This window comes from Fistularia commersonii, chromosome 13 (assembly GCF_037954325.1).
Source record: "Fistularia commersonii isolate RoL2024-O1a breed Wild chromosome 13, RoL_Fcom_v1.0, whole genome shotgun sequence".
In the NCBI taxonomy this organism is placed as follows: Eukaryota; Metazoa; Chordata; class Actinopteri; order Syngnathiformes; family Fistulariidae; genus Fistularia; species Fistularia commersonii.
In genome coordinates this window covers 11,235,353-11,307,441 of record NC_141296.1, presented here as the reverse complement: position 1 = coordinate 11,307,441, position 72,089 = coordinate 11,235,353, and the positions used below count along the sequence as shown (strand labels likewise).

The following is a 72,089-nucleotide window of genomic DNA, read 5'->3' as shown; positions in this document are numbered from 1 at the left end:
GGACCATCCCTAATATACTTAGCAAGTTCCACCCCTTTGATAAATGTTTATCCATAGTCCAAGATGCAACTCATTTTTTGCAGATATTTGCACATGTTACTCTTTTGTTTTACTGAAGTGGGAAAGTAAACTGAGTGTCTTGTGTTTAAAGTGATTTATTGCACAAAAGATATTGGCAGGTATTTTTACAGACCAAATACCTTCATACTTCAGAGGGACTGAACCCTGAACTAATGGTTTTCCAAAGAGCTTATATTCCTTAGAACTTCTGAAAGAGCATTAATGAAAGTGTCATGATGTGCAATGATGACAGACATAAATTCCCATCCTAAACGTCCATCATCTAGACAAAATCTGGCCTGTAATTCCAGCATGTGTTGGCATGGTTTGGGCCTTTGTGTCCAAATGTGCCAGAATTCTGAGCGATGAGCTGTAGGAGCAGTGAGCCTCGACTCCACTGAGGTAAGCAGGGCCTCATCTGTGACTGAGTGGGTGCTAGAATGCCAAGCAGAGAAGTGCTGGGTCACAGTAAAGGTTAACAAAATCAAGGCAGGGAATTTACGAGCGTTCATGCCTCACAAGCAATATCACTGTAGTGGTGGGGGTGGGAGAGAAGATTATTTCATGTGCATGAGTGGGTGTGAGTATGTATGAGTGTTTGTGTGCATTTGGTAGTGGGAACATTGCCTACTTTATTAGCAAGGTATTGTGACAGAATGATGACGGTCCTGTGTATGTGCAGGGTTTATTTCACATTGTTGGGCCGGATAGGGCCTGGAAACTGTAAATATGGCTTGATAGGAGACAAGGGAAAAGTTATTTTGATAATTTTGTGATCTACTATAAATGTGTGCACAGATGCTGTTTTTCTGAGAATTGTTAAAATGGAATTATTGCAACTACGTTACATTACATTCCAGTCATTTGACAGACGCTTTTATCCAAAGTGACTTACAAAAAGTGCAATTCAGTCACTGAAGATCCAAAGTACCAGAAGTCGGAAGTCAGAAGCGACCACTCTACCAAAAGCCATCTCAAAACCGTATACACACATACATTCATACCTTCTTTCTTTTCTTTTTTTTTTTTTTTTTAGGGGGGGGCTAAGTGTGATTGGTGGGGTAGTGCTTGTTGAAGAGGTATATGATCAAAACTTATGTGATCAAAAAGGCAGTGTATGAAGGTGCTCTTTTAACAGCGATAATCATATGCAAGCTATTCATGATGTCTTGGGAATTGCATTAGTCGTCAGATAAATTATCTGAAACATCTGCAATATTTGCATCCTTCATACCCCTTTGAAAAAATTTTCTCTAATGTTGTGCTTGAGAAATCCATCACAACAGAAACTAAACTGAGGGTGGGACAGGGTTCTTTGTTGTCATATCAACTGTGATTGATTGTTATACAATGAATTGGTTATACAATGGTTATACAAGTAGTGATGGCTACCTTGAATGATGGCAAATACTGTGATTGGCACAAATACCGTATACTTGCTTGCCGGTACATTCAATTAAAAATTACGGTATGTTTTCAGTTTTTGCTGGGTTTTACATAAGACTCAAACTGGATTCGAAATGCATCTCAGACTGTAGAGTTATACAAGAGAACACATAAAGAGCAAGGATTGGGAAAAAAATAAAATGTTTACCAAAACATGAACTGAATCCAAACACTCTCATTATGTAAATACTAACATTTGTTGTTATCAAACACCATTCTTAGCCTTTTTCCTGGTGCAAAGTCTCCTGACTTTTGACTACAGTGAATTGATAAATACAATGAACTTATTGGAAATAAGTAGTGGACGCTAGACTGATGGTAGAATTGAGTGTTTGTGAGCAGCAGTATGAGTTCATGCTAAGAAAGAGTACCACAGATGTGGTATTTGCTTTGAGAATTTGGATCGGGAAGTACAGTGAAGCTCAGATGGAGTTCAATTGTGCGTTTGTAGAGCTAGAAAAAGCATGGGAAAGCGTCCCAAGAGTGGAACTGTGGCACCAAATGAGGAAGTCTGGAGTGGCAGAGATCTATGTTAGAGTGATGCAGGACAAGTATGAGAGCCGCAGGACAGTGGTGGGGTGTGTAGTAGCTGTGAAGGCAGAGGTAGGACTGTAGGGATCATCTCTGAACCCCTTCTTGTTTGCTATGGTGATGGACAGGCTGACGGATAAGAAGTTATTATGGACCACGATGTTTGCAGATGACATTGTGATCTGGAGTGAGAGCAGGGAGCCGGTGGAGGGAAGTCTACAGAGGCGGAGGTACGGTATGTCCTAGAAAGGAGAGGAATGAAGGCTGGGCGTAGCAAGATAGAACATAGGTGTGTAAAAAAAGATGGTACCAAGTAGAATACTGAGGCTGGAAAGTGTAGAGATAAAGAAAGTGGAAGATTTTAAGCTCATAGGGTCAACAGTCCAGAGCAACGGATATGTGGAAAGTGAAATGAAGAAACGTGCAAGCAGGTTTAAACGCGTCATAAAGGAGTATCAGCCAGAATGTAAGGAAAGGTGTACAAAAGGGCGGCGAGACCAGCGATACTGTGTGTTCAGTGGCTCTGAGGAAGAGACAGGATGGAGTGATGGAGGAGCAGATTCAAAAATGTTGAGATTCTCTTTGGGAGTGATGATGATGGAAAAGATCAGGAATGAGTCCGTCAGAGCAAAAGCATGTTTGAAACTTGGGATATAAAGACAGAGAGGCTTTGGGAAATGAGAGCTTCCTTTTCAACCATCTCAACTTTCTTTATAAATCACATATGTATTTACATATGAAAACAATATAGATAAGTTGCCACTGCAGTAACCCTTCCTTCAAGACACCAGGGACAGGGGTGTGTCTCTCTGAGGAAGCCCATATTTCTTGGGCTGCGCATTACTTGTGAAACTTCCTTTTGTCCTTTTTGCTTCCAGTGTTTGTGCTCAATATACAGTGTCATTTTTCAAAGGTTAGATACTCCATTGTATTTTCTTAATTCTGGAAATACCAAATAATTTTTCAGTAAAGAGACTTTATTGGAGCTGAAATGATCAGCAACAATAGTCTATTCTGGATTACCTTGTATAATTTTTTTCCAGTGTTATTTTCATATCCACTGCGACCAATTTTTTGGTCAGAAAGCAGCCCATGTTTAAACCTTTAGTTACTTCTTGTTTTATTTAAGTACATTACATGTGACCCTTGTTCTACACCGAACCACAATTTGGCCGTTATCTTTTTTGATTAGGATTTAGAGGAGTGCACCTCACATTTGCAGTTACACTTTATTGATCTTTCTTTTTTTTTTAAAGAGTATTTTCTTCAAAAGACTGAGTCAGGTTATAACACTCAAGTCACTTGTCATGGTTTTCCCTTTTTTTCCTCATGTTTCCTCAGTTTATATGAATCATTTAGTCTTTTTTAAAAAACAACATATTTTTTTTAAACATAAAGGCATTCAATAATGTGCAAACCACATCTACCAATACACACTCGTTCAGCATACGCACTCTCACAGTCTCACCATTAAAATAAAATGCCTTGTTTTGTTGCTGTATACAAGTGGAGCGTGGGGGCCCTTGATTTTAGAAGACAACTTACCGATAGGACACTTCATCACAGCGCTTTCTGGAAGGTTCTCAGTGTTCTCCCCCACTGATAGCTCCAGTTTGTCTGGAAAAGGTTATGCTTTGCGATAGTCTGGCAGAATCATGGATCTGTCTCTTCAGACTAGCTGAAACCTGTAAGTGTATCAAGTTCTAGCAGCATGTGGTTTTAATTTGATGCCTCTCAAAACTGTTTTCCTTCCTCTTGATCACTGTCAAACTCAGCTAATGCTATGATTCTATGCATTATCAGAGTAACAACAAATGATTTAAGCGGTTGGTTTTCCAGTGCACAGCTGTAGGGTCAATGGTCCACATTCTGGCTCCCTAACTGATTCCTTGCAGTTATCTTTTTGTCCTTATTTACATGTGAAGACAATCGCCATTCTCACATATAACACACTGCATTCAGTTTCCCTTTTTTATTTTCGCAAGGCTACCACTGAGCTCAGCGCACAGTGGGCATCAGTCTGCCTGTCCATCTCACCCACCGGGGTGCAGACGGCAGTTAAATCCAAGCAATATTTTGCGTTTCCCAATAGCCTCGCTGAGCATCATCCATCTCCCCCCTTTCGTCCGTGCCCCTCTGCCTTGTGCTGCACCACTTGAGATCCATTCAGAGAGCATATTTGCCAGATGACAGCACAGTCTGTGTACCATCCATTATGGCCGGGAGAGATACATTGTCATCAGGAGCCTGTCATGCTGGCATAAATCCATGGTCAACAGTAAGTCTAGGTCAAGTGATTTATGTACGGGGGCATGTATGGACAGACACTTCCCCCTCCCCCGTTAAAGACATACAACTGCCCGCGACAGACTATCGAAACCTGTTACTGTACTAACAAGAGATGTAATGGGAGTCTTGTTTAAAGTACGCAGGAATCTGGTCAAAGTCTGGCAGGGGTCATGGAGGCACAGAGCCCGAAGTGTTAGGAGTTCCCTGCCTCCTAACTCCTTTTTCACAGAGGAGAAGGGGGTGGGGGAGGAGGTGATGTTGTGTAAACCAGACCGTCACACTTCTACTCACGCATGTAGCAAATAAATACATGCAGCAGAAGCACAGGGCTGTGCGTGGACAAAGGAGGATGAAGCGCACGGCAGGTTGACTATACTTGACCGGACGAGAATCGAGACCGTAGAGCTCCTGGTAATACCTGGGCTTTATAACACATAATAATCAATTGCTTTGTTCTTCAAGTGATGTTAAATGAGCAGAGAAAAAATTCTGCCCCTTCCCTGAGGAAAACATACAACACTGTCATATTAGGTTGCCTCATATTTCCCCTTTGCATCACAGCATCTAAAATAGCAGCGTGCAGTCTAAGAGCCAATGTGTGAATGAAGATTTATGGGGTTTCTGAAATAGCTAAACAGCATAATTTGCATCACAGAGAAGAGACAAGTGGTATTACAGGACTATCTGTGCTTTGTCAGCCACATTACGGCAGGGCGATTGAAAGATCCTTGTGATATTGTGTACTGTCTGGTCTTTGAAGAAATACAACTGACAGTTGCTTGTCTTAGCCATAGTCCTCTCAGCCCTCCTGTTGTACATCATCATACTTCAAAAATATTGACTTCTGTTGAAGAGATTAGTTGTCAAGCTTTTATTTTGTTAAGGGATCAAGATCCTTCATGTTCTTACCTAAATATAACTTTACTCTGCTGGAGCTTTGAAATTGCTGGTGCAGGTGGTATTGCATTTATGTGAGCGCTTCAGACCCACAATGTCTCCGCTTGACCATTGAGGCTTTGGTGGGATTATCTGATGAATTTGGGTTTTACAGCAGCTGTTAGTGAGTAGTCACCAGGGGTCTAAAAGTGGATGTGAAAGCCCTCCACCAATTGTGTTATACAGTCACTTTCATTTTTCATTTGTCTGAAAACTTGTCATTGTCTGATTTATTTTTCTTTGCTGTGGATTCCCAACTGTAGATCCTATCTGAAATGCAGAAGAGAACAAAAAAGCCACAAGCCCAGTACTGTCCATAGGGTAATATCAAACTTCACCCAAAATTAAACGTCCTTAACCCTGTCTCTGAGAGCATGAAGCTAATCCTATTCACGTCTTGGATGATAAAGATCTTTTGCAAGACAAGTATGCAGCACTTCTTTGGTCACCAGAGTTTATGATTTATGAGGCACACAGGGCCGGGACTTGCGTAAGCCCGACGACATGTTTCATGCCCACTTAGATATTTGGATTAGCAGTCCCATTCACAAGAGGTCAGCAGATTAGAACTAAATGAGACTGGGTTAGAAATGTCATATATGTGCACAACCTTGTATGCCCCACAATTCTTCTCAGAACTGTAAACTGTGTAGGCCCTCTGACCACCACCATAAATTGGTTGCATCAGAATCCCACCAGCAACATCCACCACCACCACCTTCCACACCTCTTTGACCCCTTCACTGAAAAATAATGCTGCTGTCCAAAGCAGCCAGGCGAAGCCATGTGAAGCTGGAAAGAAATCCCAAGCATTGCAAATTCACACTTGAGGCCTAAAATCACCATAAGGCTGCATTTGGGAAACTGGATTAGGATTATTGTTTCATTCTGCATGCTGAGGGGCCAATGTAGGAGGCCTTCTTGTATATTGCAAGCCTTATTGTCACGCTTCACTTAAAGGCCAATCCACGATGGAAAATTAAAATTGGGTATAGGAGAACAATCCATGAATATTCAAAATGAAGCTCTGAAAATGGCTCTGATATTACCAGCTACTGAAGGAAGTGAGTTTAGAGCCCTTGATCCTATGTGGAATTAATCCAGAAGTCATTCCTATTATTGAAGCATTATTTGTTTATCATTATTTGTAATATTTTACCTTAAAAACAAATACATTTCAAAGTATTGAGATTTTTTGTTTTCTTTTGCTGTTATGATGGGAACATTTTTTTGCATAGACTTAATGTGAAATGTATGCTGATAAATGCCTCAGTTACTAACGGATCCCTCACTACTAAATGACAAATCATAGATAATTTGTTGTTGTTTTTCTTACTTAATCTCCAGACTCAGTGGCAAGTGTGCACGGATTTTATAAATGGTAATATCAGTTTAATTTAATCTTATACAAATCAGCCATGGCTATGGCTGTGTAGTACATTCAAGGAATTCATGTTTGAGACACTGGAGCTAAAAAGGGCTCAATAGAGAGAAAAATAAAAAAGATGTAACTGTGGAAGGGTACACTAACATGCCAGACAGCAATTTTTTTTTTTTTTTTTTACATTTTTTTAAACCTATTTTGACATCAGTCAAAGGTCTTGCATTTTATAATTCAGACAGCAGATTAAAGAAACATATAATGGATAAAGAGTTAAAACTATAAAATTGGGAAAGTTAGAAATTTGGAAAAAAAAAAATCTCAATATTATTTACATTACTAATCACAGTTTTAAATGAAATCCAGTAATTATCCACTAATGAGGAGTTGAATGAGCTGTTCAGTTACCTATGTTACTGAATCTTGGTTCCCCAACAAAATTAGTAACTTGGATTTTTTTTGGTTTGTTTCTAACCTTTGTTTTGTAAGGCAATATAAAATAAATTAGAATAAACAAAATAAAAACAAAATAAATCAAAATCAAGGAAATAATTGTTCTAGCCATTCTCACATTTCTAATTTCAATTGATTATCTCTTAAAAAAACATAATGATATGTAAACAATATGTAATAATGTAATAATGAATAAATGTATTTGTTTCTCTGCTGCTGATATATTAAATATAGTTTTTATCTATAATTAGCTTACTGATTTTAATAACAGCAGACTATTTTACATTAAGAGAAAAAAAAAAAAAACTCATCAGAAAATCTGCTATCATGTTTCTCACACTCCAGATGTTGATCTCACCCTGCAGCTCATCACCGCACTCTGCCTACGTAACCGCACACGAACAACTATCACTCCAACCTTCTTCACGCATACACATTTTCCCCAGGGAAGCATCCTCTGAGTAATGATACACAGCCAGGTCTATTTTCAATGTCCTGTCACTTAATGTGACATGAATCTCCTTTGCTATGTGTGATCGATCTATTTATTACCCCTTTATGTAAAGCCAAGAACAGTCTCCTGACAAGGGATTTCTTCAGCCTGAATTATCAATGGCAATCACTCACTTTTTATTGCTTTATTCTTGTCCTATCTGGCCTCATGGCATTTGTTTTGTGGTGTACTTTGGGCAGGATATAAGACATAGAACATCACAACAGCAAATGTACAGGTATATTTGTTTATAAGCCTTTTGAATTTATTGTTTGTTAGTACTTCAGGATATATATATATATATATATATGGTACCTTGAAATTCTCCACTTCAGGACTTCATCTGAAAGTAAAGCATGAGACCATTAGTTTGATAATTATTCTTTGGAAAATGTATTTTGAATCATCCATATCATTCCCGTATCATATAGACACAGTTCCAGATGAGGATGAACAACATGTGCACTATTGCTGAATTTAGGTTTCTTATCAATGTCTCTATGCTGTCAAAGTGATGCCTTTCCCCTATAATCTCACTTAATTTCACCGGAAAACATGTTAGTATCACATTATCAAAACAAGCTGCAGTGTGACTGAAGATAAGTTTGTTGTGCCAAACATGACATGGTGTGAAGTCCTGAACGGACTAAAAGAAAGTGATAGGCTCTAAGGGAATTATGTTTTTACACCACCCTGCTTACAATATGTGCTTTGGGGCAGCTGTGGCCTAAACTTTACCCTAAACCAAGAGGGGGGGAGTCAACTAATCTCCTGCTTCAGATGACAAGTTGTAGGCAGAGTGAGCAATATCATAGCCGTTGAGTCCTTGAGAGAAAGACACCAAACCCAATACTCTGTGAACAGCATACAATATCCCAGTGTTCATGTGTTCGTGTGTGTGTGTGTCAGAGTGTGTGTGTGTGTGTGTGTGTGTGTGTGTGTGTGTGTGTGTGTCTGTGTGTGTGTGTGTGTGTGTGTGTGTGTGTGTGTGTGTGTGATAAAAGAAGTTGAAATAGTTTAGAAGTGAAAGTTTAAAACTCACCTCACTATGAAGTAGATTTTACTTTACCACAAAAGTTTGTGTTTTTTATAATTTTCATTATAAAGACCTTATTTGAAATTAGCTTATCTCGGTTGTTAGGGCTGTGTGAAAGTGATCTAATTCTATTTAAAGCACCATGGTGTTATTATCAAACAACTCTAGAATTTTAAACCATGTTCCAAATCTAAAGTGTTAAAATCTGATTGGTAACCTACAAGCAACACCGCGATTGTCGAATGAATCGTCCAATTTGTACAAGACCGACATACCAAAAAGACCCAGTCTTAAATATCTGAAGCAAAATAACCAAAAAATGTTTTCCTAAAAGGCTTGCATGGCTTTAAGTTTTCAGACCTGATTATAGTCGGTTAAAAAAAATTAAAAAAAAAAAAAAAAGATGAAAAATGTCCCAAAACAGCATAAAAAAAGAATAATTTCCGTGAGTTGTATTTTGCGTCCCAAACTGAGCTGTCACTAATGCACAAGGACTTCTGCTGTCAATGCAGATGCCTGGTTTTGCTAAGAGGCCTTCTCAGGGCAATCCCAGTTACAAGCTGTGGTGTTAACCTACTGGAGGGCTTTTATCACCTACATGTCATGTTTGCATTCTCTCCGCTGTTCCTCCCGCTTCCTCGTGGTCACCTTAGTGCTCTCTTAAGCTCCGCCTAAAAGAACTCATATCTGAAGTACAGTGGTGATAAACGTATTTGTCGGAGTTTTCCCACAGCCTCAGGTGTAGAGACACCCTATATCTGATCTAAGCCAATGTGTCCACAGCTTTATACAGAGGTGCTAAATCACCTGGCTTCATCACATACACAATAATGATTACCAGTTAGTTGACAAGAGAGATGCTGACCATCTGAGCTAACATTTTTTTGAGCCTGTATTTAGGAAAATAGAAAATATCATACCACCAACCTGCTACCTTATGCACAATTAGTGCTTAAATATCGGTGTTTCACCAGTATAGCAACTGCATGTTTTGCTGACAACCACACCCGATGTACTATATAAGAAATATTTTGAAGACCTAACTGCCTTTCCATGTGACTTTATCTGAACTGTTTATTGTCTATAGTGACGACTCCCATCAAGTGATAAGCGATTTTTCTCTCAGCTCACCATGAGGCTGGGCCTTGACAAGTGTTTTAGCAGCTAGAAGTAAGCTATTCTATCAAAAGCTGCACATGGTTTCTTGGCAACACAGACAGCTGCATCAACAGCTGCAATGAACACCAGCCGAATGTATTTGCTGAGATCCTTCAAACTTTTTATATGGTCAAATATTGTTCAATATTGTGAATTCTTATCTTCAATTTCGCTGGTAATCAAGTTAAGCTGCACAGGAGGAATATGATCTTTCTTTCCTCATTTCGTCTTTTCTTTCATTGTGTGTCTTTTTTTTACTTTTTGTTTGTATGTGTTTACTTTCCTTTGACAATTTCAGGTCTTTAATTTCTGCATCCCGTAATTTCAGTATCAATGTCAGTGTAATAAAGCATTATGTTGTGGGGATATTTAGATGTACTAATCCAAATCATGGATGAAAATTTAAAATGTTTGTTTGGTAAAAACACATTTCTTAAAAATGACATTCACAGTGGATGCGGGGTATGTGTTTGTATTTTGCTTTGCTTTTTTTTTTCTCTGCTAAATACAACTGTATCATTTTTATCATGATGTCCAAAATGTTTCTATGATCTGATGAGAACAAGAAAGTTTGCAAGTCAGCCATTTCTCGACTAATATCATTGACCACTGCTATTTATTTGGTCTAAGGCGAAAGGAGATGTTATAACTGATCTAGGTATGCTGTAGGAAAGTAAGTTATACTCATGCTGGCACCTTTGTCCCCCTTTGAGATTATGAACTATCAATGCACCCCTCTGCTCCCCGTGCACACTCATATCCTGCAAGCACACTGCAGTAGCAACTCAGATTTCTAGTTCTTAGGGCACTGTGTATGATAGTGACTAGACAAGCTTGGGGCTTGATTAGTGCAGTTAGCCCTTCTAAGGCTCTGGCTGTTTACAGTGGATTACAGGGAGGGAGGCAGGGGTTAAATCTACCCAGGCATCATGCCTCACCCTCCTCCTTTTCTCTCTCACCCCCACGGGAGCCACTACAGCAGGGCTGGCAGCCCGTCTGGGCTCCCCATCACAAGGCCAGGCTGACAGGTAGCAGGATTTGGCAGAGCACTTTGCATGAGAGCCAACAAGAAAAACTGAACGTGGCGGATTAGCTCGGGATTATGTTGTCAGAGTTAGCCTTGACGGACAAACTGCAGAGGAATAAATTGCAATCTGTTTGAAGAGAACGCTGCCACGCAAACAGGGGAGGCATCCGCCTATTTCGCTGCCCGTCCAAAATGACAGGGTGGGGAGAAAATCATTAATAATTTATAAACAAAGTCCAGTGCCATTATTGGATTCTGCCTACTCGAGCTGGATGAGATATCTGGTTATCTAAACCCTAAGATCAGGGGCTGGTTCATGTTAAATCTTAAACCAAAGGTAACACGGCATGTGTCAAGATAAGAGATGATTATACTGGGTGGGGTTTGCAAAACATGCCGGCGACTCCCCCGGTTTAGTCCATCCTATGTCTGACAAGGTTGTGAGTGAGGAACACAAAAGGCTAGATATAAATGCTGTACTTTTTGGCAGGCAAATTGATCTATATTAGTTTACAGGTGTGGTTAATTTTGGCACCCAGTATCTTAAAATGAGCTTTCAGTTAAGCCCTGGAAATTGCTTAAGTAGGGTACCTTTGATGAAGCCAGAAACACCAGTAAACAAAGCAATGGTCCAGTAGATGGAATGAGCTTTAACTAGAGCTTTCCTTTGACAAATGTTAATCCCAGTCTCTCTGGGCTGTTCGGCGCTTCTGTGCAGGGCTATTTTTTCTTCGTCTCATACAGTTTTACAACTTGCAGGTGAGCGCATTTGCTGTATACTCAGCCAAGGTCAAAGATCGACTGTCAGAGTTACATAAAATTACATTTTACAAGCAGCGAGCCCTATGGAGATGCTGCTTTTGTTTTGTTTTTTCATTTGCTACAGACACTCTAACTGGCTGATAGCTTCTGTAAATAGTTTTCAACCAGGGTCTAAGACTGTGCAAAAATGATCCATATACAGTTGAATTAGTTTGACCATTAGATCTCCATTTATTAAAACAATATAAAGATAAATTGAATTTTGGCTAAATAAACTTTTTAGTGATTTATGCTTAGAAACGTTAAATGAAAATATAGTTGTACCCCATCTTTATTCAGAAAGTATGAATCGGGAATGAAAGTGTCACATTCCTGTAAACAGTGCAAACACACTCATGAACTGCATTTAATCTCCATTCGTTTTCAACTCACATCTAAGTCATTCTTCGCTGGAGAATTGAATTAGCTTGATTGCACACCATGCAGCGCTGTCTTCCTGGGGGCTGACTGGCATGGTAAAATGTATTAATGAGCTTTATTGCATTCTATCCTTTCCTACATCATTATGAATGCATGCCTGTATGTTAAACATATGAATATGCATCACCATAGAGCATTTGCTCTCAGAGTTAGCAGTTAGCCAGAGGTGTGCCTTGAATAAGAATCCAGCAGAGAAATCATTTGAATTTCTGTCACTTTTTTTTCTTGTAATTGAAAGAAAAGATAACAACAGTCCTGTTTATATCAATACGAAAGTTGGATCTGAGGGAATTCATAATTTCTTTGAGGATAATTGTTTCCGATAGTTTCAAATTGTTCAGTGCTGCTCGATTGTATTAATCATTTAAGTAGCCAATGTATCATGTAGGTGTGTTTGCAATCTCATTATAGATCTTCAATACTAAAAATGTTAAACATGAGACATTAAAAAATGTATAAAACTGAAATATGCATCCATTCTGTCACTCTGGATGAATCTAGTCTAGTGTTTCAAACAGAACTGAGGGTGATCCTGGGTTCAGCAGAGGTCACTGGATAAAGGTTGACAAATTACCGCAGTGCCTCTTACACACCTGATTGATGTTGAATGGGGGAAGGGAATGTTTACCAAGGTTAGGTCAAGATAAAGTAAGCTTGGCAATAAAACTTCTTTTTCTTTCTTATCTTCCCTTTTTTAAGCTTAGGCAACAGAACAAAATACAGACACAAAAACAATTATCAAAAATAAGGAGTCAGGCTTTGTTTTGGTTTCTTTTTCTTCAAGTTTGTGATTATTTGTCTTTGGAAAATGGACAGTTTGTATGTTAAGTGTGATAGAGAATATTTTTCATACTTGCATATATTTTGCAATAGAGACTTATTTCATTTTGCCCTATCTAGTACTTTTTTATGGAAGCACATAATGATCATAATTCTAATTATATTGCATTAGCAGAATGCTTTTTCATTTTCAGAGTGTGGCTGCATATTTTTTTTTTAACTCTTAAACAAAATGAGAAATAAGTAATCCAAAAAGTATTTTCATTTTCTCCTTCCAGAAGTTTTAATGGTAAAGCTAATTTTCGAGGTATTGATTGTTGAAGTGAAAATGTATAGTAATATTTTTGTCAGGCTCAAATAATGTATTAAGAGATTTAAAGAATTAATTTGTTTGTGATAGATTGTTTGCCATCTTTTAAGACCCATAATGAATCATTTTCGGTCATGTTTTAATGAACAAAATAAAGATTTGTGATAAAACTTAATGAAACAAATTGTTTCTATACCTTCCTATCACATTGGGTTAACTTTGATTCGTGTTCATTTGCAGATTTAGCAATTGCTTTAGTTAACATTACTCACCATTGTGTGGCGTATTATAGAGAAATCGACGTATCAATTTGCAGAAGAGACCAATTGATTTAATGACGGCAGTCTTTAAATTTAATTCAAGCTCAAGACAGCAATGCTTGGTGCTGAATGATCACTAATTTGAATGAAGAGTCATGCATCATATCCCGCAAGAGGATATTAGAGCCAAGGCTAACTCAATGAATTTATTTGAGCCTCTCACAATGCTGTTATTTTTTGTTTGTTTTTTTTTTCCCTCTTCAGTGTTCCAGTCATCTCACCACCTGTGCTCTCAGTATACATTCTGGGCGGGCGCGCAAAAGATGTGCCCAAACACATGTTGGCAACGGCAACCCTCAAGAACAAAAACACTGTTTGCACACATCAGGCAGCGTGTTATAAGAATAGTGACACAGAGCGGCGAGGGAGGGAAAAGCTGAGGCTACTGATTTACTGACAGGACAATTAGAGGGAGCAAATGTGATATCTGAGCTAAATATTCCAGATAGAATAAGCATGTGGCAGGGTGATGGACCTCCAGCTTCTGAAAGCCTGAACAGAACAGCGGGGAACATTCGCGCACCGGGGCGCCATGCAGATGTTGATTGATTTATCTGCCTGGACATGAGACAAACAGATTAATCCTGCATGTTATTCTCTGTCTATATGGACCTTTTGCAGCAAACAAGATCCAAGAGGCAATGACAAATGAAGTGGCAGTTATCAAATGACTATTTAGTACTGTTAAAGGAAGACTATTTTGACAGACAGAATATATAATGGCTGAATATATTTTAGTTTCCTTGCTCCAAAAATAGAGGAATTTCTGAGGATAAGACAAACTGTTTTTGAAATCTTGAAACATAAACATTGGGAATTATTATAGTTTCCAGAATAAGCATTAAAACATTTTTTTTGAAGTACATGAAAACTCTGAGGGCAGGTTAAACATATTCCCACTCATCCCCTCATGGTCCCCATCACAAATAAATAAATCACCCCGGTACATGGATCTTCTGACCTGCGATGACTTCACTCACTGGAAATTATAGTTTCCAATTTCTCTTTAATTCCAAACTGTCTTTTCTTTGCTCTCTAGTTGACGGAGGGTAAATAGTAGCAGCGGAGAGTCATATGTCTCTTTAAATAAACTGCATTGTCTGATGATGTTTTAATGGGCAGACCCTAGATCCCCTAGGCAGTGACCCTTATAAGTGTGTTAAGGTTATGTCTGCACAGGGTGCCGAGGTATAATTGCAATGTACATACCAGGCTACGCTCCGGTTTCACCACTGCAAAAAATGTCTGGCAATCCTTGCCTTAATGGTTCTTGTCATGAGCCAAAATATTTTTTTTCGGATCTAATCTTGCTTGCTGCATAATTGAAAACCTCCGAAATCTGGGGAGATTTATATAAAAAATGTGCAAAACTGTCCTGGGTCAGTAACCCTTTCCTCAACATAAATTACATTCCAACATAATACTATACATTTTAAATAGATAAATACACATTGCGTTGTTCCTTTTTTTTTCTAATTAAAACTCCTATATCTTTGATTTGAGGTTTTCAAAGTTAGGAAAAGAAGATGAAATATTTTATTATCAATAAAGCATGAAGCAATATGTGAAGAAGGCAAAGTGCTTCATATTGATTTGTCCTTGTTTGGAGTTATTCCAGATACAGGTTATCAGAAAGTTTTTGTTTTTCTAATTTTACTCGATCTATGTTGGATGTAAAGCCTTATCATTTTGCGATTTGCCAATTAACTCGAACCGACATATGTTGCAAAGAAGGTAACTGGGGCTTCATGCGTCACATGCACTTTATCACAAATAGAGTTAGTTTATTGAAAAATAAACGGCACTAATAAACCGATAATTGTGTTAAAAGCGTAAGTTTTTCCTCTTGCTGATCTGCAAAGTGGCTTGAGATGCAAAAGCTTATAGTGCAGTGATTGACCAAACCTCAGTTTTCTTGTCCTGTCCATTTATATCTAAATCACATTCTATAATCAATAGAATTGAAAAAATGCATTGGAAATGACTGAAACTTAATTTTGCTTAATTTGAATCTACTCTATTAGCTCAAATACAAAATCTGGATCATCACTGACCCTGGGAGAACCTTTAGAGCTGATTAAATATTTTTCTATATCAGGATGACATTGTTGTTTTTATTTGTTATTCATATTGTATCAATGGAAAAAAAAACAAACTATTTTTAATATTTTCTCCAAACCTTGAAAGGTTTTATTGTGATTCAGGCACAGGCAGCACAATCTTCTCAGAAATATCTGTTCTGACTCTTGCCTGCACTGGGCCTTGTGAGTAGAACCTCCATCTGCAAATATTTGAGGTTCCCCTACAAATTTTAATTCAATATTTTCAATTCAATTCACACAACAAGATAAATGAAAGCAAGAAAAGGATACCAGTGCTGGGAAAAAAAAAGTCATTTTTTGCAGCGGATAGCAGCCTGTAATGTTCCTCCCACTTTATTTCCAGGGGGTCCATTTCCAGTTGCACCAAAGTGGGTGTTCATAGGACAGACTCGTGTTTTCATTCTGAGATTCATCAGTGTTCCTCTTAGAAGAGAGATGCACTGGAATTTAGAGGAGGACACAAAGAGGATAAGAAACTTTGAAGAAAAAAGGGCCCAGAGAGTGTTATCAGGTTGTAGAGGAGAAAAGAAAATGACAATGTAACCCGATTGGAAATGAGCATGGCTCATCATCTTCCTTATTTTAGCTGAAACTAATGAATTCTGTGCGGAAGGAGGAAATGCTTTGGGAATAGGTAAAAAATTCATCAAACACTGGATGTATGCACTTGATTAGTTATTCAGACCAAAGCTAACTTTAGCAAGACAATATTACAAGAGGGCTCAAGAAAATAGCTAATGAGCAGCTAAGCTAACTTTATCTTGTCCCTGAGCATACAGTTATCTGATTTTCTGTGCAATCTTGATTGGATTGTGGAGAACTGGAGAGCACAATGAATGTTGAACTTTCTCAATTATCAGAAATTCATATCTGGAGCAAACTTGACAGCCAGCATTACAATTTTTACTGAATTAATTATTGATAAGCTGTAGAAACCAATATCCTTTCCAATCCTTGTGAGCCTATAGATTATTCTGATTTAGGATATGAATGAAAGCTTACAGATCTTCCTTTATTTACCAGCTTTTCTTCTCCTCTCTTCTTCTCTTCTCGACTTCAGTCTGTTTCAATCTCAACACCTGTCCTCCATTAAGCTTTGCTGGCCCACTATTGACTCAGAGCTCGCAGGAAGCGATGCGATGGCATGCTTCACGGCCTCAAATCGCTCACAATCCGACATAGAGGGCGCAGCTTGATGAAGAATATCCGACCAGCACATGAGGTCAGTCAACCTCCTTTTACAGGCAACATGGAAACGGGTTCGAGTGCCGGTCATGAGACAGGGCCGGGTCCTTTTATTTCAATGGGGTAAAGCGGTTCGAAAAATATAACCCAGAGAGGAGGTTGCTTCAGGGCACTTCTAATATTATGCAATTGGAGGATATTATAAGGATTCTTTAAAATTTGCTGATGGGGGCGGGTGGAATATAACATGACTGCCAAGGGTTTTTTTTTTTCTTGAAATTAAAATGATGATTAAGAAAGGAACCATAGCGTACACTTGAAATCTCCAAAAGGTATTAATGTTTGACGCGATAAGGGCAAACCAATGTAGGATAATTTAATTGAGATTACGTCTCCCTGTTTCTCCCATTCCCTGCAGCAAAAGTAAAACTTGACCAAATCAATTTAATTTTACTTTTCAGTGGAACATGAGTCAAAGGGATGCTTTGTCTAAGCAGAATAGCAAACATTGGCGCATATATCATGGTCGTGTCTTGTCTGTATTGACACCGTCTGCAAATTCAGGTGCCAATTAACCCCAGATGGATGTGCGCGCCCCCGCATGAGAGGTGACGAGAGGTGATTCGCAGTAACATGCATATTTGTCTCAGAATGCAGACTGACGGTGGGGATTTCAGAAGAGGAAGGAGGGTGGGGGTCTGTGAATCATGCAGCCTAGCGTGCGATCGGCACACTGCCCCCCTCTTGACTCTCTCATGAGCTCTGTTATAATAACACACTAGCCTTTCACTCCGGCCCTCACCCTGAACCTCCTCTGTCATGAACTCCCTCCGCCTTCCACTTGTCTGAAAAAGTCAAGCTATAAAAGAAAGGAACTTCACCTTTACACTTGCGCAAGATCAAAAAAAAACAACTTTTTTTTTAGATTGCACCTCTATTCAATATGACTATCTGTTGTTATTATTATTATTAGTAGTAGTCGTAGTAGTATTTTCCCCAATAGTGGAAATAAGGAGCATATATTCCCCCCACGCTACCTCCATGACACTGAAGTCCAAACCAACTGCAAGTCAAGGTTAACAGTGCCATCTACAGTAGAGAGAACACCAGTCCATCATTTGCTGTACTGCTGCCAGGTTTGAACACAGGGATTTATCAAAGCTATTAGCGGAGTTGAACCAACAGGTTTTCATCTACTCTATTTAAAAAAATCTGGGAATCACAAAGATTTTTTTTGCATTGCCAAACAGGAATAATTGTATTTCAGTTATATAACATCATGCCCATTCATTTCAATTCAGTTATAATCTAATGCTGTTTGATTTCAGAATAATTTCATGACCAGTAGTGTTCTAGCAGCACATGCATTTAAACAATTTGTAGTGTCAGAATGTGAATCCCATCTGATGCTCTATAGTTCAAGGTATCAGGTCTGAGTAAAAAAAAATAGATAATAAAAAACCCTGTATGAATTATGGAATGACAATGATGTGGCTTGTTATAAAACTCTGCAACACTGGCAATCAGCTAGTTTGTATAAGTATCCCACGATAAGTGTGCAGTGATTGTAATCCCAGCATTTCCTCTTTACAGACAAAAGCTACTGGTTAGGTTGCTTGAATGGAATTTTGGCCCGGTTGGAAAGGGTTGCTTCTGATAAGTCATCCAGAAAATTAAGATTTTCTTTTTTAAACTTGGCTTATAATTAATTATTTGAGTACTTATTATGCCAAATTTCATGCAAAATTTAATAAATTACATTTAAGAAAAGACAATTGCTTAAATGACTATTTTTGACACGGTCTGAACTTTTCATAGGTAACTTTACAAATAATTATTGACGTATTTAATCATTATGTATAATGATCTTGAGAAGTAATACGATCTTATTAATTGATGTTGTATTTCGAATATGAAGGATGCACATGAAACACAGATTCAGAGATTTAACCATTTGCCTTGGCTCGGGCGACAGAAAAAAAGGCAAAAGAAGGACCATTACTGTTTATCCCTGGCCTTATCACTACCGGCGATGGGCTTGTAAATATTATCCTATTCTCTTTAATCCACTGCACAACGCTGTGCTCACCCACTTACCGGAAGCTTCGACATTTACCTCAGGATTTGCCAGGGCTTGGGTTAGAGTGGCTGCAAGTGGGAAAGTGCTAATCTACAAGGCAGATTCAGGATTAGTTTGGTGAGCCAGGTGATCTGAGGGCCTCAGGTCTTATTGGCTAGAGGAGACGCTGGCCTGCAGTCCATTGTAAGGGGTGAGTAACATGATGGAGCAAAGAGGGTGGGGTATTTCTCCCCAACTCTTCTCTAATTCTCTTTTCTCCAATTCTCCTTTTTGTGTCTCTCCCTCTGCAGCTTTCTCATTCACACATGTTCTCTCTCTCTCTCTCCATCTTGAGGAGCCCTGATGAGAATTCCACTAATCAGCAGAGGATTAACAGGGACTCAGACAACACTACATCTAATTCCCCCTTCATTGCCACTAGGGCAACAAGCAGCCCCGCGCAGAACTAGAGCCCTACAGCATGCAAGCAGATAATAATGTATCCAACAATGTCCGTTAGATTATTCACTTTTTGATTTAGACATGATGTACTTCAAACCAAATAGATGGTTCATCGATCTAACTTGTCTATAAAAAGTGTGGCATGTGCCAGTTAATTTGTTTTTACAAATACATTGTGAGGAAACTGAACATCTGCTTTTTATAATGAATAAAGCGATACATTCTTGCATTTTTCTCCCTCCGATTTTTGGATTAATTTATCGATTTATTTTTTGGTTTTCTTTAGCTAACTTCAAAATTTAACTCATTGTGCTTTTCATGGTATATTTACATTAAATGAAAATCTATTCAGTAATAACTTTTAAACAGATTGTCATGTCATATCATGGTCAAAGTCAAAACACCTGTACAATTGAGCAAGATGTTAAAACATATTTCAAGCACTTGTGACCTTAATCATTAATGTCTGTAACAAACTTACAACATTTGCTTCAGTGTTTTATGTGTCTTTTCTTCTCATGTATACCCATATCAACGGTGGTCAGCTTCTGATTTTCAAAGTTGGGGTTCATTTACTTGCCAGGTCATGCCTGGCCACCCACATTGCAAAACATATACATCAGAAAGTGTGGATGACATGTGATATTTATGGTTGGCATTTCAGCATTTTCTTACCTTTAACTTCCCAACATATACATTATGCCTGATGCACATCTTCTGGTAATATGTAGGATGCATCATGGGAAAGTGGTTTGCTCTTACAGTGTGGTTAAGTACATTTTGGCAGCAGTCCCGTGCTATCTTGGAGACAGGTTGCCTTCCCAGCCTCCCACAGTTTTGCAGTAATGAAGGAGCTGTCTTACCCAAACAAACAGGCTCTCTGGAGATGTACCTCAACTACCTTCTTAATCCAGGAAGTCTCTCTTATCTCCCCGAAAATGGATCTGTAGTAAGGCACAGTAAACCCGTGTCAATGTCATTCATCAGATAGATGCTAGAACGATGCACCTATACAACTTCTTCGTGTTTTAAAAGTGAAACGTGAGTAGTGACTTTGGTGGATCATTCATTGATCAATGTGTCACAGTAAAAACCAAATCCACACAGAATGTTTTTTTTTTTGTTCTTTCTTGTTCTTCATTTATTTATTTTTTTGGGAGATTTGAAGATGGATCAGCTAGTGTGCTGTTGTGTTGGTCTCTGAGGATTGTTATGCTTTTATTACAGTTTGGCATTTGTCATAATCCTTTGTAGACAAGCCGGTTTAATGATTTGTGTTAAAGCATGCTAAAAATGATATCTCATATCTAATATAGATATCTAAAAAAATATGTATATATATATATATATATATATAAATAAAATGAAATGATTAAAATAACATAATATACATTTTAAAAAAGTAAATTTAGAGATAAAATAGCCATTGAATCACATTTCAGGATTCTAACTTATGCAAAATGGTTGCTATCATAATTTTAGATAACATATTATCAAAGATTAAACGTCATTTATACTGGAATAAAGAGAAAGCGTCTGACAAACATTTTTTGTCTTTTTCCATTTTAGACATATTTTGATCTGACTTGTGTCAAACATCACACATCTGTTATTAACAGTATATAATGATGCTGTCATATTTCATTTATGAACCTTCACCTCTGCTTGCTTAAGTCTGTGCCATTTCCCCTAAGTAATAGACTTTGGCTGAATTTCTCCATCATTTAGTGATGACAGTTTATGAACCTTAAAATGTATATTATCCAATGGAGATGTATGTTTTGATTGCTAAAGGTGTTGACAAGGAAAAAAGGTAAAGGCAGAAAATGATGGAGAGAGAGCTGACAGTGCAGAAGAGAAATTTCCGGGGGAGTTGTGAATCTCGGTGCCATTTATTAAACAACCTTATAGCGCGCTAAAAGCTTTGCTTTCCCATCTGAGCAAACTCCCACACAGAACTGACGAGACCATGTTACACACACTGCTATTAAACAAAAAATAACAAATCCACAGAATGAATAGAAGCTGAGATTTTATGCTTTCTTTCCTTTTTTTGATCTTTGACTCAAACAAGTTAAACACAAACACTCACACGGGGAAAATATTATCTTCATGACAACTCATCACTCCAATTCATTCATTCACATTCATAGCTTAGAAGGTGGACCGCAATAGTGTCGAACTGTACTTGTGTCAAACACCAACCCCATTATTTCTCCTGATAAGATGGGGGGTACTACAATTTGCAAGGAGTGCGTGAGTCCCTGCTGTTCCTTTATGTACAGTATGTGCTGTATGTATGTATGTATGTATGTTTTAGCTCTTTAATGCAAATTAAAGGGACCAACTGTTATCTATCTCTGAAAGACAGGGAATTTGTAGATGTTGCTATGTTCCATCACTGAAGAATACTGTACTCTGTTTCGCTGTCTGTCGCTCTCTCTCTCTTTCACATACATACACATACATACACATGCATACACACACTCTATAATTAATAGATAAAGGGTATGAAGTCAAATTTAATTTGCTGCATCTCACTATCAAAGTAAACTGACAGTAGCATTCTTTTATCATCAAATATGAAAATACCACAGACATCAATTACAATAACTGTCTTTATCTCATAAAACAATAAAACTGCAAACAGAATAGAACCCTAACACAATGCAAGGTAATAATAATCATCAACTTGTAGTGAAGTGCACATATTTGCAAAATCAAATGCAAAACAATGTTGTATGGTACACCGTTATTACTGCAGAGGGCCATCATATATATGTCTAAAATACAAATTTTAAATGTCTAACCTATTTGTGTGACACTATAAGAAATAAGGATGTAATATGAATGAAATGAATAATAATGTGCCCAGTTTAATTGAGCCATCATCCATATTGTGAATGATAATTTATGTTTTTGTAGTTTTAGCCCTTCTCTCCTGTTCAGAGTCAGTATGTATGTGTGTGTGTGTGCGTGTGTGTGTTTGTGTGTTTGTGTGTGCACTAAATAGCTGAGTAGGTTCCCATTACTATCAGTTAGTTGGAGGTATGTTTTGAGCCAGTTGCTAAGCACTTTCATCCAGCGGTGTTGATCACTGATGCTGACCTGTACATTTTTTTTTCTCCATTTAAAGGTCTTATAAAGAGCTAAGACTATAATACTGTGTTTGTGAGTTTAGTGTCTACGCCAACAAGGCAACAAGGAGCTGGAGTGAAATGGAAACCGAGCGCGCAACCATTTGAGAAAGCTTGAAACAGCTGTGTTTTTACAACCACTGAAACACAACGCTGGAAAGGATTTCATTTTCCATCGGCTACCCATACTGCACCTGCCATTTCCATCAGACCCATGTAGTCACAAAGGGAGCAGTATATCTGTCAACAGGCTCAAGTCCTCAATAGACCCTGCGAGCCACTCAATCCTTCAAGACACCCCCTCTATTGGCCTCAACAAAGCCCCCAAACCCCACAACCTGGCCATGTCAGCCCAATTCACTCAAGATATCTTCTTATTTCTGTGAGGAAGATACTTCTTTGGCCTGTTCAAATTGTCTAAAATACCTTGGGAGCCATTTTTTACATAGACAAAGTCAAGCACAGTAGCATCTTTCCAAAACCTGACATATAGTTCAAGCAGTATTAAGCAAGGTATTAGAACATCTGTTTTAGAAAACAAAAAGAGAGTTGCATTTGGATATAGAAATCATCGGCCGATCTGCCAATGCCAGTCAGGTTTCAACTCAATTTCACCTGTCTTTACAACATCCATATATAATTTCACAGATGCAGTGAATAAAAACTCATGGTCCTTCATAAAGACGCTTGTCGTCATGGCTAAGCTTTAAAAGAAGCACGGCCCGATGTGTTGCCATGGTCCCAAACAAATGTCAGGATTGGGTGTTCTCTCTCTGAGGTAGAAAACCAAAAAGAAGTGCATAGGAAATTGGGAGACTGGGTCGACCAGCAGGGGATTAAGGAAGGCTCAGGGTGGATCAGCTGGGTCTTCCTCTCCCACAGAGGAGCGAAAACAAATATTAATCACCTCTAGAACTTTACACACAATGGATCTTGAGACGGGAGATCCAGTAGTGAAGATGACACAGGCCTCAACAACTAACTCAAATTGAGGCCTTTGCTCATAGCACAAATATGTATTTTATTGGGAGTGGAAGCAATTTCAATTGCATTTGTAGGATACATGCATGTGAACGGGGCCGGGCCTTGGAATTGCTCTTAATCAAAATAATTCCTAAATGGGTTTAGTGTTAAGTAGTTGTAAGGGTGTAAAATTGGACAATTAAAAACATTAAAAGCCCCCCCCTGCCCAAGAAAAAACAACAATTTTTTATTTTAGTTTTGAAGTGGTTTACCTTGGACTTCCTTACAGGGGCCATCTAACTTTCTGAATGACACAGATTTAGTCAGTCAGTCTGTTGTTTCTTTTTTTTTTTTTTGTTTGTTTTTGTGTGCAAATAATTTTCTGTGTTTTCTTGTTTTTGTTGTCCAGATAACATACAGCAACAATGACCTCAAAACTGACACATCAGTTTCCCCCTAAGTCTATCTTGACTGTTATGAGTGCTAAATTGCAAACTGTTAATTGCTAATTCAAGATCGATGGATGGTTCCTCCTGTGCTTTTTTCGGAAAAGTTTTATGATTTGAATTGATCTTTCGTGTCACGACCGGTTTTCAAAGTCCTCTGTATCCAAAGACGGAGGCTGATCGATATAGGGAAAGAAAAAGTATGCGGCAACGGAGATAAATGTGTGTTTGTTTGCCCACTTCCTTGCTGGCAACATGCTTTGTCCAAACTCCCCAGCTTCCCAAGCCCCCGTCCTTCACCCATGAGGCGGCGCATGAGTGGCAACAACAAACCCCACCTGGCATACTGGTGATGGCGCCATCTGGTTGTGGCCAAGGCTCGCCATCGGGCCTGCAGTTAGTACCCGCGTTGCCAGAGTGGTGTTGTTTAATGAGCGCATATGAGCAAACATTTGACTGCCAGGTGGCGTTGCCGCCACGCCATGCCGACCAGGCGGGGTTCTGCCATTGCTGTTCAAACTCGAGGGCATCAAAGGGGGGCCTTGGATATCCAAAGTAACTAAGCCATAATCCACCCCCTTATTGGTCCCATTCATATTGAAATACATGATCAGAGGGGCTGCAGAGGCCCTAATCTTGCCAATGAGCAGTCCAGCACAGCTGCAGGGATAAAGTCAGAGTATGAGACCACCAGTATATTAGAAAAACTCTGTCCGTGCTGATTGGATTAAGAGAGACGAAGGAGAGGGGGCATCAGGGATGAGGAAATGTCATCCTTCAACGTTCTGCTTGGTGTGGCGGTCTCATCGGTGGTGAGCGGGAATCAGGAGGTGGAGCAGACACACTTTGTCCCGAGGTTCAGTGACCCACAAAACAAGAAATTGAAAGGGGGGCGACACAAAGAATGGTGATAACAAAATGGAAAGCAAAAGCAGAGGCTGGAATTTTTGAAGTTAGGCCTCGGTAAAACCTCCCAGACACCCAGCATGACTTCGCCTGGTATTTGGGTCGTTGCATGAGGTTTTGAGCAGGAAAAGCGAGAGAGAGGGAGAGAGAGAGAGAGGAGCATTAGCTGTCGACTTAGAGGTTTGTGCTGGTTCCTCTGGTAGGAGAAGCCGCCCCATTTAAGTGTGATTGAGTGTGGCTTAGATGGGGATCAATGGTTATCCTCTTGACTGTTTTGTTTTGATGTTTCTTTTCTGTATTTACTGTGAAGAAAAGAAGAAGCCATTTTGTTTCATGGAGTGAGAGCCAAATATTTCCATAGTTTTATATCTGGCACAGGCAATTTGATTTATTTATACAAACCAACACAACAATTCAAACTTTATTTATCATCACTTGAGCTCTACAGTCAAATGGGTGTGAAAGCATGCCAAGCAGAGTTTGGCAAGATTATCTGTCTTTTATTTTGAGAAAGTCAGTTTTGAGTGGAAATGGTTTAAAGGAGAATAATACATTTAAACATAGATTAAATATGAGTATTCAATACAGCTTTTTACTGTTTTTGCATTTCTCAATATTTGTCTATTTATAAGACAAATGGGTGATCACAGGAGCGACAATAAAAGGACATAGTACCAATTATAGCAATAGAAATGATAAAAAATAGGCAATTAATTTCATTTGTTTTTTGTTTATTTTGTTAGCTTTTGTTTGATTTTATGTTTTTGTCTCAACAAGTTATTGATGTAGTATGCTTCCAAAAAGTAATGTTTTAAGCAGTGATTTTATGATTTGATACCAGCCTGCAAATCACAGTAATGTGTTTACTTGCAACTTGCAAAATGTTGAAACTTTTATTTTTCCATTCAAGTACAATATCTTACAAATGAAATGGTTGCTGTTGGTTAGCACACAATTGTCGCCAGGGGATAACTTGCATAATATTAGTTTTCTAAAGGGTTTTGCTAATTCTTACATTCTATTACAAAACTTAACCAATATTATTTCTAAGATGACATCTCTCTAAAGTATCAGATGTTTGTCATGATACTCTAATACTAATTGATTCTCCATATTTGCAAAAATAAATACATGACTATAAATTATGCATTTTATAATCGTCTGTTACATTTTTTTTTTTACATTAACATATTTGTAGTACACCAAAGTGTTTTTTTTTTCTCTTAATTTATCGCAAAAAACAGAATGTCTCTCAAACTTACACGCAATATTCTGTCACTATAATAATTGCATGATTTTTCACATTAAATATTCAATTATATGATATTACTCTTTCAGTATTAATAGTATCACAGTGTTTTTATTGCTTGGGTCTTATTGCAGTCAGTAGTGATAATTATTCCTCCTCTGTTTCTCATCAAGACTCGACCCGTTTACAGTAGCAGTACAGAAACATAGTCTCCTTTGGGCAAACGATGGATTTTTGGCTCAGTGTACACCTGCCCAAGATGTTTATGCTGGACTGACACATCGTCCACTCTTAGGACAGAGTTATTCCAAAAGACTTAAGCCCATGTCACATCCCTTATCCGAAGAAACCTGTTCACATCTTATCTCAGGATGTCAAATGAAACTGAAAGAGTGTTTACATATGATATTTAATGCATAACTATAATACATTATGTCTATGTATTATTAGTGTTGTTACATAAATTCATTAAATTAAAAACTGGGGTGTTCCTTGATGATAAACTATACAGTTTACTTTCAGGCAGGTAATTACTCTTATTTATTCTCATTTGTATATGTCTTTTTCATTATCATTAATACTTTTATTATTATTGTAATAATTAGACTACAATTTTTTAAAACACACCTGTTTGGGCACAAATTGGCTATGCACTTTCACACAAATGCACATACAGATGGGAAATCTTATCTCAAGCTTTGAGTTTGTAGACAGCAGACTTTCATGAAATCCCTCTGCAAATTCATCCAGCCGTACTAGAAAAAAACTTCCCTACTTTTGTATTTAACTGCAAGGGTGGATGTAATGCTGAGCACATTTCTTTGTAAAGTGTTAAAGATAAACTTTGGATCCAGGAAAACAGCATTTTAATCTGACAGACCTATTCCTCACGGAAGCTTTTATTCTGGTGAAATAATGGCACACTGTATCTTTAGGATTTAGCTGTAAAGAAATACTTGAGCTTGAGGGACCTCTCTTAATTATAAGTACAAAGGGTGAAATTGTTTCTAGGCTCTCAAGGAACTGTCAGAATGACACATCTGCATATATTTCAAAGTAGCCTTCCATCTTAAAAAAACAATTAAAGGCAAACATTATCATTCAGGTTATCACATTTTCAGTTTATTTTCAATCATCAGTATTTCCTCCAATGCAATGCATGGACACCAGGGATCAAATAAGTTTGAATTTATTGGAAATATTCAATGTGATGAATTAAAATGAACGTTAGTCACTTTTTTTAGTGCTTGAATGGAGCGTCCTCCTTTTTGTCAGCAATCTGTAGGACTTTCATGGTGCTCAAATTATTGGATACTCAAAGTTGCGATGATCAGTTCATTGTTTTGATGCATATATTTTCATAATTTGTGCTTCTATGTGTTTGCGTGTATATGTGTGTGTGTGTGTGAGTAAGTGAGTGTATGTATGTGCGTGCGCATGTGTGCATACATTTAAATACCATCAAGCCCTGACATTTCAGCTCATTTAGTCGGCAATATTGCAGGGTCACACCAGTCCAAAGCACGTGTTGAATCTCATCTCGCTGGGCTATGAGAGCCAGCTCAACAAGGCCATTGTTTCTCGGAGGGATCAAGACTTGATTAACTGCTCTGCTGAGAAAGCGTTGCTGTTGCTGAACAAACAGATGTGTGAAAAACGTTACGTGATAAGGGCTCCATCAAAGATGACATTTGGCTCCTAATGTCAGTTGACATTTTGAGATTGGGACTTTCCTTTGGACTTGATTTGATGCAAGATCTCGAGAACATTCGACAATGTTTGGAAAATTGCAATTGCAACAGCGAAATAATGATTATGGTTAGCGATACTAGTGAACTACACAGTATACAGGAATATTCATGTGTTGAATATGTTTGTTTATTCCTTCTTTGTTCATAGGAAATGGAACACATTTTAAACTCTCACCTTTTTATTTTTCAAGTTCTCAATTAAATGGGATATATTTCTTAAGAGTACAGCATTTGTTGTTTTCGTGTATCCACAGTATGTGTGTATTGATCTGTTTATCTATTTTATACAAAATGACGCCCATCAAATATATAATATAGTTCAACATAATCCTCTTGTCTGCTTAACTCTTGCCACCAATAGCCATTCTCATCGTGATGTGTGTTTTGGCTTGAGCTATCCTTCTACTCATGCTTAAGCTAACTAACTTCGCCAATTTGTCAAAGCGATCTTTTGCACCAATGTTTTTCCAGGGAGCTGGGTCATAACTTTTGTCAACAGTGTGTTTTACCTTACAATGAGTTCTCCACGGCTGCTGCGACGCGGAACAGGTTATTCCTCAGGCCACCCTGCATCAGTCAGGTCCTGTTGGGTGTCATGCCTCTTTAACACAGAGGAGCCCCACAGCCACTTATCTCAGTCTCTGCACATTATAGAACTGGCAACATCTCAATTTGTGAGTGATCCCTAAATCAACAGCTGAGTGGCCAGTGATCTCCCTTCTGCTGGCATAGCCATATACAGTATACTAACATTTTGAAATAACAGCGCTGAGTTAGAAGTTGTGTGAGAGTTAAACATTACAGTGTAACACCTGATATGGTCAGATATGAAGCCTTTCGATGAACACAAATGTAAGACGCAGAATGGAATTGAAAGAAAAATCACAAACCTCCGCACAGCCTAGAGGTAAGTATGGAGCTAAACTAAAATATTCAGTAAACAAAAGAAGGTGAAACAGAAACACATACATACACCTAAGACAAAGATAGGACAATATATCACTGACCCTCTTTTCAGCATCTGCTCGTTGCTCACTCGCTGTATGATTCTCCAGTCGGGTGGTAAATAAAACGCTCTGACCTCTCAGCAGGTGTCATTGTACACTGTGAAACACATGCTGTAATTTCTGACAGATATGATAGAATGTATGTGTATGCGTAGATGTTGGTAGAATGATGCTGAAGTTGGAACTGCCAGGCAGGAGGCCTAGAGGAAAACCAAAGAGGAGATTTATGGGCGGACTGACAGAGGATATGAAGTTAGTTGGTGTGAGAGAAGAGGATACAGAGAATAAGGTTAGATGGAGGCAAATGATTTGCTGTGGCGACCCCTGAAGGGAGATGCTAAAAGGTACGCGTGGACTGTAATTGTTGCAATTCAAATATAGCCAGAATTTATGCATTAGGCAGAGATGCAGTTTCACATTTGCAGCACCAGCATGTATTATTGGACTATTTGGAAACATCTATAACAATGTTTTAGGGGAAATCAAAGGGCTTTGTTGTTAGGATCAAAGCAATACAAAAATAAAAAAAAACACTACGAGAAATCTGACATCAAAATATACTAAGAAATTCATGACCTGACAGTACATGGAAAATTAAAGACATGAATAGCTATTTCTGAGTAAATTTTCAATCAGGTCATTCTTTAACTGAAGAAAACATAATTAATGTCACATTTGATCCATTAAATATTGGCTGAATTGAAGTAAATGACAGAAAAACGCCAATCAAAGGTGAAAACGCCAAATATTTAACAGACAAGCCCATTTCGAACATGATTCATAGTGTCCAAAATCTAGTAATATTAGTTGTCATATTTTAAATTTTTGCAAATTTATCTATACGTTTTTTGGCCAAAAAATACACAGCTCCAAAGTGAAAATATTTAGCCTGCAAGCACTTTTGATGGAACAGAGGAGAAAAAATCAAAGTTTCTTTTGCTTAAAAACCCCACCATTAAAGTTTATCTTAAGTGCACCAAATTACATTAAATCAGTTTGATGTTAAACAATCCCTTTGTCACAACAATCCTTCAGATGTTTTTGGTTAAACAATTTCACGATATTTGTTCACATGGATGCTCTTATACATGTTCACACCGTTCCAGGGAGTTTCCGATGCTCTGTAACTGCAACATGTGGTTGCATGCAGGTGAGCAGGATCAGCCTTCAACAGACTGTCTGTTTATGATTGTAATTAAAATAATCTCTAGGGTTACAGTTGAAAATTAGCCCTTTTCAGTTGGCCTGTTTTGATATAGATCTTTTCTTTAACTCACAGTGAGTCTGGACAATTTAGTTTCACATTAATCTGATGCTGCATCAACAATGGCATTTAAAGACTTTGGTGGTTTTAGGCATTTGTTAATATTTGCTTTGCAATCTGTGATTGATGTGGATACAGGTAATACATCAAAAAATGTTAATAATTTCTTACTCCAAAAATAATTATACAAACATATAATGGCTGTACAAGAGAACTTCTGAGAGTAATTCTAAAATAGATGGAATTAAAATGCTATGAAAGGAAATACACCCCACTGACAGTCCCTTTGGAAGTCTTGATCTCGCTAACAACATCCAAGAATACGAAATTACCACTCTTCATCTATTATCTGATCCACCCAGCTCAACAATTCTCCTCAATGCACTTCTGAATCCAAATTAAATGATAACATTTCATTTGGCTTATCTTGCATATACAATTAAATGTAAATATAATCAGACAAGGTAAACCATTGTAAGGTGCATCAGAAAGGTTGTAATTTTTTTCGAAGTTAACTGCTAACATATAGAAATAAATTAGAATTAAAATTAAATTGCAAGTTATATTGTTTCATATTTGAATTAATTTATGACCATTTACCAAGAAAAACAAGTAGATATGATAAAGACAAATATAAGAGTTTAAATTTAGGGCCACTGATAATATTTTTGGTCAACAATCGGTTTTCATCCATCTCATATCGGGATGCCAGACCAGAAGAGATCAATCTGACGTGGTTTTAAAGTTGGAATTTGGATCTGGCTCAGGCTCAGGCAGGGACTCAAGTGTAGTTGCAATAATCTCATTTCAAATCACAACATGAATACTGCACCCTGTCCATCCTAAATAAAATCAGAACACAAACACACAGGTCAGCCATGAGAGAAATCGTCTAATTTTGGGTGCTGCGGCTGGCTGATGTTAAAAAACTGTTTACGCAAACATATTTGTCATCACAGTTGATAACGATGGTCTGGTCACATGCATGTATGTTTTTTAGCTCTTTTGTGGTGGGTAAATGATATTGGTCAGTGTCGATAGCTTGTGTTTCAATGTAAAAAGAAAATAAAAATAAAAGTTAAAAAAAAAAAAAAAAGAAAACCATAAGCAACCAAAAAACCAAAGCAAAACAGTACAACTCATTAACTGCACATGTGTGTAAAACATGGACTCCTAGTGGATTTCCAGAGGGTACTCCAGATGTCAAATTTTTCGTTGTGTTTTTTATTTTCGTATCGTTTTGATCCAAACAACAAAACCCTTTTTATGATTTCTACAAAATGACAGACACAAAAAGGAAGGAAACATTGTTATGTATCCTCCCAAACAGTCCAATAATACATGCTGGTGCTGCAAATGTGAAATAGTATCTCTGCCTAATGCATAAATTCTGGTTATATTTGAATTGCAACAATCACAGTCCGCACATACCTTTCAGCTTCTCCCTTCAGGGGTCGCCACAGCAAATCATTTGCCTCTATCTAACCTCATTCTCTGTATCCTCTTCTCTCACACCAACTAACTTCATATCCTCTGTCAATCCACCCATAAATCTCCTCTTCGGTTTTCCTCTAGGCCTCCTGCCTGGCAGTTCCAACTTCAGCATCATTCTACCAACATCTACGCATACACATACATTCTATCATTTCTGTCAGAAATTACAGCATGTGTTTCACAGTGTACAATGACACCTGCTGAGAGGTCAGAGCGTTTTATTTACCACCCGACTGGAGAATCATACAGTGAGTGAGCAACAAGCGGATGCTGAAAAGAGGGTCAGTGATATATTGTCCTATCCTTGCACATCCATCAAGTTGTCATAAAATTTTATGAAGTGTATTCCATGGAGTACTTTTTAAGCACACATTTACCAAGCAGCTGAGACATAATTCAACAGAGGTTATAACTTATTCAAGACAGCTTTTCAAAGGCAGATACCAGCCTGTTAGGAGTTATTGCTATGCACGCAGTCAGACTGCTTAGTTTTGTCTGTTTGGCTTCAAAGAGGCTTTTTTTTTTGGATGGCAAAAACTAAAAGCAAAAAAAAAAAAACCTTGCAAGGATGAACATACAGTGGAAACTTTTGTTTATCTAGTCTTGTTTATGATTTATTCTCTATTGTAATATCTTTAAGCAAAAAAATATAAAAAAAACAGAAAGAACATTCTGAATTTCACATTCTTTTAAAGTGGCAAGAAAGCCACGTGATTTATCTGGTGATTGATTGATTCTTTGCTTGCTTGCTTGCTTGTTTGTTTATTTGTCATGGTTTAATATTGTATATCCATACTAACATCAGTTTCTGAGTCATATTTAAAGGAATTCAATTGTTGGGAAAAAAAAACAAAACAAAAGGATAGCCAAAGAAATATCTAAACCACATCCCACTTACCGAGAGTAGACAACAGACAACCCCTTGACAAAGTGTTTGTCAACGTGTTTGTATTACAATGTCTATAGGAATGAAAATAAAAACATTAATAAGAATGAAATAAATAAATAAAATGCCACCAATATTTGTGCACTTATGTCTAATTTGAAATTCTGTTGTCATTACAAAGGTCTTTTCTCATGGCTGACTATTTATTTATCTATCTATTTTGCTATATTGGTTATATTGAAAAATTAACAGCACAATGGATCTGCTTGGAGTCAGTGTTGTTTTCAAAATATATATGCTTGTATTGTTTAGTTTTAAGATGTGTTTGAACTTTAAAAGTTTGGCAAGATTGATGAGGATTTTTATTTTAGTCATCTATACCAGTTCCCAGTTTGAATTTTTTTTTTTTTTACATACGGATGTTGATAGCTGAGAGTTCAAAACAGTTGTGGACACTAATTCCTCATTCTGTTAATTAAGACCCAAATATTGTGTATGCAAGAAAATGTCTTGGCAGGAAGTATTTGAGAGGGATGCTCTTGGGAAATTATTCTTTTTAAGTTAATACGTTGTTCTGCTCTCAGCAGAGTGAAAGAGGATTTAAGGGATTGTGATCAAAACAAACAAAATGTCCATATGAACTGAAGAGCAAGAAGGAATACTTGAAAGGAAATCCATTTCACACATGGTAAGAACAAAACAAAGTTCAGATGAAAAAATAAATAAAATATGAGGGAGTAAAAAAAAGCAAGACAGATCACAGTCTCATCAAGCTGATAGAGATAAATGGTTTGGACTGTAGCAAATTGAATATGCAAACCTAAATGCTGTTCTTTTGCTGTGTCTTAATGTGCTTTTAACTTCATGAACATCGACATTCAAAAAATATCTAAAGTAAACCTCATGATTAATATGATTCCTCATGGATGGTGGGCTTCCTACTTTAGACCATTATCACATGAAACGTCCACACCTCAATGGACCCGTATCATTCAAAAACATAAACATAACTCAATTGGTAAGAATGAAAAAAGAAAACATCAAAGAGGAATTTTTAATTTTTATTTTGCACAGTAACATTTTGGTTTAAAAAAACAGGGCACTTTAATGTAATGTATACGAGTCAAAAGGTTAGAAACATCAAAGTTTTTATTTTGAAATCTATCATTAAGATTAAACAAAAAAAGAGAGTGTCCTTTTAAGGGATTCTTGCAAAATTACTGAAAACCAACCAATGGTCAAAATGAGGTTTGAAATTAAAAAAAGGAAATCCAGCATTTAACAAAAAAAAAGGTGCAGAAAATTATAGCAACATTGGTTGTATTGGTTCTTGAGCACCATTTCTGCATAACGTGTACATATATCTTTCAAAAATGAATACATGCGTGCATGCATTGCTGCATGCGTGTGGGTTTAATCCGGTGTCACTTGATTTAGTGCAGCACTACACTCTCTAGTGGGCTACTCCAGCACTGCATGTCATGGAAAATGCATGCTAAATACTATTAATTGCCCATCACATGTAGCAAAAACTGTGTATCTTGAGATTCCTCTGGTTGGTCGAATGCTATACCTTCATCTGATTCTGTAGTTTCAGATTAAGATTGTTTTTTAATTGTTATGTATTCTAAATCAGGCACATCTACGCCTGTGTCAATTTTACAATATGTCTGAAAGATGTTAGTGTTGGTCACCTTACTGAGTGTAGATCATTTTTTGTTTTGGTTTGTTCCGGGGGAGGAGGGGTTCTCCATAGCACAATTTGCCAAGCCACAATCATAGAGCACATCAGTGTTATTAGGTTTCTGTGCTTTTCAACATTACAGAGCTAATATTTACACAGATTTGCCTTTTGGAAAATTTAAAAGTCACTAAACGCCCTAAAACAAATATGAAGTGGTGGCTGTGGGTGTTCCAAAGGCCCCAGTGGTAAACCAACTTGTCAAGGCAGGACAAATCTATGAGGTGGGTAAATCTGCCTCCAGTGCCCCAGGGATGAGGATTACCCTGGGATATTTGGTTGCTTCCAAACAGGTGAGGAACCAAGTTAGACATGACAAACTTTGTTGGGGTGTCCAGGGCTTAGGGGATCTCACGTTAAAAGCAACTTGGTGGGTGTTCTCAGGCCGCTCTTCTCTTATTCCTTTTTTTTGTTTGTTTGTGAGTCATTAGACATTAAGCATTTAGAGTGGGTTGGTCTTCTTAATCCTATTGGTGATGATTGTAGTATGTTCAATCAAAGCTAATTGTGTGAACAGACTTTACATGAATTTTAGAATCGCCCCTGTTTTATCTTAGTCATTTTAGATTTCACAACAGCCCTTCCTTCTTTTCGTTCCATAGAAAAATAAATATGTAGAATCACTGAAATGACACCCAAATAGAATAATGTCTTAGTCACAGTACTTATGTGTGCACAAGTGGAAATATAACTGGTGTTTGCCCTGATCCCACTCCTCAAACATAAAATCTACATGTCCTATGGGCTTTGTCAGTCTTGATGAAGGCCGCGTGGCGCGGGGGGTAGAGCAATTGTCTTCGGAAGCGTTTCTTGTTTGGCTTCTAGTGTGTCGAAGTGTTGTTGAGCAAGACGGTGAACCCCTAACTGCTCTGCTGGTGGATGGCAGCCTACTGCTCATGGATCATCCATGATGGGTTAATGAATTTCCCCACAAGGGATTAATAAAGGATAAATAACTATAAAGTCCTGATTACTCTGATCCATTGTTTATTTTCTGTGACACTGGACCACACAAATTCAAACCTCTTGGTGTTTTGGCTTCCCATAATGAAGTAATGGTGGATTGGCTTTGCCCCCTCTGCCATATGAAAGAACCAGGTAACTAAAATCACAGAAACACACCTCTTTATTTTTAATTTGCATGATTTAAGATTCAAAACTAATCATTGCTTTTGACCGTATGAGGTAGTAAGTTCTGTCAAACTAGCGACAATAACATACAAATGTTCAGTTTCCACAACCCAAATTTAAGCAAACATGACAATCTATTGTTTTTTGTTCTATAAACAATTTGAAATACACGTGCATTTGAAGTTCGAGGCAAATATCTTAGAAAAAGATTTGCAAACACTTGGTTGCAGCATTTATATTTTGTAGAAATGATTGGCTTTATCAATATTGTGTATAACACATTACCACCTTGTGAGCTCTGATGGTATTGTGGCCACCACAGGTGTCATTCAAAACAAAATAAATAAGAGTGAGCAGTGTGGCTGAAATTAATCAAAATCTTGTCAAAATCAATTTTAGTCCATGAATGTCACTTTAGCAGGTCTTTGCACTCCAGGCATCCCAATGAGGGAAAAAAAAAACATCCAATTTGAATCATCACTGAATTTTGCTGATGTTCATACCTGGGCCAGATGTCCCCAGTTTGCTGAAGGAACATCCCATTTAGACAAGTTTGTTGACTCAAACTCTAAAGACATGTTGACTGATAAACAGAATATCAAACACAACAAATGTTATATGGGATGTGCGAACATTCATAATATTCACAACACAAACACATGTACCAACATCTACTCTACACTTTGTTTCAGCATTAGAATGCACACACAAACACACGTGTACTCATAGACACCTCAGTCTCCTAAATGATAATAATATCAGACTTGATGATTGATCAATGGGACATCTTAAGGTGCAAAATTAATCATTTGTGTAGAAGAGAGAGTAGGACAAGCAGGAGACATGTCCCGTTGTGCTCTGGGACAGGGTGAGCTAGATTACCCATGTGCCGGGGGAATCTAATGCAATTATAAGTGTTTGCTTACACCATGTGGCCCCTTCCATCAGCGCAGTGGCATCGGGACTGCAACCCGCCGCCATCCCCACATTCAGCTCTCTTGTTTGTTTTCAGTATTTGAGTCATCCCCACTCTCACTCCCCCATCACCCCTGCTACTACCGCCCATCCTCATTTGCCCTTGTCTTCAATTTCACTAATTAAAGTAAACCAATAAGGGTAGGGGGAGGCCTGAAAATAGGATCTGTTTGTGATTGAACTCTAACACAACACAAAAGTCAAAGAGACACTGAGGGGGGGTTATTGTGCGCACTTTGTGTGTGTGTGTTGGAGCTGTTCATTGCGAGTATAATATACATAATTTATGATGCAAAGAAGGCCACAGAGGGAGAGAGGAGGTTTGTTTAAAAGATTAGCAATGGCGTGCTTATTAGCATTAGCACTCATTCCTAGTCATTTGCTTAGTCTTCAAGACCCCTGCACTGCCTTAAATTTCACATAAAAGTAGATAAATAGATAGGCGCTATCAGTAGACTGATATGTGGCACTATGTCCAGCAGGATAGCTCATGGTTTTTTATTTTGGGACTTGGATGACATTTCATTCTGTGTGTTCAGTGCCAGTGACGATATTAAACTAATCTGTCCACGCTCCTGTTTGCTCTTAGGGATTTGGGAAGTATAGGCAAACACGTAGCACACCAAGACCCGCTAAGAAGCAGGGCAACAGAGAGACTTCTTGTAAAGTGAGGGAGCTGAGACAGCGATGGTAAACTGTTAGCTCTCTCAGTGTGAGGCAGTGCGAACATGGTTCATTTCTAAACCTCCAAAGTTAGGTTTACATAGTAGGCTTACATATAAGTGTGTTACTCCAGTTTAAATATGTGTGCTTTCACTGTCCGCAAAGTTGACCTTGTACTGTGAACCTGTGTCAGAAATAACTTCCTTTACGAATTTTGGATTGTCTGCTCATGTTATTCAGTTAGTTAAAACAGGGTCAAATGTTTGTGATATCGATCAGTACGCAAGAAACTGTGGAAATAAGGAAATAACTATAGTGACCTAACTGAAAATTATAACGACGCAAAGAATTTGTCTCACAATCAAAACAAACAAACAACAACAAGAGAGCCACACTGAAAGGTATGTTACCTACCTTCATCCAAGGGATGGTGGCTATTTAGTTACTGGAAACATTTACCACAGTCTAGCTTTCACACATATACTGTGCATATATATATGTGTGTGTGTGTGTGTGTGTGTGTGTGTGTGTGTGTGTGAGTAAATATATATGTATATTTACATATATTTGTACATATGTATGTATGTGTGTGTGTGTGTGTGTGTGTGTATATATATACGTATATATATATATATATATATATATGTGTGTGTGTGTGTGTGTGTGTGCATGTGTGTGGGTGGGGGGGGTATATTGTTTTCCCTGCCTCCAAGTGTATCAGTGAAACTGCAGGATGGTTATGGGACCAGGCACCTATAATGGATCATCTCGGGTTTCTTTGCTTGCACCACAATTACCAGCCAAAGAAAAGTGTCTGAACTGTGTGCAGTATATGCTTTTTGGTTGGATTGGCCAAATCCATCTGTGGCCTGGCAGTTGGCCAGTGAACAGTGATTTGGAAGCCTCATGGTTGGACAACGAGTTATCTGGAGAAAGAGGACAAAAACAGAATGATGCTCTTTACTGTGGCTATATAACATGGTAAGTGTGACTCACCACACACTCATTTAGATTTTTCTTTCTCTACCACAACCTTGAGATGCTTATGAAGTAATGCTAGAAGATATGTCAAGTATAACCAAATGTAGATCTTTTTAAAGGCTAAACGCACCAAGGAAAATTGTCCATCATTTAACCTTTTGAGATGTAATTTAACAGTTTCATCAAAAGCAACTTTAAATAACAGGGGACAGATGTGTTACTAGAGTTTTAATCTATGTTTAGACATTTTCTAAGAAAATCTGTTATTTTAACAGAACAGTAAGACACTTCATAACTAGCAAGATGAAACTTCATTCTAACACAATACAGTGACATCCGAAATCCAGGCAAAAATTCTTCATATAACAAAAAAAAGACCCCAAGGTTTTTTTTTGGTGTGTGTGTATGTGGGAGGTTGGGAGGGAGGGGTATCCCTCTGTACTTTTCTTTTGAACTTCTTCTCAGGTATTAGTGGTAAACACCAAGAGGTCTGAGAGTCTGCTTCCACCCATTTATCACATGAAATGACTTTTGTGACTCAACGATGACACTTGATGGGAAAAAAAAAGAGAAAAAAAACAATGGGACAGCTATTATCTGTGTTGGTTGGTGGTTTTGTGCTCTTTTGCTTTGCCTAGAAATCAGGAAAATAATGTATCCTTGAAAAAAATATATGTAAACATTTTAATTTTATATATAAATATACATATAGAAACAGTTTTTAGCTATTGTTTAATACTGCAGGGTACTTTTAACCTTTATTGAATTCTCCTCACCTATTGTTAAAAGGCCTCCGTAAAATCTATTAGCATATGATACCTTTACAAGGATAACTGTATATAGAATGAGGATCCTTTCATGGACAAAAATTGTACTGCATAAAAGATAGTCTAATCGAAAATGTAACTTTTGGTTATCCAAATTACCTACTTTTACTCAAATAACATTTTCAATTCAGGAATTTAATTTTTAATTGAGTAATTCACTGAAGGTTCTTTGTTCACCACCATCCCTTGTGAAATAATTAAATGTAACAAAAAAAGTTTAACTTTACCAAGTGCCTTAGAGCATGACTCGTTCCCACAAATATCGCAATGTAAAGTGTAACCAGTGAGGGAGAGACCAAACAAAGGAGTGTCATGATAGCACCTTAGAGCTAATCTCTCAATTACTACTTTACTGCTACAGTCAGACAAAACACAACAGAGGCTTAAGGACTGTCACGCATGCAGCTCCCTATGTGTTTATGTTTATGTGTCTCTTTGGTAATAGCAATGTGTGGTCCATCTAATCCTATTCTCTGTTGTATTTCGATTGTACCTCAACTATAAAACACTGACAATATGATTGGCAGGTTCCAGAATTCACAACATATGGTTTTGCATCACTCCATGAAACAAGCATGATGCGGTCATTATGATGACTGGGGCACAGCATCAAAATAAGATTTTCGATTCAGTGACTTTCATATTGTATGTATTGGGAGAGTTCCAAAAAAAATATCTTATGATATAGCTTTTAAGGACAACGCGCCGTTTTTCCATGTATAATGGACCTGTGTGGGCAAACTTTGTGTTTTAACAAGAACTGTAATGACACTCTACTTGTAACATAATATCCATACAGTATGGTAAGAATATGTTACCAGTAAGGAAAAAAAACAGCTTTATCCACTTGAAATCTCAAGGTTACGATCTACCGCCTAGGTCGGAGCCCATTATGTGTCATTTAAAATTTTTAAAAAAGCACTTGTGTCAAGCCTAGAATATGGCAGTTTTTCCTAATTTCAGAATTATAGCGATTGTAAGGATAAAAGTGGCTTTTATTCAATGCTGAGTGTTCCTCCAAGAAGCTAAGTAGTGCATTATGCAGGCCTCCAGTGAAGTTGAGTATATACCTCTGACACAGAAGCTAAAGCTAACCGTGTCAGAGAACAACTCGGGATGTCACAGGCAATGCCTGGCATTAGCCATATAATGGCCAGGATTTGCTGATAAAACAGGGGCCTCACATTGGCAGTCTTTAGCGACTTAAGTGGCTCGTTCTTCCGTAGCTGTTGGGGCTATACAGTATATCCATCCCTCTATCTTTCTGTCTTAACTGACTGTGAGTGCATTTCAGATGTGCTTTCCCATTCGCTTACAGTAGTCCTGAGACTGTGATGGTTTTCTATTTTTGACCGTTAAATTTTGGTGTTACAGGGACTAATTTGTTTAAAATATCCCCAATAAGCTTCCAATAAATACAGAAATAAGTGAGGATGGTTCGGATTTTATGGTGATAATTCGTAAAGGGCATATGCTAATCAAAATAACACCGGGGACATAACACTGCAAAATAATGCTATGACACTAAATAATGCACACATTAGTTGGCAAGTACAAATTTCTTACAGGCCCAAATTACATCCAACATATTGATCAAATCAATGTCATTTTGCATAAAGGCTTAGGTAAGGTACCACAAAAAAAGAACAAAATTTGTCATGATTGTTTAAATTGGACCCACTCCATGTCTGGTAAATAAAAAGGCTGCTGTGCTTCGAAAGTTGATTTCCATGAATTATGTTTACGTAACATGGACACCATAATTACATTGGACATACCAGATGCACTGTTTAGGTGATGCTCTCAATAAAATACATTGCGTTAATTCCTAATGATGAAGATTACTTTGATGGATGATGATCATCATCTCAGATGATGGAAATTTAAAACAATATTTCATATGAAGGCTTGAGTAGGTTCTGCGTTTTACACTGAAACTGTTTAACTCGAAACATTCTTTCTTGTTTTTTTGTTGTTTTTTAGTACATTTTACAGGCTGTTAACATATATAAAATATTTAAAGTTAATCCACACAGTCATTGTTTGTACTATTTGTCATGTAACAATGTGTAATGTTAAAAAAGATTTTTCAAAAATATAACTATTGTTACAACATGTATACAAAAAAAGTTGCATGACTAAATGAGAAAAAAAGTGACATTGTGTAGAGATATTTTTTTACACTGTTTCAATGGCAGTCAAGAATATCCATCCATCATGTGCCGCTTACCCTGCACACAGGGTCGCAGGGGATGCTAGAGCCTATCCCAGCTGTCATCGGGTGAGAGACACCCTGGACTGGTTGCCAGTCAATATGCAGACAGACAACCATTCACTCACTCACTCGGGGCTATTTTCTCATTTTTTTCAAATTCACCTGCTGCTTGTTTTTCGATTGTGGGAGGAAACCGGAGAATCCGAAGGAAATCCAGACAGACACGGGGAGAACATTTAAACTCCACACAGAAAGGTCACCTTGTTGGAACTGAACCAGGGTCCTTCGTGCTGTGACGAAACGCTAACAACTGCGCCACCGTGTCACCCCAGTCAGGAATATATTATTGATATTATATCAATGTACTTTGTGTACTTTCATTTTTAGTTATTGGCGCGCCCATATCATTAATTTCACCGATGCCTCTCTTTAATATTCTATTCATAATCCTTGTAGCATCATCTGTCTGTCACACAGGAATATAGCTTCATCAGTAAGGGGTTATCTCTTGATTCCAATCTAAATAGTGTGAAAGACAAGGCAGCACTTCTTGATTTTTCATTTATTTAGTTTTAACAAACATGCCTTTATTTGTGCAGAAGCATTTACTTCGTCTGGAATTTCTGCTGTTTGCCAATTATCTTGTCTCATTAAAGTGATCACAACATGTGGTGTCTGTGTGTGTGTGTGTGTGTGTGTGTGTGTGTGTGTTTGTGCTAATGTAATACACCCACTCAAACACTCCCACACACACACACATATATATATATATATATATATATGTATATATACACACACGCACACATGCACACACACACACACACACACGTGGTGTTGTTCTCATAACTAGGAACACTACACACCAAACTTTCTTCTCCAACTTTCTTCTCCAACTGTCTCTCAGATGAATGAAGGACTTGGCTCGAATTTGTGTCAGATACTTTGAGTGTAATTCAGAAGGAATGTCCTCCTTGTATCAGTTACACAATGATGTGACAATTCCAGAGGTTGTGGAGTTCAAATGCAGGGAGAAAAAAGGTAGGAGACTTGAGGTGATCATTTTGGATAATTTTCCCATCAAGAAGGCAGACTTAACATGTTCCCAAGTCTTAAAAATCAGAGCATGTCTAATATTTATAGATGAGGGTGCACAGTTGCAGGACCACCTGTCAAAACCTGTCTTCCTTCTTCTGATGTAGTCGTGTTAACTCTCTCTACAGTTGTGTTCTGCTTTCTATTTCTCAAAAAAAACATTTTGACATTCCCTGGGAGTCAAAAGGGGAATCGAAGCTGCATGTCTGATTGATGGTACACAGGCATCGGCACAAGAGCAATTATTTATATCTAAATAAAGAAGGAAAAGCGGAGAAAACTGCCAAACCTATTAATCTGATTTATCAAAGTGATATTATCGAAAGAAAGAAAAACAATTTCTGCCATTTTAGTTCTATACTGAGAGGCATTACTCAACCTTTTGTCTTCTGTTGACAGTGCACATATATTTTTGGACTTACTGTTAAATATAAAAAAAATATACAAGCCCGATAGCATGAGGTCTGTGAAGATTCTCAGCCATCCATTTCTGACCACATGAAGCTGATAGCGTCTCCATGTTCCTGGTCCCAAGTGTCTTTTATTTCATCCTTTATACGAGGGTATTTAAATCCAACTCTGGCTTCCCATTAATATCAAGTCCCGAATCACTGTACCACAACAGGTGCCAAAAGTGACAGATGTAGGGAGAATTTATCTTGATGTTGCTGGACTTGTATCAATGATTCACATTTTGCTTCACTTTACCCAACATTCTGTGGTGTTTCTCTTCTGGGCAAACATGAGGTAAACAAAAGAGACAAAAATACCATTACTATTTAATTTAAAATCAAATGGGGAGTGACGTGCACATAGACAAGCAACGTCTTTATGAAGTTAGATGGTTTTATTTTAAGCTTTGGTCTTCTTTTACACGGCACAATCCTGCCATCTAGTGGCTAAATTTATAATAATAGCCGACATGAAATGCATCCAATCTCGTTGGCCTGTTTGTGTGCTGAGGTCAGTCTCCAGCGTTTTTGCTGTGATCAGCTTCTGTCATAATTAGTAGTTGCAGACCCATTAATCTAGTAATTTGATGATGATAAATAATTCAAATCCTGTGGAGAGTTGATGATATAAACCAATAAATGGAAGTAATAGTACCTAGCACAATAGTATTAATATGATCTATGCTATAATCTGCTTTTAAAGGACATCTGTTTTAAGAGCTCATGTGGGAAAAAGGAAAAACTTTTTTTGTAAAAACAACATAAGATTTCCAGGAACTTAATGTTTTTGTTTACATATTTATTTCCTTTAACTTTGAAATTTGGCAGACAGATTTTCCATAACATGCAGGAACTCTGATTAATTGTCGACAAGAGCCTCAAGCATTGACGAACAAAGCTTCCTTGGGTCACAATATCTCATCTCAGCACAGATGAATGACAGTGCGGATACTAGAAAAAAAAGAAGCAAAAAGTCAAATTATTTTTACAACATATCCATATAAAAAAATAATTCTGATACAAATATTTGGGATATTGATACGGTTGTAATTATATGATAACAGCCATAATTCCTCAACAAATAATGCCCTCTATTTTCTTTTAAGGCCAAATGAGATTTGTTTAGTCGACATGTGATTGTCGACAGATGTTAATTCCCAGAATGGCAGCAATCCCAATGCAAGGCTACAGAGGAAAAAAAAATGTATGAAAAAAAAAGTATATACATATAACACACAATCTGTTACATGTAAATCAGGAGTCTCACCTTTTACCAGATCTCAATAGGTCAAAAGCCAGATTAATTTGATCCAACTGGAGTTTGTGTGTGATAAACTCATCCAGCTTCAGCTTCTTCTGCATGTAGTCATCCACGAGTTTTGGAATATCCTGAACACTCTTCCACCCTTGAGAAAGATATTAAACTGAGGCTCTTACCTTACAAAAATGTGAAGCAAATGACAAATAATATTTGTTGAGATTCTCTTATGATGGCAAATGGGCCTCTGGTGGTCTTAGAAGGTCACTTGCCAGTACCATCATAGATTGCTTCTAAGAAAACAGTGGTCCCAGATCCCCTCTTAGTCAGAGGGGTGGTCTAAGATGTTTCCTACTTTGCGCACTGGCCATGCCCAATGCTCTAAATAAGACCTGGAATCCACAAATATATCTTTCATATTTAGTGTGTATTCAACAATTTATCATTTGTCCATCCTGGTGACCTCATTTTATTTTTTTAGTAAGCTAGGTTTACTGTCATTGGGATCTACTGTTTTGATAAATTCCTTGAATGGACACTATAATAACTGAATAAAGCTAGTATGTTTTAGCAATAAGTGGACGATTTCTGAACTTGAAACCCCCCAAAATAAAGTGGCTGTTTGTACAGTAAACCTTGTAGTAGTCTGCTGCTTACTGTTAATAGAGATTGTAAAATGAGTCAAAGTAGAGTCATAGGACAATCATTTACTCATATCAGTCATACAGGGCTTTTTGTACTGTAAAGTCTTTTAAATATTGCGAATTTTACCTGACAAGTATGCTTGATCATTTCAAATTCATGCTAAGAGATGAAATTGGGAGATATAATTGCTTGACTTTGTGAATGAAAAGTCAATTGTTTTAAAAAAATGTATGACTTTTTTTTCAGATATGTGACTTCAGTCTTATAAGTCTGAGTACAACAGTTAAGTCTTCACATGTGTGCTCCTTCTTAGAAATATTACATATATATGAATGGGGGAGGGCACCACAGGGGTGCAGTGGTTTGCGGTTCTGCCTCACGGCACGAGGGACCCTAGTTCATTCTCCTGTGCCTGTATGAGTTAACTCTGGGTTCCTTGGTTTCCTTCCACGGTCCAAAAACATGCAGAAAAATCGGAAAAATTGCCCTATTATGGCCCTGGCAACTGGTCCAGGGTGTACCCTGCCTCTCGCCAAATGACAGCTAGGATAGGCTCCAGCATTCCTCACAATCCTAAGATGGGTAAGCGGGAGATGATGAATGAGTGAACAGAGAAGTTTGGACCGTATGATGACGAAGTTACAAAATCACCTCCAAAATATGTCCCCATCAAGGTGCGTCCCATCAGGATCTTGTGAACCTTAACCTTCATTGCCTCGGTCTCTGTCCAACCAGCGATCACACAGACGCCCCAGGCATCTGCTGTTGACTCTAGTGCAGCAGTCTGGGGTGACACAAAGCGTCAAATACCTATTTAACTTGTGAAGGGATTCAGATCTAATGAAAATGTTTAAAAAAAGACAGTCACACAATATAATGTGAAAAAACAATGGAAAGTTGAAAGACTGTTGTGGTGCCAAATTTCTTTGAAAGAAAAACTGCATGAACAACTTGGTTCCTATTGTGCATGCATGGCTGAAATTTTGTCAAATACTTGTTATACAGAATGTAATTTTGGCCTCGACATAATCGAGATACACACCATGACAACTGGACTACCCACACACTCCAGAGCATAGTCCACCCCTCCATCTGTCATCTCCACCAGAACCTCTTGGATGTCCTTGCTGAACTCGGTGGGGTTGACACAGTCAGTGGCTCCGAACAGTTTGGCTTTCTCGAACTTTTCTGGATTGATGTCAATCGCGATAATCCTTTCTGCCCCAGCAAGTTGGCATCCCATGATTGCGGCCAGTCCGACAGCTCCGAGTCCAAACACGGCACACAGGGAACCTTTTTCAACCTGGAGAACCCAAGTTTTTAACGAGTCAATTGAAAGGCTTTAGGAAATGTTTATGAATCGGACAACTTCTAAAGAACTTTTTTTTTTCATGCATGCGATTTTTCCCTTTGGAAGCCTATTTACTTTAGAGAGGGACAATATATTTCTTACATAAACCTGAATAGTTGGCCTATTACTGCATTTCAATGAATGAAGAATCTGTAAAGAATTTTCCAAAACATTTACTGCTAACTTCTTTTTCTTTTGTCTGTTCCCTTCAAGGGTTGCCACAGCAAATCATCTATCTCTATCTTCTTCTCTCACACCAAGTAACTTCATATCCTCTGTCACTGGACCCATAAATCTTCTCTTTGGTCTTCCTCAAGGCCTCTTGCCTGGCAGTTCCAGCCTCAGCATCCTTCTATCAATATATTCATTACCCAGTCTTCTGGCCTCTTTTACTTTATCTGTAAAACAGTTAACATGCACTGACCCACCAATGAACTAATTCCTGATCCTATCAATCCTCCTCACTCCAAAAGAGAACCTCAACATCTTCATTTCTGCTACCTCCAGCTCTGCCTCCAGTTCTTTCTTCAATAACACTATCTCCAAACCATTCAACACTGGTGGTCTCATCACCGTCTTGTATACCTTTCCTTTCATTCTAGTAGATACTTTTATCATACATTACCCCTGACACTCTTTCTCTCATTCCAACCTGCTTGCATGTTTCTTCACTTCTTTTCCACAATCTCCGTTGCACTGGGCTGTTGCTCCAAGGTACTTTTAATCCTTAACCTTGTTTATAGGTACTATTTCTGACCTCACTATTCTACTTGGTTACCTTCATTCACACACATAATGTATATTCTGTCTTGCTGCAGCTTACCTTCATGCCCTGCACAGCTCTAACATACCTCTACTCTAATTTTCAGCTTCTCATGTACAGTATATTATTTTAAGCAGTCTAAGAATTGTATTTGTTCAGTATTCAATACTTGCTGACATTACATGTTATGGACTCAGATCTTTTTTAAAGTTATACCTGTGATGCACTTGTATCATTATCAAGTAAGGAAAAAATCCAGCTGTGATAGGGCTGCAAATAATACAATCTTTGCATCAATCTTGGATTTTTTACAGTCACAATCTGTCCACCAGTTTTGACATTTTCCATGAAAAATCCACAATAAAAAAAAAAAAAGACTTTTATCAAAAAAGTTATATCAAAATGCACTTCAAATGGATTTGAAGGCTCTTGGAATCAATCCTGTCCCAGGAAGTGCTGCAGAAGGTTCATCTTTTGTCAAATTCCGCAGGATCACTGGTTGCCCATCGCAACTTAAAAAATGAGCCTCTCAGAACTGAACTGTGTGTGTGTGTGTGTGAAAGCATACGTGGATGCACAAATGCTAGAAATGTACTTTTATTAGCATTTCTGTATTTGAATAATGCACTGCAATTAATATAAGAGTCCTGTTAAAGGCCTTTCTTTTGCTGTATCAATCAATATGTTGACAAAACTTTTATCTTAACCTAAAAACACCCATATAACATTATTACTGTTACTGTATTGTATCTTTGTATTAAAAATAGTTTTTTTCTGTAATAAAACATTTCGCAAACTGACTGAACGTATTCAACAATGTTATGCATAAATCCTTATAAACTGAAGCCCGCTATATCCCTGCAGCAACTCAACCATCAACATTCACAATCAGTTCTCTGATCTCCTACCTTTCCCGTTTTCACAGCAGCTCCATAACCAGTTGCGACACCACAACCTAGCAGACATACTCTGTCCAGCGGTGCATCACTTCTTATCTTTGCAAGGGAGGTGTCTGGAACCACGGTATACTGTGAAAAGGAACTGACACCCAGGAACTGGTACACTTGCTTGCCCTTACAAGATATTCTGCTGGTTCCATCAGCCAAGACACCTGCCTGTGTATTTGTCCTAAAATCCACAAGCAACATGCCATCACAATTTAAACAGTGAGTGAGATCAAGTCAGTGTGTATCTAAATGCATCGTGAAGAAGTCACCAGTTCTTCCTGCAGAGATTTGTTTTTGGACTGAGACATTGGGCACATTCTCCACACTGTGGCAGAAACAAAGGTATGACTTTATCACCTGTGAACACAAGCGAAAACAAACTAAAAGATAAATTTGAAATCTTCTTGCAGTACTTTAATTTTCAATCTACTATAAATTTCAAAGAATCCAAACTTAAATTGTTTCATTTACCTGGTTTAAATTTTTTGACTTCAGGACCAACACTCTCCACTTCTCCTGCTGCTTCGTGCCCCAGGATTAATGGGAATGGTCTGAAGTTCATCCCTTTGCCTGTCCGATACAGGCATTCCCAGTCAGTGTGGCAAATACTTGTGGCACTTATCTATGATATAAACATGGTACAGAATCAACAGGCAAGCTTAATGAGGGATAGTCACATTTACAGTAGTCAAATCAAGATACAGCATGTTAGCCTTTGACTGGTAACAGCTAGAAGAAGGTAAACAAACAAACAAACAAACAAACAAACAAAAACTCACAATATACAGAAGTATAGAAAAGTGTCTTCTCTGGGTATACTTCTATAATAATGGCAAGTGGTATGATTGTTCGTTAAAGTCATTTCTGAAACATTTTCACAAGTATTTAGAAAATGTCTAGTTAATTCACTGTTGATTTCTGGATAATTCATGGATCCAATTAGGTAATGTTAGGTTTGTTTTGCATAATTTCTTCAACAGCAGACCTTGATCCTAACTTCATGGGCCCTAGGAGGGGCCACCTCCACATCTTCAATAGAGAGAGGCTTCCCTGGCTCCCAGGCGACTGCCGCTTTGCATTTAATGACCTGATAAAAAGAAAATTAAAAGAAAAGACAATGCAAGATTTGCTCTCTGGTGTACATACTAGGACCAAACCAGGAACTGATAATCAAATAGTTGTCAAAAAACTGAGAAGTAGATTGATGAATTTTGCTCACCTGACAAGTTGTTGACATTATTCAGTTTCCTCAATTTACACAACTTCATTTAATTTGTGTAAAACAATAACTATACTGTTATCGTAATTATAAGAACATGTATGTGCATGATCATATCACATAGAAATAAAGAAAAAAAAGTCTAGAAACGCTGACTCCGATACCACAATATTTTCTTAGACGCGTCGACACGCAGAGCTTCACCGTGAAGCGAAACTATTTTACGACAGTCCGTGTGTTCGCGACACTGGCGAAGCCCTTTGCGGTAAACCGGGATCGCACATGTTTTCTTCACAGGAAGCACTACCTCATGTCGCTGCAGCTGAATTAGTAAGTAGTTTGCTTATTCCTAGTTTCTACGGTATTCAACCCTCTTCGCTTTTTTTATACGAGCTTTAAGTATTGGTAACCATTGGTGTTTGAAATATTCTGTACTCATCAAGCTAGCTTGCCGACATGTTAGCGACCATTAGCTGAATCACTCCACGCTGTTGTCCGTGATGCTCAATCTTTATGAATCTGAACTGCTTGTACGCGTCAGTTTATTCATATGTGTGATTATGTTTTTCTTAATTTCACAGATAATCTAAAGAAAATGTCGTTCAGAGGAGGTGGAGGTCGAGGATTTAACCGTGGTGGAGGGGGTTTTAACCGTGGTGGAGGCAGAGGCGGGTTTAGGGGCAGGGGTGGAGGGAGAGGCGGTTTTAACCGACAGCAAGACTTTGGCCCCCCAGAATATGTTGTTGGTAAGAAGTTCAAACAAAAATCCTGCTGTAGAGAAACATAGCAGTGGTATAATGTGCATAATGGTTATTTGGTCTTAACGGTTGACGTGGATACATGATCACCAAATTGGGGAATTTTGATCTGTTCACATTCCAAAGTAAACTCAGGAATTTTTTAAACTAAGTGAATTTTTCTCCTAAATGTTTTGGAGATAGACCTTGTGCTGTGGCCGCCTTGCCATGCATTATTGTGCACGCTTCATTGACAATTTTCTCCTAACACGCTCTGGTACTTCTTCAAATCAGACTTTCATTCAGTCAAGTCAGGAAAGAAAAAATAAACAGTTGTAATAATAATAATTTTAAATCAGATGTTTTTGATGAATACAAATGCTCAATGCTAGCTAAAATGTGGCAGTCTTACTTTGATATTGAAATTAAAATCACATCAATCGAATCCATTGTTTATCTTCCTCCAAACATTGACCAGAATATTTAATTTTTTTTTTCATCAATATTTAAAATTCAGTTTAATAACCTATGTTAAACCTCAGCATAACTCTTCAGTGCATGCTAGATCATGACCAAGGCAGCAATGACTGCTTTAAAATACTTACTACTATAAATACCTAATTCAGTTAGACCTGGTGATTTAAAAGAAAATGGATAACTTTGTAATTCAAGCATAAATTCTTAAAATTCTGACAGGTTTTTAAGCCTTTCAAGAAACCATGGCATAATTCTGACACTATCACTGTTCTGACCATTTAATGTATTGGTCTTTTAGTAATCAAAACCGACTTGTTTTTGGCAATGTTTTGCAGAATTATATCATATTCTTTGGTGACTTGAACAAAATGGTTTGATGATTTGTAGTTGACCCTTTCCCAAGAAGTAAAAAAAAAATTCAAGGGAGAAACCATTTTAAAGTTTAGGAGTATATACATCTGTACTGTGAATAATTGTTTCATTTTTTCCCCTAATTCTTTTCACATTCTGCAGCACTGGGGGAGTTCATGCATCCATGTGAGGACGACATTGTGTGTAAATGTACAACAGACGAAAACAAAGTTCCTTATTTCAATGCTCCAGTTTACTTGGAGAACAAGGAACAGATCGGAAAGGTCGATGAGATATTCGGCCAGCTTCGAGACTTTGTATCCTTTTTTGACCGCTCTGAAGTCTTGTGATGAAAGAAAATAACAGTTGTTTTCATAAAGAATGTGATGAGTTCCTCAACTAGCTCTTTCAGTATTTTTCAGTGAAACTTTCTGAAAATATGAAGGCATCTTCTTTCAAGAAATTACAAAAGGTATACAATGACCATTTTGAATACTTTCAGACATGTAATTTGTTATGATTTTTGAATTATGCAATAACCTGAAACTTCTTGTTTAGTTTTACATCGATCCCATGAAGTTACTTCCACTACAGAGGTTCCTCCCCCGGCCACCTGGAGAAAAGGGTCCACCAAGAGGAGGGCGTGGAGGGGGTAGAGGTGGAGGAAGAGGTGGAGGTCGAGGAGGTAAATCTATTTATTGGCCAATAAAAAAAATCCTTCATTATCTGTATCGCCTATCATATGCTCAGGGTTGCTGGAGCTTATCTCAGCTATCATTGGCCAAAAGGTTGGGTTCACCCTGGACCTGTCACCAGTCCATCACAGGGCCTCAATTATTCTTATCATTCAGATGTCCTTGCAAATGAGGGTCTCCAATGAGCCTAAGCCATGCTTTTGAAAACACAAAAAAAATACAATATCCGGAGAAAAAGATATCAAAGCCTGCTATTTTCTTATGTCATTAGCGGAGGACATGAACACCATATTTTTCATATAGGCCTTCTAAAAAGGTATAGCTGTACTGTTTAGCTTGAATGTTAAATGTGTGTCTGTCCATTTAACTTTGCCAAAGAGAAGGCCAAAGATTAACTTTTTAATGTAAAAAATAATTTGTAGAAGAGATAAATAATTGGGGAAAGATGAATGAGTAAAAGGTCATATATTGTGGAGTCATGGAAACTTCCACTTGTATATTTTATAGGGATTTTAGTCATTTTAACACGTGTGATTACATTAGTATTGATCAACTCCAAAAGACAAGGACAAGAAGAGTGACAATAAGGTTAACTGACAGTCGATAGTGCTTATTGGCAAGTATTTGTGAGGAGTCAGATGAGATGGCTCGATGATCTGGTTAGTATGCCTCCTTGACACCTCCCTGGTGAGGTGTGCAGGGCATGTCCAACCTGAGGAGGCCCTGGGGAAGACCCAGGATATGTCAGAGGGACTATGTTGCCAAGCTGGCCTGCGAACACGTCAGGAGCCCCCCTGGAAGAGCTTGATCAAGTGGCCAGGGATATTGAATTCTGGCCTCTCTGCTTCGGCTGCTGCCCCTGCGACCCAATCCCAGATTAACGGTAGAACGTGGATGGAAGGATGACTACAAATATTAGTAACTGTGGTTACTGAAAAGAACCATGTAGTCTGACTCGTGTTCCAAGATGCAGCATTGCATTGAGACTTTCCTAGTAAATGTAGTTTACGTCTCCAGTCTGTAGGTTAGTCTTGTAAGGTGTCTGTGGAGGTTCTCAGTCATCCAGGTCATGGTGACTTGTCAAAATCTTGTTGTGGCAACTGGACTTGAGTTCAACTCAAGTGTTGTCATCCATGGCAAAGGTTTCTTCAAGGCTTTTCCTGGATTCAAAAGCCACATGAATAGGAGCTGGCTTGTCACCTGAATAGCGGGATAACAAAGATTATGGTTTGCACTCATGCTGGAAAACCTGCAAAATGATTCACCAATCACTACACTTCTCTGTTTCTAGCCTGTGCATATGTCTAACGCTGCCACCCAATCAAATCTGCATGTTCAGTGGGTTACATGTCTCAAAATGTCATACTTGTTACATTGTCTAACAGAAACAGAAATTAAGTATATGATAACTTTTATTATTCAGCTATACAGAGAGGAGAGAAGTAATTAGAGTAGCCTTTTCTCAATTAATCTAGTTAACATCCCAGTGACATGCGCTCAGGCCACAGAAATGACAAGTGTGTGTGTTAAGAAGTAGTTGTTTAATGTTACTGATTAGACTCCATAGCTAATGTTTCATTTGGTAAAAGATTGTTTGATCGTTTGTTTCGGTGGACCTTTATTTTTTTAATAGTGCTGAGAGGAACAATTATGTTAAATTCAATTCCATTTGTCTGCGATGTTTCAGGTGGATTCCGTGGAGGTCGAGGCGGTGGTGGCCGTGGTGGAGGATTCGGGGGTGGAGGACGTGGAGGAGGTGGCTTTAGGGGAGGGAGAGGAGGTGGTGGACGTGGATTCAGAGGTTGGCCATTTAATGCTCTACATGTATTTCCATGTTTTTTTATTTGGCCTTGATTATAAAATGATTGTTTGTTGACTGCATTCTTTTTTCTTTTATTTAGGCGGGAGATGATCCAGCGTTGGTGGCGTTGAATGATTTTAAATCCAGTCTTCTGAGAAGGCAGTCAAACATTGCCTGTTTTGTTTTTTCTCTGGTTTTACTTTTGTACCAGTTTTGACTAAGCAATGGATCTTGATTCTAAAAGGTTCTTTTGTGAATGAATGAACACATTTATTGTCATTTTTCAGCCATGAGTCAGTAACCTATGTGGAACTGTTCTATCTTGTTAAGTGGAGATCTGAATGTCCCTTTGTCAAAAGGTGGGGCATTATCACCACCTGATTGTGTACAGTGTGATAAATATTTCTACTTTGAGTAAAAACACAACTGATACAAGGTCAGATTGCATTTGGCACACCTTAAAATGTTGGATGAAATCTTTAAGCTGTTAGTATTTTCACAGTTTGTAAAATTAGACAGAATACAAGTTATTCAGACATTTTTGTTAATGACCTTGATTAAAACATGATTTTCATTGTTTGTTTCATTGTTTCATTGCTCCTGTATTTCTGTTTCAGACAAAGTGCCTCAAAGAAATTACACAAGTGGACCATCGTGATGTCATGTCATTTCCTTTGCCATTTTATATTGCATAGTTTATTGTCTTGCTGAATTTTGATTCAGGTAGTACCACAATTGAGAGTAAAAAAAAACATTTTTTTATTTGTCTATGGCAAATCTTTCACAAATAAAGAAACTCATAATTGAAGACCTGATCATAATTAACACTATATTATTGCACAGAATATTGGGAAAGGGTTGTAGCTGTGGAGGTTCTCAGTCATCCGGGTCATGGTGAATTCTTGGCAATTGGACTACCATTTCTTTAAGTAAAGATGTTTCACCCCTTGTCCGAGAGGCTTCCTCAGTTCTAAAAAGAATAGGGTTGAAGTGTAAATGCTGACTGTTTGGTCTGTAAACCATGCTGAAGCAAGACAATTACAATTATTTTGTAGATCCAGCGTAAATCCAAAACTGCCCATGGTTATATAACTACAAAGATAATATATTGACTGTGTCATTGCAAAGTAGGTCAATAAGTAGACGAGGAAGGTAAAACCAGGGGATGTAGTTTAAAAATGATAAGTGTCCATGTGTTCACAAATAATGTTTTTAAAAGGTCTTGTTTGACGGTTATTTTACATATTCTCTCTTGAAATGGAAGTGCGGTGTGTCAAAAAATTAACCATTTAATGACAAAACGCTTTGAATATATATTCCCTTCGTATTTAGTAAGTTAAAACACCGACCAAAGTAACACTGTTTTGACGCATGCGTTGTGAGTACCCTCTGCGTTCTGATTTGTGATTGGTCCAAACTTTTACTCCTATACGGAAGCGATTTCCTTCTGTCTTTCTTGTAGGTGCAAACATGGATACGACAGGAAAAGTAAGTATGGTCCAAAAACGTATTGTTTGATTCGCCAGTTTGTTCATTATAGCAGACAACAATTTTCTGCCATCAAAGCGATCATTATCCGAGTTTTTTCTTCTGACATGCTTTCGTGATAATTGTACAAGTAATTTTCAAGGCACACCGTGCCCTGACAGTCCATGGTGAGTCTTCGATGGCGGCTGTGTCTGCTGATCACGGGTTAGTTGCACAAACGTGACTATGGAAACTATTTTATAAATCGTGCGACCGGTCAGAAATGTGTTCTGATTTAGCATTAACCGGGTAACTAATTGCCTAGAGTGCAATAGAATGCAATTTCCTCAGATTAAAGCTACCAGCGGTTAATTATTAAAACATAAGTTTCACCCATTCGACTGTGGTGGGAAACAAAACAAACGAACAAACAATGTATATATATTTTTTTCCTCAAGGTGATCAAGTGTAAGGCTGCTGTTGCCTGGGAACCTGGCAAACCTCTCTCCATTGAAGAGGTTGAGGTTGCACCTCCACAGGCCCATGAGGTTCGAATCAAGGTAAATCTCATACTTAAATATTTCCCTCAGAAATTACATAGCAAACTGTCTTTTTAATTTTAATTTTGACCTTTTATATTGTTATAAATGGAATAGGCAAATACACAGCTTTTAGGCCACCATTGACAATGTTTTGAAAATTGCATTTTTGATATTATCAGTCTCATGATATGAGTTCAAACAGCAGCAAATTTGAGATTACTAATGCCCCGCTGACACCATCACGGCATCACATCAATTTACAAAAAATAACAGGAATATAAATGTGATTGATTATATTTTCAAAAGTGTGCAAGAGTGGACATGACAATTTATTTTACAGTTTAACATTGTTATTGGTAGCAGTTCATTATTGGTCAAATAATGGATACATAAATACTAATGTGTTATTGCATAGATAAATGTACAGTAGCCAAGGTTGTGTAACCTTTACAGTCATAGAATTTGTCACATATATTAGCCATCAAATCAGAAAGTTGACTGCTACTCTATTCAAAAAAATCCTCAAAGTCTGAGGCATCATACTTTTTGGAAGATACTTTTTACATTTTTTGTTCATTGTTGAAATTTTGATGATAGAAGAAATGCCCCGTTTGTTACATACAAGGAGCGCAACATCACTGAAATTTGCCCACTGCATTTAACCCATCATGGATGGGCCATGAGCAGAAAGCAGTTAAAAAGCAGTGCCAGGGGAGCAGCAAGGGGTTCAGTATCTCATCGGAGTTCTTCCCAATTCAAAGCATTATATGTGACATCACTATTTTTTAATGCCATCCACTCTTCAAGCTGACCAGCAGACTGGCAATAACCTTTGTGGTGTTTCAACATTACAGGTCACTCTTAGGTCACACAATTTATATCCCCTGACTATAACATTGCTCAAGGCAACAAATCCAACAAATGTTTAAAAGGATTAGCACTCCCTCACCAACAGGGCTTAGTTGGTGAGTTTGGGGAACTCCACATCTTACTCTCGGATCTGAACACTGGTACACCGCAGGCCTGCGTTTTAGCCCGGTCCTCTTCACACACAGCTGTCTTGCCATTCATTCCATAAACAACACCATCGTCAAGTTTGCAGATGACACCAACATCGTGGGCCTCATATCAGATAATGATGATAACTACTACAGAGAAGAGATTAGCGCTTAACTCAGTGGTGCTCTAACAATAACCTCATCCTAAACACAAGCAACCAGGGAGATAGTTGTGGGTTACCGACGGTTCAGGAGAACGGCACAAGCTCTCCTCACATAAATAGGGATACAGTGGAGCGCGTGGGCAGCTTCAGGTTCCTGGCCATCCACATCTCATCCGACCTGACTTTAGCCGCAACAACCCACACCTGGCGAAGAAAACCCAGCAACAAATCTTCTTACTCAGGAAGCTAAAGTGAGCTGGCCTCTCCTCAGTTGCTCATCAACCTCTACAGATCGACAACAGAAAGCATCCTCTGTCTCAGCGCTACAGTGTGGTGTGGTGGCTGCACAGCATGAAACAGGAAGGAGCCGGCCAGGGTGGTGAGAACAGCACAGGGCATTGTGGGCTGCCTTCTCCTAGATCTGGGGTTTATCTACGATGCCCGGATGCAGAAGAAGGCCAAGACCATTACAATGGAGCCCTCCTACCTGGGCAACAGCCTGTTTGTGCTGCTCCCATCAGGGAAGCGGGACAGGACAATCAATACCCACACGCCTCGGCTGAAAAACAGCTTCTACCCAAGAGCTGTAAAAGCAATTCCCCCTCTTTTGCAAGCTACCACACCCCATCCCCCAGCAGAGCCCTCACATTCACACCTGAACCCCTACCTGTTCAGCCACACACCAACACAATGCCCCCTGCTGGCAACCACTCCATCCTCAAACCCCCACAGAGACAATCTCAGACCCACCTGACAATCTCTCACTCAACACCACCTTGCACTAAGCTGCACTTGAAACTCAGTCATATTCATATCATCCTTCATGCTATCCGCACTATGTTTATATCTGCGCTCTATGTTTATAACTGTCTTATTTATTTTTATCCTGTACATACTCTGAGCTGGGAGTTCTCATTGCAATATTTCTCTGGGCCCGCGCGATGGCAATTAAAAATCTTGATTTGTGACATGCTGGTATCAACAATAAGGCAGCATCTGCAAGGCAGTAATTTTTGAGAATTTTAATGAACTTCTCTTTGCTTTATCAGACAAAGCAGTCTTGATTTACATTTAAGTGTTTAATATGAACATAGCAGATCTCTGACATGGGCATTGTGTTCCCTAGATCATTGCCACAGGAGTGTGTCACACAGATGCCTACACTTTGAGTGGAAGTGATCCTGAAGGGATTTTTCCAGTCGTCTTGGGCCATGAGGGTGCTGGGATAGTTGAGAGTGTTGGTGAAGGTGTTAACAAATTCAAGCCTGGTATGGAACTGCGGGCACAACAAAAACCTTAAAATCGAATTCAAAGTGCAGTGCATAGGTTTTGGCTTAGCTGTTTGCTTTTCTTTTTCAGGTGATACTGTCATCCCCTTGTATGTACCCCAGTGTGGTGAATGCAAATTCTGCAAAAATCCCAAGACCAACCTTTGCCAGAAAATAAGGTAATATTATTAAATGAACTGTTTGGTTTTAAGCTGTTAGATCTTGTCCCATTCTACCTTGAGTGTGGTTGGATCCTGCATATTCGTTGATGAAGCAATAGGAGAAAATATTTTGGCTTCCATCAGTATTTAATTCAGCAGTCCAAATAAAGTATACAGAGCTCTGGGTCCGATCTTCTATTCCCTGACAAGCAACAATCGTGTCAGTTCACAAAGTCTGACTGGCTATGTTTCCCTGACCCAGTGTTTTTATTATACAAAGAATGAAATGTGCAGTTCTGGGTGTCTTTTTCTCACTGGTCGTTGACAGTTGTTGACAGTCTTTTCTCAGGACGTAACTCCCACAGACTGACCAGTCGTTATCTGACTCCCGATGTCTTTTCAGTTCCTCGGAGCAGGGTCTGCAACTTAAGTCGTCATGTTCACAGCGCAGACACTTCCTTTATATAAAGAACCCGGAGTAACTAATTGCTTTTGTTTATCATCTGTTGAGTTTTCACCCATTTCTCAACGATCATCTTCTTTACATGTGGCCTTCTATTGCGGTCAAGTATGACAATTTCTGACGTGCAATGCACGCTCTTTTATCTGTACCTTTCCATCCTGAGCTACCTGTGCACATAATATTGTTTCGGTTGAGGACACATTGCTCTGCTGATGCACTCCTATTTTCATCTCATCTTAATGCACTTAATGTAGCTTTAGTGATTTGGCTTGATAAATATTACTGTAATAATTTATAAATTACTAATAGTGCGTTGATAATGATTGAGAATTAATGTAAAGCTGTACAAAGCACATGGAAGAAGTTTAATTCTAGCAGGTCATGCAAACTCAGTAGCTGAACAAAACCTTGAGCTTCCATTAGCATTTTAGTTCACGGCTCTGTCCTGCCAAAACAAAAGGGTCATCACGAATTGATTTTCTGACAAACAAGTATTTATCCAGTCCAGCTCCCAACTCGATAGAATATCATGGATTTTTTGTTAGAACATCTACACACAAGAGTGTTTTTATTTCAAAATAAGTTGTGGTCTGATTTGTTGTTGGCACATTTCTACCCCAAGGTAAACAAAATGTGCATCATTTACTAACAAAATGTCAGTGATGCAGTATTATTTTTGCAAAATGGAGGACACATTATTCAGAATAAGTTGTGCCTATATAGGCGGATGCTCATTGTGCAAAGACAGAATGATGGCTTTGAAAGCATTCCTGCCGTCCTTGTAGATGTCTGCTTGCATACTGTCAGTCTTTCTGGCCCTTGTCCAGATCTGATTTAACCATGAAACTGGACTTTGCACATTTTTAATTGATTGCAGTAGTTTTACCTCCTGCAGCAGAAATAAATACATATTCCTGTTGAGGGGATGTTTTGTGCATATATGTATAAGGACACTGTTGTATGACCTCATTGTTTTTTTGAATCTCTTGACCTACCATCATAATATGTCGGGATCTAATAGTGACATCCCTATTGTTTACATTAAGAACTCCTTGCTCTGTTCAGTTCACATGCTTGAATTGTTAAATCCTGAAAATCAAACACTGACTTGTAATCCATAGTTTAAATACAGTCAAATACATTTCAACATATGTTCAGTAAAAAAAAAAAAAAAATCTCTATCTCTTGGGTTTCAATCCTCAGAGTAACCCAGGGCAAAGGCTTGCTCCCTGATGGTACCTCACGTTTCACCTGCAAGGGAAAGCAAGTGTTTCATTTCATGGGGACCAGCACCTTCTCTGAGTACACTGTGGTAGCTGACATCTCTTTGGCCAAGGTCAATGACAAAGCTCCACTGGATAAAGTTTGCCTGCTTGGATGTGGTATTTCCACCGGTTACGGTGCTGCTATTAACACAGCCAAGGTGAATATGAAAATTACAACAAAATGTAATATATTATTTGAACATTTTTCTGTTTTATAATTCATGCCTATTCAGTGCACATGTTTTTCAAAAGACTAGTACAATAGAAAGTGACTGACCTGTATTAATATTCTATATGAAAAGTAAGTCTTGGGGATTGTTGTTAGTTCTTGTGTAAATTAATGAGAACTTTGAAATCAATATTGCAGTGCAGTGTAGATTTTAACTGTGTAACAATAAAGTGGTTCTCACATTTAGAATTCTTGTCTAAAGCTTCAAAAAGCCATCAAATAGTACTAATGAATAGGTAAAGGTTGAACTTAAAGTTGGACCATCTTATTTCTCTTCATAAATGGGCAGGTTGAGCCTGGTTCTACGTGTGCTATCTTTGGTCTGGGTGCTGTTGGCCTTGCAGTCATAATGGGCTGTAAAGTTGCTGGGGCAACTAGAATAATTGGTGTTGACATCAACCCTGCCAAATATGAGACAGCCAAGAAGTTTGGAGCCACTGAGTTTGTTAACCCCAAGGACCACTCTAAGCCCATTCAAGAAGTTCTGGTCGAGATGACTGATGGTGGAGTAGACTATTCCTTTGAGTGCATTGGAAATGTGCAAATCATGGTAAGGCTTGTTTTGTGTTCTCGTTTTATAAAGAATAGCATGCTCCTTTCAGCTACCCAAAATGCAAAATGTGCAGTACCTGCAGTGTAAAAAATGCAAGATTGTTTACATTATTGTTTATAAATTAAGAAATTTGTTATTTGCGTACTATTTAGAGAGCTGCTCTGGAGGCGTGTCACAAAGGATGGGGTGAGAGTGTCATCATTGGTGTGGCTGGAGCTGGACAGGAGATCTCTACCAGACCATTCCAGCTGGTGACTGGTCGAGTGTGGCGGGGTACAGCTTTTGGAGGTGAATGGCGCTGTTGAAACTTTTTTTTTTCCCCTTAGTGCTTCAATGGACTTAATGTTGCATATGTACAGCACTAACTCTCAGCAACTTTGAAGTTGCTCATGTAGTTAAACGCCGAGGATTGTTCCAGACCAGAATCCAATCAGTCTCTAGTCTTCTGCCATTATTTTTGGCAAAACCTGTTTCTGTCAACACCTATTTTGTTCGCTGTTATTTATTTGAAAAACAAAAAAAAAAAAAAAGAGTTTTATAAAAAAAATGAAAACAGAAGCTAAGCTAAAGCTAAGCCAGACTCCCCAAATCATCATGACCTAAATCATGCAAAACAGTACTCAGTATCCAAAACATTAGCTGCGTGTGTATACTGTTTTTATTTTTTCAAAGTAAGTAAACAGATTGAGACAGTTGTGTGGATGTATCTGCTCTGAAAAGGAATGTCAGACCTAGTAAAAGAAACAACATTTGTATTGTATGAAAAGTTCGTAATGCATTGAGCCCTTTGGGTAAAAATAAGCAAGTATAAATAAATATGTAAAATAATATTCCAACTGCTGGTACAGTGGCTGCACCCCTGCAGTAGTTTGAAATCTTCTTTATTTTGTATCTGTTTTGATAAGCTGTTTTAAAAAAAATCTTTACATCCCAAATAAAGACCATGAAATCAAGAAATGCTCCAAAATAAATGCAGAATTCACCCTATGGAGATCAATAAAGTTTATCTTATCTTACATTAATATCCCAAGCCACTGAAAGAGATATACAATTTTAATGACGTAGTGTTTAACAGAGTTAATGTTGACGTTAATTCCCTGTTTTCTTAGTCTTCTACTTAGGAATGCTTGCTATGTTTGTTGTTGTAATGGGTAAATCTGTAGTACTCATTCAGTTCGGTTCATAACACTAGTGTTGATCTTCTTGCCCCAAGGCTGGAAGAGTGTGGAGAGTGTTCCAAAGCTAGTGGAGGAATACCTGAATAAGAAGCTATTGGTGGATGAGTTCGTGACTCACACTTTGCCCTTTGAGAAGATAAATGAGGGATTTGACCTCATGCATGCTGGAAAGAGGTGAGAACAGTCCAGTTATGTTTGTTTTTTGATCTGATACATTTTTTCATTATTTCCTTGCAAAGTTTTTGTTCCTTCTCCAAAACGTTGTGTGTTCTCATAGATTCACTGTTTTTTGTTGTTGTGGTTTTCTGTTTTGCAGTATCCGTGCAGTCCTGACTTTCTGAAGTGCCCACAACATTTGTCCTTAAACCGTCTCCTGTCAAAGATTCTAAAATTCTCTGCACTTGCTCCGATGGAACATTTCAGCATTAGAAACTAATTGTTGAGTAGTGGACTACTTTTTTCAAGAAGAGTCAAATTGTCATTAAAGAGTTGAAAATGTATTTCTCATGCTTGATTGATTTGATTTTCCTCTGTGCACTATGTATTTCATTCATCATTACTTACCAAACATTTTCTGAGAAAACATGACATAAATCATTCATATTGGTTTTTTTCTGTGGTTTATTGTGTATGTTGTATTTTTAAGTCAATTTCCAATGTCCGGAATGTAGTGTAGAGGAATTATAAAATGATCAAATGTTATTTTCAACAAGAACTGATTGATGATAATTCAGAGGAGCTGGACCTGCATTAAAATACTTGCTCTTCTTTAACTTTTTATTTTTATTTTTCTTAAGTTTTAGTATATGGTTGTTGGCTAATAGCATGAAGTAGAATTAAGGGGTTAGGGAAGCAATTTCAGATCTACCCAGGGACTCCCTTTCTTAAGAAAGTGGATTTTTTTGTTCTGGACATGTTGCCATGGTAACAAGTGTTCAATCTTTACCATAGTAGTATTTTTCACAAGGACTTGGGTGGTGATCAAGCCATACAAAGGCTGATAAAGGCAGAGCTTCGTACTTGATGTTTTTTTTTTTCCTTTTCTTTTTGCAAGGTACATTTTCCCAATTTATCTTTCTTCATTTTTTTGAAGGTGTATTTGTCAGGTTGTTGCAGTGTTCAGCAATTGTAAGATTGACATTAATTGATAACATTTATACTTATTCATACTTATCGCCATAAAATATATATTCCAGTGATTTATCAATTTTATTAAACATTTCTTTTCATAGTTGATCTCATTATGAGCCTATACTATTGATTCTCCCCCACTTTTGCAGTTACATTTTGTCAGCACCACACACATCCAATTTTAAAAAAAAAATATTTGAGTGACGGCTTGGTTTTGTCAAAGGAGCTGTCATACGATAACCAGAACATAACAAGCTTTGTTAGGTGTAAAGTGCCATGAACCCAACTTCTTTGGAGCATTCAGTAATTCATGAAACCCCTTGACACCATGAATTAACGGGGTTTCTCCTCTTTGCGCATGCGTCGTATTACGGACCAGATGGCCCAAATCAGCTATTTTAACACGCCGAAAAAATGATTGAGATTTCCAGAAGATGGCGACTGCTCTACTAGTAAGTTGTATGCAATCCACGGATATTTGTGTCCATCCGTTTTTTTTCCTCTCTTTCTTTTTGTCAGTGAGACTATTATTTTTGCCACCTAAGTGATTGAATTAACTGGTCGTGTTGACATTGAACGACTCAGGTAACTGAAGTGACTCACTCAACATTGGCAAGGGTGGCATTCGTTGCTGAGTTGCTGAGTTTCCTCAGCAACGTTTTCCCAACGAATAAAAATGTGTAGGAATTGAGGGTTTCATTATTAGTTATTTAAATGTGTTAAAACTCGCCAGCGTGGGAAGTCGCAATGAATATGCGTGTCAATTTAGCCAACTGTCGGGTTCACAAATGTAACCACTTCTCAAACTAATGGGAGAGACTTGAGAGCAACCTTATCATTGTTTCATGTATTTAACGTGGTCTCTCACAAGTTATATAAATTAAACTATGGATAACAGACAGATATAATTTTCATAATATATAAGACAACATTTTACGACAGCATCTACAAACATTAATTTCAATTCTTGGTCTTTTATGGATTTCTGTGTTACTCGACAGTCATTTGTACCCTCACGATTCTCTCAGGTCACAACTATGATCACTTCGCTTTTACAGTTATATTAAAAAAAAAGTGTTGTGATTTTCTTTGTCCAGGTATCAAGCTCTGTTTCTGCAAATCCGGAAAAGGAAACCTGTGAAACAACCTTTCAACAGGTTGCAAATCTTGAGGTATACATTAAGCATCCATTACAAAACAGGTAAGAGCACAGTAATCAGGTGCAGTATACTCTGTATACCCTGCAACTTAAAATCTATTAAAGAGTGATGCTTAATGGAAGGAATGCAATTTTCCTTTTGCATATGATTTCCAGGTGGGCTCTGTGGTTTTTCAAGAATGATAAAAGCAAAACCTGGCAAGCAAACCTCAGACTCATCTCCAAATTTGACACGGTGGAAGACTTCTGGGCGTAAGTATATTATCGCTCAGATGTTATCACAGCAAAAGCAAATGAGATTCAAGCTTCAGAGTTAAAAAATAATAACAAACACGGTTACATACACACACGCCAACATTTGGCTCTCTGGGGGTTTTAAAAACTGTTACTAAATTTGCTCATTTCCAATATAGTGAAGACAAGGGCAGCAATTTCACCAGAGTAACATTTGTTTTGGGAATCAATTGCTTTCCTTGTTATGTGTTTACTTTCTCCTTCACCACCGTCCGGATAGAAAGCCACACTAACTTTGGATTGGGCGGCTGAATAGAGCTTGTCCTGGAAGAAAGCAAAAAAAAAAAAAGTTTCTAGAAAACCTCTGCATTGCATCAAAATATTGAGAAATGAACGAAGCTGACAATTTGTTTTGACTGAAGGAATGAGCTCCTTTCTTGTCACTGCTCAAAAGTACAATAAAATTTGCACCATCTTTTAATGGTGGTGAGAAAAAAATACATGTATCACATTCACTTACATTTAAAAAAATGGTAAAAAAATATATGCAACTATTCCTTATTTAAGGTAGAGAAGTGCACTTGAGGTAAAATCAGTCTAGGATATACGGTTTTCACTTCGTATTGCAATTTGTATACGGGGCATGAATAAATTAGATTGTGATTGTAAGGTGACTGTGTGAAGGCGTTCTCGTGTTCTTATTTTTCCTGTTTTCTCTTGATTCATCAGTCAGATGGCCCATGGATTGAAGCTGTTTTTATACCTCTGGGGCATAAATGTGAACTCAGTTCTGTTTATACAAAAGTAATTGATAATGTGAATTTAGGATATACAGTGCATTGTTGTTTTTTCACCTGGGTATATGGCAGGGGTGGGAAAACTACGGCCCGCGGGCCACATCAGGCCCGTTGGTCTTTTTAATCTGGCCCGGCAAGGATTAGAACCATTGAATGATTGGATCAATAAATGTGGGAGCTCAAACAGGAGATTTCATTTTTTGCGCTACTTTGGAACACTTGAGAATTTTCCTGAGCTGAATGACATGGATTGGCTTCATGATTTAGCCTTTACTGTGGAAATACTGACTCGTGTGTGTATAAGCTGGATGTGAAGCTACAAGGGAAAAAAACGGTTTGTTCATGAAATGTAAGCAGACGTCAGCGCGCACAAAACCAAGCTGGTTTTATTTTCAAAGCAAATGTCAGACAATGTTCGGAAAAATCTCAGGGGAGTTTGATATGTACTTGTCACAAATGCGTTTTTTTTTTTTTTTTTGATGTATGTATTGTATCTTGTGTTGACCTGGCCCAAATTTTAAAAGTCAGTGCTGCCCCTGAACCAAAAAGTTTGACCACCCCTGCTATATGGCATTTCATGTAAAATTATTTCTCAACAGATTATATAATCACATTCAGTTGTCAAGCAACTTGATGTCTGGCTGTGACTATTCGCTGTTCAAGGTAAGATCATTCTGCTTCGTCTCGTAACTTAAGATGATCAAGTGAAATTTTTTTGTTGCCTCATAACACCTGAAATATAGGATAGGCCTGGACAAAAAAATTAAAAATGATTCCCAGAAACCAATCATTCACTCATAAGCAAGCACATTGCAACATTGGCAAAAACCTGGGACTGATCTGAGCTCAATGTGGGTGGCCCCCCTGTCATGACCAGTTGAGCTAAAAGAAAAAAGAGAGGGTGTGACATAGACAAAGGTGTGTATGAGTGTTGGGACCCAGTGCACATTGACCCACATTAGTCACCAGTTGACCACTGAAACGGGTGGTGCAAACTGATCTCAAAAATCTTTTCTGTTTTCTTTTCTGTTTTTCTTTGTGGCTTTGTATCATAAAGAGGGTTGAAATATTTGGAGCTATGATCTGCCATGACCAGCTTCCCTTGGACTAGATGGCATGTAACTTGTGCTGCCATTAGAAAATTTGATCATAGGAAATGGCAAGTTTGTAAAATGAATGCTATTGGGCTGTTGGAATTTGAAATCGTATAGCATAGGGTGTTGTATTTTGTCATTTATACTCGTATACATGTGAAACACTTTCATCATCAAGTTAAAATAAGATATGGCTAAAGTCTTTCAGCTTTTCCACAAATTGTCTTCTGTCACATAACCAGATAAATATTAGCCACAGATATGAGTACCTTTATCATTTCCTCGGCATGAATCAGCAAGAGTAATTGTCCTATATTGATGTTGATGCACTGCATATATGTGTGAAAATTGTGGAGAACTATCTGATGACAGAACAATGGCATCACTATAAAACAAATCTTGTCCGCTTTTTATACTAAAAAATAAATTCTTTATTTAGAGTGGCTGTTCTGGTCCATAAGAATGCACACCCCATTACAAAGCAAACTTGTAGTGTTTTATTTTGGAAATAATTTTCAGATGTCCAAGTTATTTGTTCAGGATAGTTTTAGTGACTGTCAACCAGTACTATCAGTGTTACAAATAACTGTGAGAGAAAATTAAAATGTAGTTTATTCAAGTGCCCGAAGAAAAACATTCTGCACTCAACTGCACTGCACTTAATCTTGTCTGTTGGTTTCAATGAGCTTTTTAAAGCTAAATGTGCCCAGTGACATTAGGACTTGTGTTCATAATGCGCTTTTGAAAATAGGCAAAGAAATTCATTGACAATGTTGTTATACTGCTTTGGTTTTCTTTCAGTTTATCTTTCCACATTTTCAGGATGGGATTGAACCTATGTGGGAGGATGAACATAACCGAAGTGGTGGCCGCTGGCTAATAACTTTGTCCAAGCAGCAGCGCAAGTCTGACCTGGATCGTTTCTGGTTGGAGACAGTACGCTATGTTTTGTTAATTCTTGTTAATAGTAAACCGTTACTGTTATTGTCACTAACTGATACATTTTACCCTTAAATTTGAACTTTTCTTTGCAGCTCTTGTGTCTTGTAGGTGAAGCGTTTGATGACTACAGCGATGATGTCTGTGGTGCTGTCATCAATGTCCGAGCCAAAGGAGATAAAATAGCAATATGGACCACAAACTATGAAAACAAAGATGCCATCACGCATATAGGGTAAGCCGGGGATATGTTGTTTAATTATGGTAGATAGATAGGACAAACTCAGAAAAATTCATCCCCTAAATTCCCAGCATTCAGTCTGTAATTTGCCCTTTTTTTAAGAAACATCGGTTTGTGTTTTCTAACATATAATGTATCTTTGTTTTTCCAGTCGAGTGTATAAAGAGAAATTAGGCGTTCCATCAAAGGTGATCATTGGATATCAGTCCCATGCAGACACAGCTACAAAAAGTGGCTCAACCACTAAAATCAAGTTTGTGGCTTGAAGACCCATTGGTCCAAAAATCTCAATGCCTTTTTTTTTTTCCCACAACACTGATTTCAAGAGCTTTTTCCACACAAACTTGTGTTAATTATCTACAAACATTTTAAGTAAAATTGAATTGCTTCTTTTGTTAGCCAATTTGCTACCAAAGATTAATGAGTAGTTAGAGTAGCACTATGGTTTGTAAAAGTATTTTCAATGTCAGACTGAAAAATGTGATGTCCAGTTTTCCTTCTGTATTTTTTTCTTTTTTCCTGTGTCTGAAGGACATCTGAGGTTTCACTGTTTAAATTCTGGTCAAGCTTTTGCAACATTTAAGGAGTAGAGGAAGGAGACTTCTTTGGTGAAGAGATAAATATTTCCATATCTATTATTTCATATGGTTAACAGTATTGGCTTAGTTTTGAAGTTACAATTTTTTTGCCAAACCTGAGCAAGAACTATCCCTTAATCTGTTATTCCCAGATGTATAAGGTGGGCCAACTTTACAGGTCGTAGCAATGTGATGTTTCATACATCAGAGCATGAAAAGATTTCTGTTTACCTGTGTATATATGTATAGTTTAAAATATCTTTTTGACTAAGCACATACTCCAACTTTATTGTTTGCTCAGTTACAAAGGAAATGATTCTTGTTGAGATTGTCCACTGATTTTTTTTTTTTTTTTTTCCTCTCTATTAGGGTTATTTCTACCTTTATTGTAATGCTCTGAACAGTATCCATTCAAAAGACAAATAAATATGTAGTTTCTAAAACAATGTTGTACCAACTATGATGTGTATGAGACATGGTCTGCAAGTGTCCTCATGAGGAACTTCACTTGTTGCTTATTTTAATGCAGTCTTAACATGTTGTTCCAAAGCAAAAATACATTTTCGTCATTTTGACTCAGACCACTCAATGACAGAATTCCCTTCATGATTAACAAACTGAAAATCATGTTCAGGTAGTTGCTACAGTGAAAACTCACTAATTTTTTGCATGTAATTATACTAATAGGCTTGTTCAGTTATGCCCAATAAATGGAAGACCACTGAGGCAAGTATGTAGAAAAGACATCATTCAGACTCCAACAAGCTAATTCACAACACCATGCAAGACATGACAAACTTTTAAAGCTGTTGACCATTTAATGGGCCGAAGACTTTACCAATAAAAGAACACACATTCTGTTCTATCTGGCCCAGTATGACAAAGCTTTCAACTTCATTTGACTTTAAGAAAACTTAATATGGCGGCTGCAAATGTTTATAGAAAATATTGCATTGCTATAAGAAAAAATAAAGAGATTAGACAGATCTTTATTTGTCACACAGAGGGGAAATATACAGTGTGACAGCAACAAAGGGCAATGGGATGCATGATGAGATAGCTAGAATATAAAAGAAGTTGAGAAATAAAAAAAGGAATACAAGAGTAGAACAGGGTAAATAAAAAAAAGCACATTATTGTAATTATTACTGTTGCAAACACAATAAAAAAAGACATTGTACTAGTAATGTTTTACATGAATACACTAGTCACTTTAGAAATTGAATAGTTGATAAGGGCTAACAAAAATTTTGCAAGCAGGAAAAGGCTAAGTACCTGACTGAGGTCATATCCATGCCTTGTATCAACTTAATGCATTTGATTGCATTAAACAATTGATTGTGTAGGAGATGTGAACCACTGATTCTGTTCGTTTCTCTAATTGCTTTATAAGTGGAGTCAATTGGCTTGATAAGTTACTACTGGATGGAAAATAGGGGTTTGAAAACGTGGAGGTCAAAAAAGTGTCCAATGCAGTGAAAAACCTAGTATTTCTGGGGTTTGAACAAGTCTACTGAAGTCTGGTTGAACATGTATGCGACAGCTGACACAAGATCATAAGAATCTCTTTGTTTAGATTAGCTGAACTTATCTTCATCTAAGAGTCTTTTTCAACTCTTTTTGCAGTTTTAAGTTAGAAAACTATATAGTACTCATAACATGACTGGTATTTGAGTCCTTATCATTTAACAAATGTCCTCTAACCCAAACAAATGAAACTTCCTCATGAAAACCTTCACCAAGCTGAGCTTTTCATGAACAATAAAAGGCGCAGTGCGTTCAGTCATCTGTGCAGTTACAGGCAGTTGGTTTGCAGTCTATGTCATAATGGTCGTTCTCGTGCTCCGACAACTGCCTTCAACTCTATGACTCATTGCCCTAAAGAAACCAAAAAAAAGCAGCCGTAGCTGCAACTTCAATATGGTTAGATCTCAGCAGGGATACAAACATTAACATTGATGTATAACATTGAAAAACAAACAGAAAAATAACATGTTCAGGGTACATTCTAGCTACTCCAACTTGCCAGCATTTCAAATGTCCAGAGTTTTGCAGGTTAGCTCACAAACATCAGATGTCGCTGTCCGGTCAGGGCCAACTGCAAATATTTCTCAGAATGTTTAGTTCCATTGTAATGATTCAAGATGTAATCCTCAAACACAATGGCTTGTACTCCACAAAAAACACATTACTTCATATTTAGCCCTATCAAATAAGCACTTACTTACGCATCACTTCAAAACACCATCTTGCTTTTTTTTTTTTTTTTAACCTGAAGCAAATTTCTTTTGTGTCGATAATGGCTTACGACATTTGATCTCCAGCATATTTTTGTGAAGGTGTAGTGGCGTACAGAGACATTAACATTCACCTTCAAAACAAAAGGAATGAAGTTATTTCTGTTTCCTTACTGAGCACATGGGACAGGGACGGCTAAAGTAAGATGGCCAGTTTTTGGATTAATCACTCATAAAGTGATTTTTTTTTTTTTAATTATTGCTCCATGTCTATAAATGTTTTTAAGGATACAGTAGTCCTTCTAAAAACCCCAATTCCAATGATGTTGGGATATTGTGTAAAACATAAATAAAAACAATACAATGATTTGCAAATTGCTTTCAACCTATATTCAGCTGAATACCATGTATTTAATGTTCAAACTGATAAAAGTGATTTGTTTTTTTTTTATATTCACTCATTTGAATTCGATGCCTGCAACTCATTCCAAAAAAGCTGGCAACAAACAGGCAACAAAAAACTGGGGAAGTTCAGGATTGCTCAAAAAACACCCGTTAGGAATATTCCACAGGTAAATTGGAAACAGTTGATTGTCACAATGGGGTATAAAATGACCATCTCTGAAAGGCTCTGTTGTTCACGAGCAAGGTTAGGGTGAGGTTCACCATTTTTGTGAATAACTGCATGAGCAAATAGTCCCAACAGTTTAAGAACATCATTTCTCAATCTGTAATTGCAAGAAATTTAGGGACTTCATCATCTGCGGTCCATAATATTGTCAAATATTCATAGAATCTGAAGTGGCAAGGCCGAAAACCAGTATTGAATGTTTCTGACCTACGATCCCTCAGACAGCCTTGCAATGAAAAACTGCATCATTGTGTAAAGGGGAGCAGCATGGTGACGTAGTGTTTAGCGCTTCTGTTAAATTCCCACCAGGGGACCTTTCTGTTTAGAGTTTGCATGTTCTCTGTGTGGGTTTCCTCTGGGCTGCGGGTTCTTTCCACAGTCCAAAAACATACAGCAGGATGTTTGGAAAAAAATGGGAAAATTGCCACGAATGAGTGAGTGACTGAATGATTGTTTGTCAGTATATGTGGTCCTGCAATTGACTGGCGACCAGTCCAGGGTGACCCCGCCTTAGACCCGATGACCCCTTGGAAAGCATGCCCCGCGATCCCTAGTACAGGATAAGCGGTAGAAGATGGATGGATGGATCTTTGTGTAAAGAATATTGTCATGTGGGCTCAGGAACACTTCAAAAAAGCCATGGTCAGTAAATACAGTTTGTCTCTGCATCTACAAATGCAAGTTAAAACTGTAATGCAAAGCAAAAGCCATACATCAATCACACCCAAAATTGGCCACCAGCTTATCTGGGCCCGATCTCATCCGAAATGGATGGAAGCAAAGTGGAAAGGTGAACTGTGGTCTCATGAGTCTCCATTTCAAATTGTTTTTGTAAATAATGGACATCACGTCCTCCGGGCCAAAGACGGGGCCAAAGAAAAGGGGCCATCCGTACTGTTGTCAGCCAGTACAAGGTTCAAATGCGAGTGTCTGTGACGGTATGGGGGTGTGTTAGCGCCCATGGGATGGCTAAAAGATACATACAGGTTTTGGAAGAGCATCTGCTGCCATCCAAGCAGCGTCTTTTTCAGGGACTCCCTTGCTTATTTCAGCAAGACGATACCAAGCCACATTCTACAAGCATTAAAACAGCATGACTTTGTAGTAAAAGAGTGTGGGTACTAGACTGACCTGCCTGCAGTCCAGACTTGTCTCCTATTTAAAATTTGTGGCTCATTATGAAGCGTATAATACGACAACAGAGACTCCAGACTGTTGAGCAACTGAAGTTGTACATAAAGCAAGAATGGGAAAGAATTCCACTTACAAAACTTAAACAAATACTGTCTTCTGTTCCAAAATGCTTACTGAGTGTTGTTAAAATGAAAAATGGTGGTGTAACACAGATTCAAAATGAGTATTTATACTCACAGACATTAGCAAAAAACATCAGTTTGAACAATATCTTGTCTTCGAAGGGTATTCAACTGAATATTGGTTGAAAATGATTTGCAAATCATCGTATTCTGTTTTTACACAATGTCCCAACTTGATTGGAATTGGGGTTGTAGCACTGACAATTCCCTCTTGCTACAAGTCTGTTATACAGTAGGTGATTCTTGAATATGACCATAATTCCACAATCCATTAAACACAAACCCCAGTATTGATTTATGCAACGCGCCCCCCACCCTTTTCCTTTTTCTGATTAGCTTCTTCTTGTGATAACAGCTAACTCCTTAGGTGTGTGAGTCACTTGATAAATCTGATCTAACAGATTGAAATGCTAATCCTAACTGACACATTTCATTGACAGATGCATCAAGATGTGTTTCTCTCGCATTCAAGTCAACCAGAAGCAGCTTGCTCTAATACCAGTTTATTCAAGCACACATTTAAATCCAATATCTAAAGGTGGATTTTAGTAGCACATATGAGAGGAACATATTATTAACCTGTAATTTTCACTTGGCAAATGGTCCCCTGTCCAGTTTACACATGTGGCACTTGGGCAGCAACACTAATTTAGATTTGTATCTCTATCCAACTTGTTAATATCAATGCTCCATAGACATTTTTGCTGAGATTTTGATTATCAACTTCAGGATAATATATATCTGATTTGT

At 37.9% G+C, this 72,089-nt stretch overlaps 4 protein-coding genes across 5 annotated transcripts; 3 read left to right on the top strand and 1 right to left on the bottom strand.

The window, feature by feature from the left end:
- Positions 1-43,234: 43,234 nt before the first annotated feature.
- Positions 43,235-48,832, bottom strand: LOC147227907 (alcohol dehydrogenase class-3-like). 2 transcript variants are annotated; one of them, XM_086158583.1, is made up of 9 exons: positions 48,634-48,832; positions 48,400-48,501; positions 47,886-48,036; positions 47,684-47,771; positions 47,376-47,595; positions 45,396-45,656; positions 45,005-45,137; positions 43,718-43,856; positions 43,235-43,401 (listed from the first exon to the last, which is right to left on the bottom strand). In XM_086158583.1, exons 1-9 carry the CDS (start codon positions 48,649-48,651, stop codon positions 43,374-43,376), a joined length of 1,140 nt encoding a protein of 379 aa, XP_086014709.1. In that variant the 5' UTR covers positions 48,652-48,832; the 3' UTR covers positions 43,235-43,373. The 2 variants fall into 2 exon arrangements, with proteins under 2 accessions (XP_086014709.1, XP_086014710.1); XM_086158584.1 differs by having other exon boundaries at positions 45,417-45,656.
- Positions 48,833-48,885: 53 nt separating this feature from the next.
- On the top strand, positions 48,886-53,273 carry gar1 (GAR1 homolog, ribonucleoprotein). Its single transcript, XM_086157990.1, has 7 exons — positions 48,886-48,963; positions 49,215-49,379; positions 50,361-50,515; positions 50,611-50,670; positions 50,757-50,883; positions 52,581-52,694; positions 52,795-53,273. The coding sequence occupies exons 2-7, from the start codon at positions 49,229-49,231 to the stop codon at positions 52,803-52,805; spliced, it is 618 nt and encodes a 205-aa protein (XP_086014116.1). The 5' UTR covers positions 48,886-48,963; positions 49,215-49,228; the 3' UTR covers positions 52,806-53,273.
- Positions 53,274-54,134: 861 nt separating this feature from the next.
- Positions 54,135-61,482, top strand: LOC147227905 (alcohol dehydrogenase class-3). The gene is made up of 9 exons (XM_086157989.1): positions 54,135-54,182; positions 54,620-54,721; positions 56,992-57,133; positions 57,225-57,312; positions 58,961-59,180; positions 59,541-59,801; positions 59,957-60,092; positions 61,018-61,156; positions 61,299-61,482. Exons 1-9 carry the CDS (start codon positions 54,165-54,167, stop codon positions 61,321-61,323), a joined length of 1,131 nt encoding a protein of 376 aa, XP_086014115.1. The 5' UTR covers positions 54,135-54,164; the 3' UTR covers positions 61,324-61,482.
- A 1,065-nt stretch (positions 61,483-62,547) lies between these two features.
- On the top strand, positions 62,548-67,244 carry LOC147227904 (eukaryotic translation initiation factor 4E-1A-like). Its single transcript, XM_086158155.1, has 7 exons — positions 62,548-62,565; positions 63,211-63,314; positions 63,429-63,524; positions 64,903-64,966; positions 66,220-66,333; positions 66,432-66,571; positions 66,729-67,244. The coding sequence occupies exons 1-7, from the start codon at positions 62,548-62,550 to the stop codon at positions 66,841-66,843; spliced, it is 651 nt and encodes a 216-aa protein (XP_086014281.1). The 3' UTR covers positions 66,844-67,244.
- Positions 67,245-72,089: the final 4,845 nt, after the last annotated feature.

Excerpts from the sequence above, each read along its gene's own strand:
- LOC147227907 (XM_086158583.1), bottom strand. Across the intron at positions 48,037-48,399 it reads CCCATGAAGTTAGGATCAAG|ATAAGTGCCACAAGTATTTG; the intron begins GTCTGCTGTTGA and ends TTTATATCATAG. Across the intron at positions 43,402-43,717 it reads CTATTGAGATCTGGTAAAAG|TATCCGCACTGTCATTCATC; the intron begins GTGAGACTCCTG and ends TTTTTTTTCTAG.
- gar1 (XM_086157990.1), top strand. The coding sequence starts at position 49,229 with ATGTCGTTCAGAGGAGGTGGAGGTCGAGGATTTAACCGTGGTGGAGGG. Across the intron at positions 49,380-50,360 it reads CCCCCCAGAATATGTTGTTG|CACTGGGGGAGTTCATGCAT; the intron begins GTAAGAAGTTCA and ends CACATTCTGCAG. Across the intron at positions 50,671-50,756 it reads CTTTCAAGAAATTACAAAAG|TTTTACATCGATCCCATGAA; the intron begins GTATACAATGAC and ends CTTCTTGTTTAG.
- LOC147227905 (XM_086157989.1), top strand. Across the intron at positions 59,181-59,540 it reads CTGCTATTAACACAGCCAAG|GTTGAGCCTGGTTCTACGTG; the intron begins GTGAATATGAAA and ends ATAAATGGGCAG. Across the intron at positions 59,802-59,956 it reads TTGGAAATGTGCAAATCATG|AGAGCTGCTCTGGAGGCGTG; the intron begins GTAAGGCTTGTT and ends CGTACTATTTAG.
- LOC147227904 (XM_086158155.1), top strand. Across the intron at positions 63,525-64,902 it reads ACGGTGGAAGACTTCTGGGC|ATTATATAATCACATTCAGT; the intron begins GTAAGTATATTA and ends ATTTCTCAACAG. Across the intron at positions 64,967-66,219 it reads GTGACTATTCGCTGTTCAAG|GATGGGATTGAACCTATGTG; the intron begins GTAAGATCATTC and ends CCACATTTTCAG.